The 72,089-nt window shown below is 41.6% G+C and overlaps 1 pseudogene; it reads left to right on the top strand.

The window, feature by feature from the left end:
• The first annotated feature begins 33,302 nt into the window (after nucleotides 1-33,302).
• Nucleotides 33,303-70,692, top strand: LOC101968897 (heterogeneous nuclear ribonucleoprotein F-like; annotated as a pseudogene).
• Nucleotides 70,693-72,089: the final 1,397 nt, after the last annotated feature.

Genomic DNA, 72,089 nt, shown 5'->3' with positions numbered 1-72,089 from the left:
AGCCAGAGATTATGGGTCACAGCAGAGAAGAAGCCAAGCATCTCCAAATTCATTCATTCAACAAATATTTATGAAGTGCCTCTGATGTGATGGGCACATGTCAATCACTAGACATGCAAAAGTAAGTGAGATATTTCTCCACACTGTCTTTCTTACTTAGAACGATGGCCACCATTTTGTCTGACTGCAAACTCAGTCAATGCACAAAATTCTGTAACTCAGGAGGCAGGAATTAAACACCTCATGAATCTGTGGACTGAGGAAAATTGAGCCCCAGAGCTGAGTATTCCTAAAGTGACTGTCCAGCACCTTAAACTGCCTTGGAGTTATTGGTAGGCAAAATGAACCTTCTTTCAGGAGCTAAGCCATTTTTCCAAACTGAAGTATCTGTTGACAACGGTTTGTCTTTAGAAATGGCTCCATTTCAGCCTATTGCTGATAATTATTATGAATAAACTAACACAATCTCATGTTTGACAGAATTGTTTCACTCTCCAATAGGGGCCAGAAAGCCAACTGAAAGATTTCCAAAAAGGGGAGAGATTCCAAGTAGAATTGAGATTACTTCTCAAAAAAACTATTCAATAACCCTTTTCTCTTTTATCTCCCCCAACATGAAGTTTGAAACAGACTGGTGTTTGGCAAGGAGACCAGTGTCAACACTCTCTATATTTACTTATTTATTGGCAGATTGGAAGGCAGCCACCATTTACAGTCCTTCGTTCCCAAATAGAGGGAGCAATGGTTCCTGCCAACAGTGTCTCCAGGCCACCTGACTGGCCTCTCTCTGCATAAGCCAAGAGGGGACTGGGTCCAGGACATTAATTGTTGGCCTCCATGTTCCTAACACAGTTAATGTTTCCTATACTCTAAAAGGCTCCAACCACAGAAGATGGTGGGCTGTGAACTCCCTGAAATGGTTTCATTCTCATGGAAGCAAGGCTTGGAAAGGCAGAATTTCACTATATCCATACCCAACCACATACTCTGCTGCAGTTAAGCCTGTGCTATGGCTGTGTTTAGATGGTGCGATTACAGTGTGATGTGAAGACTTTGGAGAGGGTCCCAAAGTTTCACGTCCATATCCATGATGATATATATGTCTGGGGAAAATGACAATTCTGAGAAAAAGCCAAATAAATTGGGATTTGTTTAATGGAACTAAGAGAGAAAGCAAGAATGGGAATGACATGAACCCTTATAACAGTCTTTCGAATGATAATGAGAAAGTAAGATTATACGATTGAATGAGAGTAAACAGCTGGTCTCAACTTCCAGCAGGGATAAAATAAATCAGAAAAATTCTAGAACTGATAGGTCCTTAGGGATCATTGAGTCAAACCTCTTCATTTGACCAATGATGAAGTTTAGGGGAAGATTCTGAACTAAAAGTTGCCCCTCTAAGTCTCAATGGAGTGTTATTGGCTATCATCAGCACCAGAAGGATTCATTTAAACATTATTAGAATCATGGACTTGTCACCAAAGGTACTCCATACCTCAGATTAAATTCTAGACCGAAGTAGATAAGTTTGTTCAGTCAGGAACACAGCACACTCCTTTTCAGGAACCAATAAGTTTCCGGAATACTTATGATGGAATTTCACCACTCTTGATGAACTGCCTGTAAAGTGTATAAGAAATCCTGTCAACTTTCAGAAGAGGGTACCAGGACAAGTGCATCTAGTCCAAGGCACAGGAGAGGGCAGATGTATTAAGGCTAGAACAAGCCTCCTTGTGAAATCCATAGAGCCTTCTAGAGAAGCAGCTCAGCTGCAACTTCCCAGGTTGTCCACGCTTATGGGCAATTTCACGGGAAGCAGGTTGTGGATACACCATGTAAGTTACTAAAGCTCAGTTGGCTGCCACCACGGCTGCAGCATGAAATTTCCCGTTTGCTCCACAACCTCTGAATTCAGAGCAAAATTGCCACCAGCTGTGCTCAAACTGATTTTCCCAATTGCATGTAAAGAGAAAAATATCTCAGATGATAATGTAACTGGAGAAAAACTGAGGAAACACTTTTCGACTTAGTTGCTCAAGGTTGACCAAAGTCAAAATCAATCAAACCACTCCTAAAGATGCCACCTGATCTCAAAGATGATCCTGTGCAGCCCAGTAGATGGAAGGATGAGACCAGACTTGGGGTCTAGAAAACACACAATGGAGATATGATTACTTCCATAAGAGAAACAAAAATCTCAAAAAATTTCAGCAGGGTATGCATTAGTCATTGTTGTCAAGTGAGGAAAAGAGTATATTTTCTGTTCCTGAGATATTTTTCTCTCCTTTTTTACTCTGTATCTTTGCACACACCATTCTCTCTACCATCTGCAATCCATCTTCCATCTCTACTGGATCAACTCCTGCTCATCCTTCAAAACCTAAAATAAATATTATTTTCTTCATGAAATCTCAGTGTCCCCAAAGTAGAATTAGGCTCCCCTTACTGTAATTTCAGATATAAAATATTATATATCATGCATATAGGGTTAACACCCATCACATTAAATTACATAAAACAGTCAGGAAGACAGAAAATAACATGAGCTTTGGGGTTGGAGAAAAAAAAATTCCATATCCCAACTCCTTAGTTTACAAATTCTGTGTCCTTGGGTAGATTATCCAATCTTTCTGATTTTCAGCAAAATTTCATTTGTAAAATGGGGGCAATGATGTCTACTTTAGAAAGTTCTTGGGAAGATGACATGTGATTGGCAGATAAAGACCTTAACACTGTGCTGGACTCAGCCAGTACTCCATAAATTAGTCCCCTCCCCTTTCTCTTGCATCTTTCTTTCAAAGGCAAAATCTCTGTGTCCTCAACAGTAAGCCAAAACCTTCAGCACAGTAGGGACTTAGTACAGATGGTCCTCGACTTACAATGGGTTTGCATCCCAGTAAGCCATCATGGGTTGAAAGCATCAAAAGTCAGGAAAGCATTTAAATCACCTAACCTGCCACACATCATGCCTGAGCTACAAAATGTGCCATAGTGCTGAAGTGTTGGTTGTCATTTGTCACTGACCTCTGGAGGTCCCAGGGCTAACCAGGAGCTGCGACTCACTGCCTCTGCCCAGTATCATGGGAGTGTATTGGACTGCACATCAGTATCCTGGGGAAAGACCAAAAGTCCAAGTGCAGCTTCTACTGAATGTGTCTTGCTTTTGCACTATTGTAAAGTCAAAAGATGGACCCATGATAAGGCAAGGTCTGTCCACACAATCACAAAATGATGGTGATAACTAGGGTCAAATAAGGGCCAGTTTTTTGTTTGTTTTATTTGCTTTGCTTTGCTTTGTTTTGAGTACTAGACCCCAGGGGTGATTTACCACTGAGCCACATCCTCACTAATTTGCTAACAACCTCACTAAGTTAGGGCTGGCCTCAAACTTGCAATCCTCTTGCCTCAGCCTCCCAAGATGCTGGGACAAGAGGCATGCACCACTGTACCCAGCTGAGGGCCATTCTTTAATTCATAGAATAGCAAACCTAGAACGGCACCTAAACCAAAGGCATTTGACCAGATGATCAAGGAGGAAGAAGTTGAGAGACAGCAAATAGCAAGCAACCAATGAGCCCCACACACCGCCCATCCTGCTCCCAGACCAAGGCTTCCCTGCTATTTCTCACTACCAACACATGCTTCCAGATTCGGGGTTTTGCAGATCCAAGCCTGAATGGCCCTTCCTGGGGATGCATTTCCATTGGGTTCTTTGCTTCTGGACCTGGAGACTAGTACCAGCCTTTATGGCTGCTTTTATATGAATCCTGTCCAGCTCTTCATGGTTAAGGGCAATTTCTCATCATCCACACTAATATGGCTTCATTCAAATTGGAAATGATAGATGATTAACAGGCACGAGAAAACATGTTGTGCTACATTCAGAAAGGATGCAAATGACAAAAACATGTTGCCTTCTGGACAGGCAGGGAAATGGCATTCAGCAGAATGCACCCGGCTTCTTGCACCTCCGTGTCTGGCTAGACGGTTTTATGGCATTTAGCAGCACTGTGCGAAGGCACCCACGGCATACCATAACTCTCACAAAACAGCGTTTTCATGTGCTAATGGCAACTGAATCAGAAACACATGGATTTAATTTCCTTCATAATACCCACGGGTATAAAAATCAATGCAGGAAAGCCATTTGGCTAACTATATTGGGGGCTTTTCTGAGCCCAAAAAAAAATTGTGAGAAATTGTTGGATATGGCTGCCGAGCTCCAAATCCCACCAGGTTCATCCCTTCCCCAGCACAGCCCCAGCCTAATGTGATGTGAAGCCCCGGCTGTCTTTTTGGAGAGAGGCAGGTGCTTGCTGTGTGGTACCTTAACGGCTGCCATCTCTACAGATTTCCTGCTTTGTTCATTTGCTCAGCGTCCCTCACCACATTGCCGTCAGGGAGATCTCATTTTGGCAGCAGATCGGGATCCCTGCCTGAAAGTTGATAGAGGTTGAGCTATTTGCAGAAATAATGCTTTCCAGACGTACCAAACAGCACCCCTCTTTCCAGATGGAGTGGCATTAGTGTTGCTTCCAGCCATTTCCTCTCACCTTCTGGTATACTTGTCAGTTCTCCCATATGCACCACAAGCCTCCTGTATTCTGGGGAATCTCGGAAAACTGCTCAGACCCTCAGCTTCTCATCACTTGTGTGCAAAAATGCACGGGCAGGGCTGGGGGTGTGGCTCAGTGGTAGAGTGCTTGCCTGGCATGCATGAGGCCCTGGGTTCGATCCTAGCACTGGATAAAAAAATGCACACACACACACACACATAGCTGGAGAAATAATGCACGCACACACATACACACATCTACATAGCTTCCACTCTTACATATACACACAAAATTTTCTTTCTCCCTGCTTCCTTAGTTTTTTTGACAAAACTGATTACTGAAAGTAATAGTTTAGCAACTCAGGGATTAGATAGGAATGAATACATGGGACAGTGAAGAAGTCCCTTGGCTTTGGTGGTTATTCCCACCATCCATAGCCATCAATGACTCTGTTATTCTTGTTGCCTTTTGGTAGTCTCTAGTTTCAACTTCAGAGGGAGCCCTTGGTGAAGAGGTTGTTGCCTGGCCCAAGAGGAACCTTAGGAGATGGTTTAAGCCCCTTTCTGTTATGACCCTGCTATAGTTTGAATGTCCACTCATGTGGAAACTTACTTGCCCTTGTGACAGTGTTGGTGGTGGGTGGAGGGTGGGACCTTTACAATGTGATGAGGTTTTGAGAGCTGTCTCTCCTGAATGGATTAATGCCTTTATCCTGGGAGTGGTTAGCTACAGCGAGAGTGGGCCCTAATAAAAGGAAAAGATCAGTCCCTATACTCTACCTTGCATACTCCCTTGCCTTTCTGCCTTCCATCATGGGATAACAAAGCACCAAAGAAATCTCACCAAATGCCACTGCCAAGATTTTTGGACTTCCCAGTCTCTCAAACCTTCTAATATCCATTCCTGGGTATTCTGTTACAGCAGCAGAAAAAAAAAAAAAAAGACTAAAAAAGACCTATCTCTAAGATGCTTTGGATTGCAGGATCCCAGAATATTGCATCCATATGCTGTTTCCTTAATGAGAAGTTGCCCAGCTTGCCATGTTTTATTAATTCTGAATGGTTTAATCATGCCCAGGCCAGTTAGCAGGGACTTCAACCAGTTCATGCACTGAGGTCCTTCTCAGCTATGCAATTCAATGCTCTCAGGACCTTGATGAGCTACTGTCCCACACTCAGTCCATCTATCTTTAGCCATCACCTGAGTCAGACAGGCCTAGGATGGGTGGCCAGGTTGAAAGCTATCACATTTTTCTATAATAAGTATCTCCTTCGGTTTGCCATTCGGTCTTCTTTCTCAATTCTCTCCTGAAGCTCAATGTCCCTTTTTTAAAAAGATAAGGTAAGGAAAAAGAGTTTCCTACAATTTCTCCTCCCTGTTACTCTCATGTTTTAATTTGCCTCACTTTTATCCCTGAATGTGTTCAGAATGGGAAGGTTCTTCCAAAAATCTCAAATCTACCCTGCTTCCACTCCTCTATGAGGAGGAAAGACTCTGTGTCCCCAGGTGGATGAGGGGTTGAGATGAGGGAAGTTGAACACAACTATATACCATGAGTCAGGGTGGGCGGCTGAACCTAATTAACACAATTAAAACAAGATGAAACAGAGAAATACATTTAATAAACACAATCCATGGGATATAACTCATATCTCCCTTCGTCACTCAACTCTTCAATTATTACTCAAACAGTACATCCTGCATGACCTGAGACAAGGTATCCTCTCTGTGTCTCAGATTCCTCACTTAGTAAATAGCTCCTAGGTCTATCGTGAGGATTTAGTGTGATGAAGCATATAAAGTACCAAGTGTTAACTCTGGAGTGTAGAAAGTGGTCTCTAAGTATGGGCTCCTAACCCAACCACCAATTTTCCTTTATATCCAGGAAACCTTACTTCCGTGCTTTTAGGGATCGAAAACACCCTAGCTCTCAACCCAGCAATTGCCACTGGTAGATTTGATATTTATGACACTTGTGGGTCATTGAGGTCATTGGCTTTCTTGTCCTCGCCATGTGAGTCAAGTCACTGATGGCCGGGCCCACACAGACAGGCTGCTTCTTCCAGAGAGGCATGCTCCCTGGTCATGTTAGAAAGGAACTCATCCATTCTAGTCTCATTTCTTGATCTCCACATTTATTGATCTTGCTAGAAAAACAGAGAGAAGATCACTTTGCAATCGTTGTGCCCAACTGTAGTATGTCCTTCCCATCAGGGGAAAGTCATCTTAGTAATCAAGTTTATTGGATCAACTGTGCTTCACTCTACCCTCACCGAGTCTTCAAACACCCTCAATCTTACCCAAAGCTTTATGGTTTGGGCATGCTTCTTAGAAACCTCAAACCTTTTACTTTGATCACATAAAGCACATGAAAAACAACGAATGAAAGACTTATCACAAGTCATAACAATTTCTTTTAACATCTCAAAGGGTGCTCTGTTGCTTGATTGACATGTACAAAGAGCTTAAAGGTACTTATCAACTGGTCCTTTTTAATTCCTGGAAGTTGCAAAGAGCAAAATATTACCCTCTCTTATTCTTTCAGCTATGGCTATTGATAAAAGGAAAATGAAATGTGTTTGTCAATCTCTACCCATCAACTGAAGCTTCTGATTACATGTGAGACATGCTCATTAAAGCAGGTATGGGATACAGAGCAGGAAGGAGGGGTTCCCATTTAGCCGGTGATGGGAGTAACAAGTTGATCAGCATGACACACCAGCTCCACGAGGGGGAATACCTTAAACAATTCCATCAACATTGATTTACTTTAACCAGGTGATATTTTAATGAGCCAACCTCCATGCTCCCTGGATGACATGACTCCTCAAACTAAGAGAGCAAGCCACCTTTACAAGAAAAAAAAAAATCTCTAAAAAAGGCAGAGCGTTGACACTTGCAGATGAGTCTAATTCCCTTTGTCCTGTGGATATGTGCCTGTTGGGAGACCTCCAAGTGCATCGAGCTGATTTCTGCTGTCATCAGAACTGACCCTCAGTCCCCCAGGAGGCCCACGGCCTGTCTGCTACAATGACAGGGAAAGGAGCCAGGCTTCAACTTGGGGCCCTCAGATGTGCAGCACAACAGGCCATGTCCAACCCCGACGGGGGCAGCTGGATCACATGAATTTTTAAAAGTAAAACAACTGATTTGGGAGAGGGGGAGGGAAGGGGGATATATTCTTACTTTTTTCCCCCTGTGAAATCCCCATGGAGGAAATGCACGGACCAGCGTGTTGATTTTGGCATCGGCACACACAGTGCCTCTGTTCTGAAGAGGAGCTGACGCGTGCAGATGTGCAGATCAGCCATTTCCAAAGGTTAATTAAATATTACCATTGTTTTCCAAGCTATTAATGTCTGTTCTTTTATTTCTTCATGTGAAAGGCTTCGCCCCACTCAAAAAGCAGGGTTTGAATTTGCTTCCCAGTCCCTGCCCCTTTGTAAAACCCAGAAAGAGAATGACCAAGGGGCTCAGAGAGAGAAAGAGCTTGCGAGGAGAGAGAGAGAAGCAGAGACTCCCGAGCTAGAGGCAAACCGTAACTCAGAGCTGGGGAGGGAGGGACAGCAGCCACCATTGTCTGAGGTAGGAGCCTCTGAAATCCTCTCTCAGCAACAGCCAGGGATCAGATTCATGTCATTCAAAGAAGGTTCTATGGGCGCCTGGAAGGAACCCCATGTCTCTCAGACTTTATTTACGGGTGACATAATTGATTGTGTTGGAGCTCAGGAACACAGCAGGTCTTTGCCTTCAGTGGTTCTAGGGGAGGATTGAGATGTGGGTCATCTGAATGGCCAGTGAGGACACAGGCAGAAACATGTAAAACTGTTTTACATATCTATATGTCCCCTGCCACCTCCAAGTGACACGGTTCTTTCCCTGCCTGGGATAACCTGATGTTTGTAGGATGAGGACCTCTGTGCAAATGGGAGAGGGATTCCAAGATGGACAACAAGGGATAATAAGGCAGAGGTCAGGGAGAGGACAAGGCTCCCTCTGGCAGGAAGTGCCACCCTCTGTGACTGCAGTTTACAAAAATCCTGAGCCATGAGCACAGCAGTCTGCAGGAAATCTCTACAGACAACCCATCTTCCAGGGTGAGCAGGACATGTTTTGTTTGCAAAATAATAATCCCTCCCTAGATGTGGGAGGAAACAGCAGAATGAATGAAAAACAAGGGAGCAGAATGAAGGCAGGTGATGATGGAGTGCTATAGATGGGGTGGGGCTGGCGCAGATGGAGAGAGGAAGAGAGAGCATAGCACCAAGTCTGGTCATGGATAAAGGTGAAGGAGTGTTCATCCAGTGCTGCACAGGACACCCACCCCGCCCACACACATGCCATGCCCCTGAGGTTGCATCCTTTGAAGGCCACATGGTGGTACAACCTGGTACCCACAAATGCAGGCTCTGCAGTCAGAAGATCCATGTCCAAAGCCATCATCTCACTCCTCTGGCCAGATTTCCTTAATATGTCTCATTTCCTAACAATCCCAGTTTCCATTTGAAAAATGGAAATAAATATGTTCATGCTGTAGGATTGTTAAAATGATAAAACTAAAACCAAAGGTATGTAAGATGCCTACTATATAGTAAGTGCTCTTTGAGTGGGAGGAAAAGGAGAGAGAAGGGGAGAGTCAGAAAGCTCAAAAAAGCAGAGAGAAGACAGGCAAAAGCAGAAGAGGGAGGAGTGTTAGAAAAAAAGTAATAGGAAGGGCACTGGGGGCATGCAGACTTGGGATGAAGGAAGAGAGAAGGGAAGGAATGAATGCAAGAAAGAGAGGGCTGAGATCCCTTTGCCCTTCTGGGGCCATCTGTTAACAAGAGCCCTACAACATGCTGGGCCCTGGCTCCCTATGTAGGCTATGTCTAATGTCTGGTGGTCTGACCCATGTCCTTTCTGCTGCATCAGCCCCAACAACACCAGCTCCCCTTGCCAGAAGGCATGTGCACCTTCCATAATGGCTACCCCACCAGAGCTAAGTCCATGTAGGTATGAGGCTGAGTGATAACAGTATCAAATAGAAAGGGATATTTGTGCAAACTAAAACTGTAAATTAGAAAGAAAAATCATCTGCGCAACCTCTCCAGAGAAAAGTGCTGAGTCTCTCATAATCCAGCACTGGGGGGCAGGTGTATAAGGAAAATCATGTAACAAATATAGGGGAACTTAGACAAAATTTATACCCACCAAGTGTGCCCTGTCACCTAATGCATGCTGGGCTCCATATGCATAAAGTGTGGGGATGCACTAGAGAAGTTTCCACCAGGCCTAGCTCATCATATAACTTGGTATCACGGCAAAAAACAGGGACCAAGATAATGAACAATGACAGTGAATCTCAGAGGGCTGTCCACAGAAGTTGCCCTGAAAACCAAGCAGAAAAGCTCACAGAGAGCTCATGGATACCTGAAGTGCCTAAAATTTTTATGAAAAAAAAATATTTATAACAAGTAATGGAACCTGGGCTCATGTCCTAGCATTTCCCAAAAGTAAGGAGATCTTTGCAAAAGAAATATACATTTCTATTGTTCAACCTCATTAATAAGCAAATACAATTTTAAAAAATATCAAAATATTGGGAGCATGGTTGTTGTTTTTTGTGGGGGGTTTTGTTTGTTTGTTTTGGAGGTTTGATTTTGGGTTTTTTGGTTTTTGCTATTTTGGGGTCTTTGTTTGTTTGTTTGTTGGTAGGAGAGATAGAACCTAATTGCTAAGCAAGTGCTACACTCCTGAGGTACATCCCCAGTCCCAAAATACTTTTTTTAAACTGTTAACTTGCAAAATAAGGAAAATCAGTTCTACTGACTGCCAGAAAGTTTGCAACAGAGTGGGTACTCTCTGGCACTGAGATCCATATCCCCAATTTACAAAGAACATCCACAAAATAACAAATATAAAGAACCAAAGAGAAGAATGGGTGAAGAGTTTGAACAGACAATTCACAAAAGAGATGCAAATGGTTGAAACAGATTAGGTATAGATATCGACTCAGATGTGATAGAAACTCAGATATACACAAATGTTTCCCATCACAATTAGATAAGGTCAAAGTAAAGCAAGATAGCAGTTATTGGCCTATGACATCATAAGTGTGGGAACTTCTATTCCTGAGAAGTTACTGTGGCTTGGAAGAGTGTTTTCCAAAGGTTCAGTGCTAAAGCCTTGGTCTCCAGCATAGTGCTGGGGGAGGTGCTGTAGAGCTTTAGGAGTGGGGCCTAGCAGGAGGCTCCTAGGTCACAGAGTATTGAGGGCATGCCTCATAACTCCGAATCAGACTGTAGTACCCTGATTCATCCTCTTTTGTTTTGGGTTTTTTTGTTTTGGGTTTTTTTGTTTTGGTTTGTTTATTTGTTGTTATAATTGTTGGGGGGTTTTGTTTTGTTTTGTTTTAGTTTGTTTTGTTGTTGTTGTTATTGTTGTTTTGTGTTTTTGCTCTCTGGCTTGTGATATGATGATGGGAGCCATTTTGCTCCATCATCCACTGCTGCCATGACATGCTACCCTTGCCAGAGTTCCAGAGCCATGGAGCACATGAGTTCAGAGTGGAACCTCAGAACTGTGAGACAAAATATACTTTTTTTCTCCTCACAAGAATTTATCTCAGTTATTTTGTTAGAATAACATACAGCTAATAGAGAAGGATTTGGGGAAATAGCTAGTTCCTCAAACATTATTATTAGTTATATATATCACTACAGCAGTTTTGAGGGATAACTCATCAGTGTCAGTCAAAATTACCTGAAATCTCTGATGTCTCTGTGTTTCTTCCTTGAAGATGGAAAACTGTTATTTAGAACTGGGGGTGTAGCTCAGTGGCAGAGTGCTTGCCTAGCATGTCCAAGACTGTGGGTTGCATCCACAGCACTGGGAAGGAGAAAGAGAAGAAGGACAAGGAGAAGGAAAAACTGTTATTAACACTCTTCCTTTTAAAAGTAAATTTCCAATTCTTAACTGTTTCAGGAAATAATCATTACCCAAAGTCCTCTCTTTGCTAATTTAAAAAACACATTTAATTTTTTTTCAAACAATAGGGTTGTTTTCCCTGTGTTTTGATTCATTTTACATCTCTTCCAGGCAGTGTGATGAATCATCTCTCATTTTTTAATATTCTATTAAGAGTACGAGTATGGCAACCAATGTGATGCCATGACCTTTTTTTTTTTTTTTTTTTTTTTTTTTGGTACTAGAGATTGAACCCAGGGCCTCGCACATGCTCAATATACACTCTATTTCTGAACTGCATCTCCAACCCCATATTACTCTTTAAAAACATATAATGAAGTAATGATATATTCTGCAATGATTGGAAAATAATGACTGTGTTTGAGTACACAGGAACTCCTGCATCCTGGGCATCCAAGTTGCCCTGCTAATATCTGGCCTGTTTCTCCTTTTCTATCCTTGGAATTTTTCCCACTGCCCTTTCATCTAAGCCTATATTCCCTCCTTCAAGATTTCCTTGGTTCCTGGGCAGGAGTCCCTGTGCTTGGAATCCTGCCCCATCCCATCCTGTCAAGCTGTCTCCTGTGATCATTCCAGCAGCTCCTGAAATCCTGCTTCCTCCACAAAGCCCTCCCCAGCTGAGAGCAAAGTGATTTTCCTCCGGCTTCCCACCTGTTCTGAGCGTGGGCAGCTCCCTCCTTCCTCCTACCCCGTGTGCACCTAAGGGCAGCAGGCTCAACAATGTCCTGCTACTAAATGGCTGCAATGTCCTGCCTGTCCTTTTCTATGCATCTGCGTCCACGATGGCAGAGGCTCGTATTTATAAATGTGTTTTGCTTGTATCAGCAATGCAGGAGAGCTGAGTGGTGACTGTTTATGTTCACTGGAAATGACCTTGCGGAACATCACCAAGTTCAAAGTTCCATGGTGCAGTAATGGAGTTTTTGCATAAGGGGCCAAGTTTGCTGCCTGTGAGATTTACTTGAACCCTTCTCCACATGTTTCAAGTTTCCATAGAATAGGGTAATTATCATGTAAAGTGGCAAGATCTGAACATCAAAGTGGGGGATCTGCTTTTTTTCCAAAATGGTTAAAAATATTGCTAGCCATCAAATATGAATTTTAGAGTCTCCTCCCATCAAATCTAAAACTCAGCACTCAAATATATTTCAAAATATGATTCAAAATGATATATTGAAATATATTTCAAATATGATTCAAAAACACTTCATTAAACTGGATCCTACAAGGTTAGAAATCTAGTATCTAGGGCTATAAAACACCTTCAGGTGCTTTTAAAAAAAAATGTGAGTTTTTCTTTAAATTCCTTTCTCTGATCTTGTCTCTGCCCACCATTAACATGAACTTCACACCCTTTTCAACATTGGGGAAATGCTTGTTTTTATAGCCTTCTCTTAATGTCAAAACAAAAGTTCCCTTTTACTTCTTAGCCTCTCCTCTTTTTCTGATTAAAAGGAAAACAAGTGTGCTTGAATTTAGGCAATTCAGGAATACTAAATCCCAGCAGAACCAACCCTCTTCAATTTCCACGAATTGGTAGTTCAACTATTATCAGGCAACATGAAACAAGGCAATGCAGGAATTGTATAATTTTCTGTTATCTTATCCTTAATTTTTCCTTCAGTGTTACATGGATTTTTCAAAGCCCCAGTTTTGAATCTGTTATAGTACAAAGTGAGATACAAAGACATTTTTACATGATCGTTTAAAATTGTGCTCTGTAATCAGCAGCTCTATAGAAAAGCAAAGGATTTTCTCTCCCTCCTTTAGGAGGGAGCAAGGAGAAACTGAACAATCTCAGGTTCCGAATCTTTGGTCCACGCCGGTGTTATTTTTCTATTTTATATAGGTCCCTAAAAATATCCCCAAGGAGGGCAAGCAATAATAATACACAAAACATTATAGATGTTAGAAAATTGGGAGCATAGTAGGCTTCAGCATTTCTGCCTTCTAAGAAACCAGTGGGATTGAGATGCCCTTCTTCGTCTGTCTGCTTACCACCGTTTGTGCATTCACACCCACTGTGTCGCGGGTCACCCGCACAGGACCTCAGCAGACAGACGGTAAAAGCAGGTGAGTGACCGCTGACTGCTGAACCCCGCCTCCCCCCTCCTCGGGGGCCATCTGACTGGATCCAAGGGCATCCTTGAGAGTGGGGAGAGATGAAGAATGGTTCTCCTCTGGGTGGCAAGGAGGGGCACTGAAAACCCGCAGATCCCCCCTGTTTCTGCATGACCTTTGTCGGCATCAAGGGCCCTCTTCCCTCCCATGCCAAGCAGACAATCCTTTCCCCAAATCCAGAAGATCAGCAATAATTGATTTGGCTTCTGGCCCGTACCCTTCTGGTGCAAACGCAACAGCACAGTTCACTAGCTCTTTCCGATTTGTCCCTGCCCTCGCTTCAAGTGACTCCTCACGTCTGATTAAAATCGGTAATGCGCTAGTCCTGGAGGGAAGAGGCGCTATTTATTTCTGTCAAGTTCTGCTTGGAAGGTTTGAGACTTCCTCCTACCAGACATTTTACTAGTAAACAGAAAAGTTACCCATATTGTCATGCTTGCCCTGACCTGCAAGCTAGTGAACAATAAATCTTAATTATAGTTAAATGCCAAAATCTGCGAAGAATGAGGCAGCACTAGTCAACTGTGAATTGGTCTGACTCCTCCGCCTGCCTCAGCCGGGCTGCAGCTGCAGGAATACATAAATTAGTTTGTGATTTGTTTGTGCCGGAACAATCAGTCGAGGCTGTTTCTTAAGAGCATTTCCAGTATCAGTGGACGCACTGGCATTCATCCTATTGCCATGTCAGATGCAGGTGGCATCTGGGAAGTTTCATTTTAAAGGACTTTCAGCATTATGCTTGGGTTAATAAGAAAGCGCTATTTTTAAAAATATCTCGGCAGTTTTCCAAAGTAGCGCTCAGTCTCCTGACATCTGCTCCGTTCGTACTGGTTACCTTGGGATTTTTTTTCGGGGAACCGTTGAATGACCTTTTTGTTAGCAATCGCCTTTTTCTGCACCATGCAGGGCTAGTGGAGTTCCAGACGGGCATCCGTACCGGGGTTCCCCCACCCCTTTTCCCTTCTACTGTAAAGTTTCTTGGTATTCAAGCATCTGCTTGTCATAATACTAAATAAAGCCGCCCTGTTGTCCTTTTGCCTGGGTCCTCTTGACATATTGGCACCTATGTGCAAGAATTAGAAAGGTGATTGCCGACATAACTCTGTTTCAATGGCTTCAGGCTGTTCTATCAATTTTGAAACTGTCAGGAGATGGGAGATGGAACTCAGAAGACAGAATGGAGTTTGGGTTGTTCGGTACTCTGTCCCATGAATCAATCTGCAATCTACTTGTATTATTTTAGACGCAGATCCTGTTGTCATTGGGAGTCAATCATCTGCTAGATGCCTCCATCAGGCAGTTTTCTATATAATAAGGCAGGCTCCGATTTCCAGCCTCTGGGATCAGCAGAGTAATGGCAGGCCTGGGGGTGATATTCCACTAATGGCAAGGTGGATGTGTAAGTGGCTAAGAGGGATGAGGTAGAAAATCCCTCTCCCAACATTGGGGGTGGGTGGGTGGGGACTTGGGTAGGGAAGTTACAGAATAGGTAGCTTTCTATTGTATTTTTAAGAAAAATGAAAAGGGGAGCTTTATTCAGTCTTTGAATTTCAATGTGAATTTCACTCAGGGTCTGCACAGATTTACCTCCCTTCCTGTCCTAAAAGGCGTCATCCTGTCATCTCAGCTCCCAGGCAGCCCCTACCACCCCGGGCTCTTCCTGGCCCTCACAGGGCCCCACTCTGTCACCAGCTTCCTGTTGTGTCACTGCATTGTTGCTTCCTGGCGGTCACTCTGAGCCTGCCCTTCAGCAGCGTCTCCACCTTGAAGCTGGCTTTCTTCCCAGTTTCTCTTGTGCTAGCAAATGTGACTCTGCCTGGGTCTATGCTCCAGGTCTTCAAAGGGCAGGACTTGTATTAGAGTCTTTGGAGCCGAAAGCTATGTGGCAAAGGCTGACCATCCCACACTCATTCTTGCTTTCTGCATACCTTTAAAAAATTGAAGGGCTAGTTCAGTGCATTTTTTTTTCCTTAATTTTAGTGCTGGGAATCAAACCTATGGCCTAAGACAAGAGCTCTACTGCTAAGCTGTCTCGCCAGCTCTTCAATGTATTCTTGTAGTTGCTGTCTTACTTGGCTCCTTCATTTGGGGTGAAGAGTACAAGAAGGATTGCTTCCCCATTTATAGATTGAAAACGAGACCAAGAGAGATTCAAGGATGATAGGAGTCTTAGATAAGAGTAGAAAGAGCCGGGTAAGGTGACACATACCTGTGATCCCAATATCTCGTGGAGCCTGAAGCAGGAAGATCCTAAGTTCAAAGCCAGCCTCAGCAATTTAGTGACCACCGGTCTCAAAATAAAAAATAAGAAGAGCTGGGGATGTAGCTCAGTGAATAAGCACCCCTGGGTTCAATACCCACACCAAAAAAATAAAAGAGAGAAAGAGAGAGAGAGAGAAAGAATGAGCTCTCAGTCTGCCCACCCCGGCTCCATATAAGAGCATCCACTATCATTGATAGCAGCCACCTGGGTACTTTCTACCATATGCTGAGCAGTTTGCATGCATTATTGCATTTAATGTGCACAAGCACCTTGCCAGGTGGGCATTATTGGGCTTATTTTAAACCAATGCTCACAGAACTTATTATTTTGCCCAGGGTCATGCAGCTGGTGCATTTGTCTCACTGAACTCTTCTCTCTGCAAGTACCACAGAGCTTCCCTAGGGAGAAACACTTCATCCAGGTCTCTGCTCAAATGCCACACCTTCAGATGAGGCTTCTTTAGATAGACTGGTCTGTCTCAAACAGCACTGTGTTACTTCCAGGCCCCTCATCCATCTTTCTCTGGAGTATTTATCACTATCTGATTTCAAATGTATATATTTTTCCCTCAGTCTCTGTAAGAGATTGGTTTCAGGATCCCTGAAGATGTCAAAATCTGAGAATTCTCAATCTCTTATATAAAATGGTTTGTGGTATTTCCTATAACCTATGCATATCCTCACACTTTACATCACCTCTAGATTATATCTTTTCATTCAATACACAGCATATTTAAAAGATTTTTCCTTTTCCAAAACTTTAAACTCAGTGACAGTCAGAATATGTGACCAATGTACAATTATTTTCACATTATGAAGGGAACACTTAATTTTATACAGACTGTATACAGATTACATTTCAATAAATATATACAAACATCATACATGACATTTGGTAAACACGATATATTTGATAGGTATAATACAATACAATTACAGCTTTTCAATTTACTTCCTATCTCATTTTTCTTGAACAATATTTTAAAATAAGTGTGAAAACACTATAAAATATTTAAATCATTGAAAAACTGTAGTACATAAAGTTTAATGATAAACAAAAGGGCTGTTCCCCATGTTTAAGATGGAACAAAGATATCTCATACAGTGTAAGTGCTTTATGAATGATTGTTATATGGAATTATTTAGGGAATAATGACCAAAAAAGAGTCTGTACATGTTTAGTACACATTTTTTTTTCTTTTTGAATTCTTTTAGTCTGAGTTTGATTGAATCCACAAATGAGGAGTGTGCAGATACAGAGGTCTGACTGTCTATGTATTTGTGCTAGTGTGTGAGTGAGATGAGAGATTCTGTTTTTCACACTGCTGTATCTTCCTAAAGCATAGCAGGTATTTAAGATCTGTTCAGTGAATGAGTGAATAAATGAATAAATGGGTGCATGGAAGGAAGGAAGGAAGGAAGGAATAATGAATGGACATATGAATGAATGAGTGAATGAATAAATTGGCAGATAGATGAATAAATGGATTAGTGAATAAATGGATTAATAAGGCTGCTTTTATTTTCCTACTTAAAGTTTAAAATAGTCATAATGTTTGGTCAGATTGCCAGAAATGACAAGTAACAATCCCTCCTAGAAATGGAAAATTCAGAGGCAGCCTTGTTCAGTATTCCGACACAGACCACTAACAGATCTATGACTAAACTATTCTGTTTGTGACTAACAGGTTGAGCTGCTTCCAATTATCTTAGCAGTGGCTTTCTATACCCTGCAAATCATGGCTGGGAGATGCTCTGGTAAGCTTCTCAAAGTTTTCTTCCTGCAAAAAGCAAAATTCTTGCCTAGATGTTACCACTTGTACTGCCAGCACTTGGGGGACTGCAGAGAAGCACCCGGCAGCAGACCTGTTGCACTGACACCAGTGTCTTCTAGTTGAGGGGGGAGCATGGGTAACCCTCACTGCTCTGCCTCTCACTGCTCTGCCTCTAGCTGCTCGCCAGATCCATGTTGCCTTGCAGGTGGTGGGGGTAAGGGGCTCAAAAATGCATGTGGCATGGATTTGTACTTCAAAGAGATGAGCATTTTGAATTAGATCAGAACACAGGAACTAGAATACACGTTAAAGGGGATTGATTGAAGATACTGAAGTGTTCAAAAGCAAGGGGGAAAAAAGCAGAGTTGACAGATTAAGGGGATCAGGGAAGATTTCATGAAAGAAGTGGCTGCTGAGGAACGGCAGATTTCCACAGGCAAGGATGGAAGGACAGACGTAAGCAAAGGCATTGCAGTGGAGAGCCAAAGCACCAATGCTGGGGGCGGGGTGGAGCCCAGTTGAGTTTGGCCAAGCATAGAATACATGCCAAGGAATTTCAGAAGATAAGGCAGCAAGCAAATCGGGGTGCAACCATCCAGCCAACAGAGCTAGCACTTAAAAGGCAAAAGGGAACAGGCCATTCCTACAGGGGACAGCTCTCCATAATAACCAGGGTGGGGTTTGGGGCTCAAATGTAACTAGTCTAAGTCAACTCTAAACAGCTGACATTTGATTCAGTTATTGGAAAACTGTAAGGTAGGTTTGGTTTAGGAATCTTCTCTTAAAACTTGGAAATCTTAGGAAAAGCTCAATAAAGATCAAGCATATCTGATAAATCTAACTTCCACATTGTGATGTGCTCTAAGACGTGGTGATGGGACAGACTGGATTTTGAGGCTCCGTAGGAAGAAAAGATATCAAATACCTTAGTCATCACTCTGATGTGGATTGTGTTTTGAAATGATATTGTTTTGAATTTCTTGGGTTGAAGAAAAATGCTATAGAAAGGAAAATTATAAAAAGCAAAGGGGAACCATTAAAAGTTTTTGAGCTGGGCTGCTATGAGGTGCTCTAAAATACAGATAATTTAGAAAATGTGTGTGTGGCAGATTGTAAAGGGGAGAGATAGAGACAAGCAAGTCCATCGTAAGTTTTTTTTTTTTTTTCCCTTGTGCTGGGGATCAAACCCAGGGCCTTGCACATGCTAAGAAAGCACTCTGCCACTGAGCCACACTCTCAGCTCTCCATATTTTTTAATAGCTACACAGGAAAGACTCTGAATGAGTCAGTGACTCAAAGATATGTGCTATACTTTGCAAATGTGGCTCAAGGGTGGACTCCCAGGTCTTAGGGATGTTCCCAGTAGGCAAACAGGAACCCTTAATCACTCTTCAAATACTTCTCAGCCAGGAAAGTTCTGGGTTCTGTTGGGAGGGTTCAGTTACAGTGAAGGGTCAAAGATCACCCTGAAGGGTCCTGGATCAAACCTGACCCCTGATTTGACTTGAAGGCAAACCCGACAAGGTTTGTTATTGCATCTCGAGCTGGAATTTACCATTGGAAATGCAGCCTTTGTCACCAGCACAAGGAGAACTGTTTTGCATTTGATGACATTTTCAAAATGGTGTGAAAAAACCTTGACGTTTTTATTAGAAAATCTATAAAGCCCAAACAAATGGTTTCATGCTGCTTTGCCTCATTCTTCATAGGTTCATGGGCAATCCATCATCCCTCCCACTTCTACCATGCCCTCCCACTCCCCTTGAACCCATCAGCAACAACATCTTGCCCACGAACAAAAGAACCACTCAGAGAAGCCCTTTCACCCTTGGTCGTCCTTTGCCTCTCAAAGTTCACCCCTTAAATCAACTACAATCATCCCCTTTTCACCAGCTCCCTTCCTGAAGGGCAGAACAATGTTGTCACCTCCTTTGAGAAACTCTTTCCTTTACCTCTCATGACACAAATGCAGAAGCCTGACTTGCTTCTCTTCAAGTAGAGCTGGAACTCCCTCTCTCTCTCTCTCTGCTCTCTTTCATTTGCTTTATCTTCCCGTTTGAACCAAAGCACTGAATTGAGAGAAAATAAGGAAGTGTTGTCTCTTCTGGAGGGCAGGGGGAGGCAAGACTTAAGTCCCTTTCTTAGATTGCTATTTAGAATAAAGATCTCATCTATCGTAAATGTCAGATATGGTGAACCATCTCAGTGGGCAGATGTAGCCCTCCCTCCTTACTCTCAACTCTAATACATCCAAGCCAACTCCACCTGTCTAAGTCATTATAAATTCTCCCACTCCCTTCAGACTTACTATATCCGTCAGCTTTTCATTGCTGTGACAAAACACCTGGGGGTAATCAACTTAAAAGGAGGAAAGTTTTATTTTGACTCATGGTTTCAGAGGGTTCAGCCCATGGTTTCTTGGCTTGTTGTTTTGGGGTCTGTGATGAGGCACAGCATCATGAAGAGGAGCACACAGTAGAGGAAAGTTGTTTACTTCGTGGGAGGCAGGAAGCAAAGAGAGACAGGAGAAGGTCTGGTGCCTAAATCCCATTCAAGGACAGGCCCCCAATGACCTAATTTCCTTTCATTAGGCCCCACCTCCTAAACACCACCTCCCAACAGCACCGACAACTGGAATCCAAGCCTACAACACTTGGGACAATTAAGACCCAAACCATGTCACTCACTAAACAGATTGTTGTTTGACTTTCCTCCCACCTACCCAGTGGTGACCCTTCTCTCTCTGCCTCCCATTCATCCTGCAGTAGGTGGGACTCCAGGTTCTCAAAGCATGGATCCTTCACTGGGCTGGGCCACTCTTTTTGCCATTTTGTGTGCATCAGAGCCTTCACCATTGGGCTTTTTCTTGGTCCCCTGCCCACCACCTGTATCCCATCCTCTCCCTCCATACTCCAAGACACTGGCTAGCTGCTTCATGGCAGGACTGTCCTGGGTGTTTCCAAACCACCAGGGGCTAGAAAATCTTGGAAGCTGTTATGGTTTGGATGTGAAGTGTGCCCCCAAAGCTCCTGTGTAAATACAGGAACTTTCAGAGGTAAAATGATTGAATAGCAAGAGCTGTAACCTAACCTGTCCATCCTAGTTTGAATGGACCGTGTGGTGACTGGACACAGGTCCAGTGTAGCTGGGGGAGTTGGGTCAATGGGGGGCCATGTCCTAGAAGGATTTATCTCCCCTTCCACCCCTTTCTCCATTCTTCCCCCACCCCTACACCCCCCACCCCACTGCCATGAGGTGAGCAACTTCCCTCTGCCACACCCTTCCACCATGATGCTATACCTCACGTTGGGCCCAGAGCTATGGATTCCACTGACCATGGACTGAACCTCTGGAACCATGAGCCAAAATAAACTTTTCTTCCTCTACATTGTTCCTGTTGGGTATTTTGGTCTAAGCAACAAAAAATTGACTAACACAGAGGCTCACCCATGTTTGTATATTTTTCTCATCCACAGTGTATTTTGTAGTACTCCTGGGGGCAAAAAAACCCAACAGGTAGAGTCTCTGGCAGCACAAGTAACGATACCTGTAAACAACACCATATGAGACACTCAACAAATCTGCACTATAGGCAAAGAAAAACGAGCAAAAAAATAAAAAATAAAAAAGCATTGCTTTTTTTGTGGACTGTCTTCTTTGTACCCTGAGATTTGAAGGCCATATGTACTAATTTCACTCCCAGGACCAGGAACAAACCCAAATAGCAAAAAAATACAATATTACACTAAAAGGCACAAATTAGCCAGGGGTGGGAAGCAGTCAGTAGAATTGCTACAATCCCAATCCATCTCCTCTGTCCCTAAGTGTGACAGTCTGGCCACACCAGAGAGGAGAGCCACTGAGAAGAAGAGACACCCCCACCCTTATCTCTCACTCCAGGGACTGTCACCACCGGGGCAGGCAATCGTGTCTTCCCATGAAACTGCAGATGGGGGTTCCCATGTGACACTGAGGCAATGAATCAAGTCAAATAAGTCACCAAGCACGGTTGAGGGAGTTTAAGCCAGAAGATGTAGTGGGATGGGCAGGAATCAAGTTGGTCCTGGGAAGGAGTAGCCAGCCCTCCCCTCATTGACGTATGTTATGGTTTAGATGGGATATCCCCCAAAAGCTCACATGTGAGAGAATGCAAAAAATTTTGGAGGAGAAATGACTAGGTTATAGCCTTAACCTGATCAGTGAATTGATCCCTGATGGGATTAACTGGGTGTTAAATGGAGGCAGGTAGGTGTGGCTGGAGGAAGCGGTTCATTGAGGTGTGTGGCTATGGGGTCTATATTTTGTGTGTCTTGTGTGTTTTGTATCTGGAGAGTAGAGTTACTCTATCTCAGTGCTTTCTGATCATCATGTGAGCTGCATCCCTGTGCCACAATCTTCCGCCATGGAGCTGGCTATAAATGGTCTCTGAAACCATAAGCCCTTAAATGAACTTTTTCTCCTCCATAATAGTGCTGATCAGGTCCTTTAGTCACAGCAGCAAAAAAGCTGACTAAAACAATGCAGTGCCCCATCCTCTCTCTGCCTATCCTCTCCCAAAGTGATTGCCAAGTTACATCCCCAGAACCGTTATGAGAGAGCAAGACCAGACCCGACCCATTCTCCTGGGGTCCTGTCAACCCTGAGACAGTGCTCAGTTAGGAGTGCATTGCATGGGTTCTTTGCTTAGGGGAAGCCATGGGAAAAGCACCAATGCAGGGCATCTGTTTTTCTACAAGGGAGATGTTTTCCTTCCAACCTCTTCACAGCCTTCCAACCACTGTAGATACACAGGCTTTCACCAGAAACCCTTGAGGACAAGGAGGACTCCTGAGAGGGCTGGCAACTCCTTTCTCATGAACTCTCCTGCTTAAAACATTAGAACATCTTTGGACAATGACCATTGGTTACCCTAGGTGACCTGTACTGTTTAAAAGAAAGTGTTTGGCTCTTCACAGCTCAAGAAGAGAGAGGTTGGCTGGGCATGGTGGTGCATGCCTGCAATCCTAGGGACTTGGGAGGCTGAGGCAGGAGGATCAAGAGTTCAAAGCCAGTCTCAGCAACTTAGCAAGGCTCAGTCTCTAAATAAAAATATTAAAAAGGGGCTGGAGATGTGGCTCAGTGGTTAAGTGCTCCTGGATTCAATCTCTGGTACCCCTCCCTGCAAAAAAAAAATAAAAGAGAGCTTGATGGCATCATATGGAATGGTGGCAGCATCACTTTTTGTTGGTGGCCCAGCTTTCATGAAAGGCAGAGAGGGTACTTGCCTGTGACTGTGCCTGTGCCTGGCTGGGCATTGTCCTTCACTCCGGCATGAAGTGTTGCCTTCCCAGATAGGCAACCAGGAGCTTGTTCCTGAGGGCAACAAAGTTTGCAAGAGAGGGAGGCTGGGGACCTTGTGACTTACCAGCTCCCCTTGTTTGATTTTATTCTCATCAGTATATATTTAACAAAGGTGTACCAGTTTTATTTATTTATGCATAGGAGTAATATACATGAATACATATATATGCTGAATGTATAGACAGTTGATTGGCCTGCATGTTTGTCAAACCACATGCTCCAATGGCAGAGGCTATGTTGCACTGAAAACCTATATTTTAGGCAAGGATGTCCTGCAATCATTTCTAGATGCTAATTGTGGCAGCTCCCAGGATTCCCAGCATGTCCGTCAGCTCTCTGAAAGCTCTTTGAGGGCTTCTCATCATTAGAATTCCCTGAGTTTCCGCTCCTTCCTTGCAAGCCATCTGGCCTCTCTGCACTGCAGCTGTAGTCCACCCCCCTCCTGCCCCCCACACCTGAGCCTTTGACATCCCCCACCTGAAGGGGATCCATCCATCAAGGAAATCCAAAATTACAACCAGCAATTTTTTTTACCCAAAAATCTAGAAATATTTTTTTAAAACCTCCATTAGGTTTCAGCCTTAATTTTTCTTTCTCAAATTCATTATTTCTACTCGTGAAATATACATAACTGTATACTAGCGGGAAAGAAAAAAAAAGTCTACCTCCATTTAATCATGTTGCCCAATTAGCTAAGGCCTCTTGCCTCAGTGGTGTGCCTCTTGAACATTTATAATTGTCATTAAGCAAAAGAGCAGAGAAGGTCAGAATGCAGAGGACTTGGAGAGTCAGAGGTCGCAGGCAATGGTGCGGGGCTTGAAGCCTCTGTCTGCTTTGCTCCTGAAGAAGGGTAGGCGCCAACCAGCAAGTCCTTGCTCACAGTCATTAACCTCAGCAAGAGGGACATTTTGAGTGACAGAGAGCCACAAGAGCACCACAAAAAGGAATACATAACTGGTGGTGACATTTGTAGGATGCACGAGCCTGGGAACAAGAAGAGAATAAAGAAAATAGAAGCCCACTAGCAGCCGGGCCTGTGGTGGAACTCCCAAGGGACTGATCCTAGGAAAAGGACATTTGCACTTTTCTTATCTTTGGAGCCATGCAGCTCTTGCTCCCTCTTTTTTTACTTCTTTTATTGTTATCATTTCTGCTATTTAGTTGCTTTTGTTTTAATTGAAGAAATACTGAAAAGCTATTTTGCAAAGATCCCATAAGCGACCTGACCAGCTCAGGACAGATTTTCCTTTATTCATAAGGTAACAACTGTGACCTTGTGTTCCAGAGACACATGGCATGTGACCAGTAAAAGCAAAATCCAGACAATCGAGATGATGTCCTAGAATTCCTAATAATAAGTGGCCTAAGGAGATTTACCAAATCAATTTTTCCATTCAATAATATTGCCACAAAAAAAAATTTTTTTTAAAGAAGGTATTAGCTCATTCACCCCTAGCCAGTGGTAGCACATCAGAGAGGCAGGCACAGATGTAAGAGAATTGCACTGTGAAACAGAAAAAAATAAGATCCAATTTCCAAATTCAGGCAAAATACAGTACAGTGATATATGTCAATGTATGAATAAGCATTTATCAAGTGCTGCTTTATTTCAAGTTTTAACACACAGTTTCTCATTTAACCTTCTGTTATGGCATGGAGTATGTCCCTACACCATTCCACCCTGAATTCATATGTTGAAATCTTAACCCTCAGTACTTCAGAATATAAGTGTATGTGGAAACAGGACTGTAAAAGTGATAATTAAGTTAAAGAAGGTCATGTGGATGGGATCTCATGCAATATAGTTTATGACCTTATAAAACAAGATTAGAATAAAGAGGTATGCAGAGGAAAGATCATAAGGAGAAGATGACCATGGGCAAGTCAAGGAGAGAAGCCTCAGAGAAACCAACCTTTATCTTGGACTTCCAGCCTCCAGAACTGTTAAAAAACTAAATTTCTAGCCAGGCGCTATGGCACACACCTGTAATGCCAGCAATTCAGGAGGCTGAGACAGGAGGATCTTGAGTTCAAAGCCAGCCTTGGCAGATTAGCGGGGCACTTACCAACACAGTAAGACCCTGTCTTTAAATAAAATATAAAAAAGAGGCTGGGGATGTGGCTTAGTGGTTAAACACCCCTGGGTTCAATCCCCAGTACAAAAAAAAAAAATTACATTTCTACTCTTCGAGCCACCTGGTCTATGTCACTTTATTATCACAACCTGAGCAGAAAAGTAGACCTTTCTGGTAGCCAATTTCAGTATCTCTTTTATTTACAATGGGCTACATCTCAATAATCCTATTGCAACTTGAAAATATTGTAAATCAAAAATGCATTTAATCCACCTAAACTACTAAATACTCCAGTTGAACCAACACAGTGTGCTATAGAAAGTTGATACCCCTCGTGACCATGGGGCTGACCAGGAGCTTCAGGGAACTCCCACTGCTCTGCTAGCATCTGGAGAAACTCACACCACATCTCACCAGTCAGGGAGAAGGTTCAAATTCAGATTTAAAACATGGATTCTACTGAATGCATATTGCTTTTGCACCATCAGGAGGGGAAATCAAGAACAGAAAAACCATTGGTTAGGGCCCATCTTGAATTCAATTTTGAAGCTAGGACACAAAGGCTCTGGAATGGAAAGTAGCTTGTTCAGAAGCCCAAAATTAAAACATGGCAGAATGAGAATGAAAATAGATCTTCTCTATTTGACTCAGGGACATTGGGAAGAAAAGGGCATTCCCTACCCCTAAAGACAGGAAAAATTCTGCCCTGTGCGCAGGCTGTTCAACCTGCCAGCTGTGGAAGCTCTGGACACATTACTGATGGGGCGGGTCAGTAGGAGGTGGTGCTGCTGGCTGCCATGTTAGGGCTGACCCAGCCCAGCCACTCAGAAGAGCTTCCCTCCCTCGAGGTTGCTGGGACAGTCAGAGGAGCCAATAGTTGAGTGGAACAGATGTTCTCCTATGGCTTTCATATGTGCCAAACCAGATAATCCTCACCACAGCTCAGTAGGTTTTAGACTACCATTATCTCATTTTTCAAATGAAAAGTCCAAGGCACAGAGGTGAAGCAACTAGGTCAGGTTCAACAGTCAATAAGAATTAAAGTAGGACAAGAGCCCTGGCTGGCTCAGGGTTTCTGAGCTTCCCCCTGCTTGAACCCACTTCTAGAGTACATGCTGGAAACTTTAGCATAAGAATGTTCCATTCTGACAATGCTATGATTTCCCCTTCTCTACAGGGGTTATGTTCCAAAACTGGCAGTGGATGTCTGAGACCTCAGATAGAACGAAACCCTAAACATATTGTGGTGTTGTTGTGTTTCCCTCTGCTCCTGTTCAAGGGTACATACATTCAATGCCTTCACCATTTTAACTAAGCAATTATCATAAATGGTGTTTGCAACTTTTGCAGTTTCGGGTAAAATAGCAAAATAGCATTGGTTTCTTTTTCTTTCTTTACAACTTCACAAACAGAAGATTTATTATTACTGTTGATCTTAGTGACCTCAGCATACAAGCTTTTTTCTTTCCTTATTGAGAACTTTCCCATTTTCACTTAGAGGAAGCAATTTATGTCTTCCATGTCTTCTGCAAACCTGAACTTCCAGCATCACTACTTTGGCACTTAGCAAAAGTAAGCAAAAGAAGGATTGAATGCACAGAAGCACTGTGATAGTGTACCTGATGACTAGTTATGTGGCTACTAAGTAAATAATGGATGGGTTGCATATAGAGTATGGATACACTGGATAAAAAGACTATTCACATCCTGGGTTGGATGGAGCTAGATAGCCCAAAATTTCTTCACACACTGAGATTGGCATACAATTTAAAAGTTATGAATTGTTTATTTCTGGAATTTTTCCATTTAATATTTTAGAGCCACTATTGACCTCAAGGAAATGAAACTACGTAAAGTGAAACTGCAGATAAGGAGGGAATGCAGCATATAAACCAACCAGAAAAAGATTGTGTAGTGTGAGGAAATGCTATAAATCTCTTCAGAAAGTCAATGAGGGGCTAAAGACTAAGGCATCCTAAGAGCTTTCTCCTCCCTGTCATTCTCTACGAACTGCAGTCATTTTTACATCAAATGCAATGGAAACAGCAGAAAACAAATTGAAGAAAGAAAAACAACCTACAACTTTTCAGAGGCAAAGAGTCTTTCCTTAGGCCCTCATGACATCCTTGTGAGGAAGATAAGAATATATATATATATATATATATATATATATATATATATATACATACACATACATTTTTAGTGCCTTCCTTTTTCCCAGCAGTGAAAACATGTGTCAATGAAGCAGATCACTTGCTATGAATCCTAGCCACGCCAGGGCTCCTCCCTTGTTTGTCCTTCCATGTCCTTCCAGGAACCCCTCCATGACACTCCCACCCCTCAGTGCAGCTGTCTACCCTGAAATGCTTCCCAAATTCACCCCCTGGTTTTCCCCATCTCATATCCCAGCTCTCGTAACTCACCTCTTTCTCTTCTCCTTAGTTTGTCTAAATCTGACAAGATCTTGAGTTCTTAGATCAACAGACTTTGTGAATCCTCAAAGCACAATAAAGTTTTCTCACGGAGAGGTTTTCATGGAATTACTAGACCTCTGCAAACACCAACACCTCTCTAAGAACCCCTACATCAGTCGTTTCCCTTTACTTTTGAATCAACTTTGAAAGTCTTTTCTCTGCATCCATTTTTCTCCACAGCTCTCCTCTTTCTAGTACAAATGTTTGCCATCCCCTACATGAAGTCCAGGAAGATCTCTGACTCCAACAGCCCTTCTTGTTCACTACTTGCCCACTGGTGCCAATTCTTTCTGATCATCCTAGCAGCGGGTTTTCTCTTTGTCTTCATTCACTCCCTGCAGAAACTCTCTCAGCAACTGAATTACACGGATTCTATACATAAAAACCAATCCTCTCTTTCTTTTTCTGTAACGGTGGCTCCTTCACTTACATGTCCTGAGTTGAACTCCGCAAAATATGAAACTCAGGAAAAGGTGATGGAGCATAGGAAAAAAAAGAGTCAGCTGGACTCCTCAGAGTTTACAGAGCAGTAAAAAAGATGAAGTCAGATGATTGCACGCAAGTTGGACATGTCACCCTGTCAAAAGAGAGTCTCAGGGTTTTCTGGAAGCATATACCAAAGGGGCTTAAAGTGAGAACCTGACTGGGCTTCAGTCACTCCAGGAGATGAGGGACAGATGGCTCTCTCTCTCTCTCTCTCTCTCTCTCTCTCTCTCTCTCTCTCTCTCTCTCTCTCTCTCTCTCAAGATTGAACCCAGGGGTGCTTAACAACTGAGCCACATCCCCAACCCTTTTTTATATTTTATTTAGAGATACGATCTCACTGAGTTGCTCAGGGCCTTACTAAGTTGCTGAGGCTGGCTTTGAACTCTTGATCCTCCTGCCTCAGCCCCCACAAGCCACTGGGATTACAGGCACGCTGTGCCTGGCAAGAGGTCTCTCTTGAGTATAACCCAAAGCAATGGTGGGACTTGGTCAAGCCACATGGGAAAGGAAAGCAAGCCGATGGAGCAAAAAACCATATTGGAGTCCAGTGTTGGAAGGAGCAGGGTGGAGCTGAGATCCTTGAGAGCAAAACCTGATGGGACTCAGGACTCAAGAGGTAGAGACTCTAGAGGGAGAACATAGAAGCCAGATTGTGGCTGTCCTGAAGAGCCATGGCAAGGACTTCAGATTATATATTGAGGATAATGAACCCTTCATAAGGATTCCATAAAAGAGGAGCTTTTTCTTCTTCTCCTCCTCCTCCTCCTCCTCCTCCTCCTCCTCCTCCTCCTCCTCCTCCTCCTTCTTCTTCTTCTTCTTCTTCCTGTTTTTCAGGGCTGGGGATGGAACCCAGAGCCTTGCATGTTGCTTGAAGGTACACTGCCACAGAGCCACAGAGCCACAGAACCACAGAGCCACAGAGCCACACCTCGAGTCCAAGCACTTGCTTTTAATTTTTATTTTTTTTTTTTTTTTAGGTGTAGATGGACACAACACAATACCTTTATTTTTATGTGGTGCTGAGAATCGAACCTGGGTCCCGCCCGTGCTAGGCGAGCACTCTACCACTGAGCCACAATCCCAGCCCCAATTTTTAATTTTTGAATATGGTATATATTCACATGTTTTCAAAAACCAGAAAGCATAAAAGCTATTCAGTAAAAAGCACCTCCTGGCCTGGTTCTCCTCCTTCCAACAATCATAACAATTTTTCATAGTTTTAGTTTCTTTTTTTTTTTTAATGCCAGGAATTGAACTCAGAGGCGCTCAACCACTGAATCACATCTTCAGTCATTTTTTTTTATTTTAATACAGGGTCTCACTAAGTTGCTTAGAGACTCGCTAAATTACTGAGGTTGACCTTGAACTTGAGATCCTCCTAGGTCAGCCTGCTGAGCTGCTGTGATTTGAAGTGTGAGCCACCGCACCTGGCTCATAGTTTCTTATATGTCTTTCCTAGCTTTATGCTTCTATAAACAAATATGAGTACAGATTCTTATTTTGCTCCTTATACATTCAAAAAGTAGCATAACATGCATGGTGTTCTGTAATTTGAAATTTGGGGTCTCACTTTGGACTGTTTTATATGTTGTTGACTGGCTTCTTATATTATTATTATTATTATTATTATTATTATTATTATTATTATTATTTACCTTTTCACACACAAGTCTCCTGCCTTCTACCAGATGGCAAGCTTCCGGGGCACAGAAGCTGTCTTAACAAATTTTGCACAAGATAGGTATTTAGTTAAAAAAAAACTTCATTGAAGTAGGTGATGAAAAAATATCTTTCTTTAATAAATCAGTTACTATTGAAAAGAAAAAAAAAATACTTCCTGTGGCCTCATCTCTTGAATGTTTTTACTTTTAATTATGCCACTTTTCCAACATTCAGAAAAGTAAACAGAATATATAACGAACCCTTGGGTGCTTAGCCCCTGAGCTTCAGCAAGAATCAGCACTCTGTCATTCCTAATTCTCATCTATCCCACCACCATCCACTCAGGGGAAACAGAGGGCTGGGTGTTTTAAAACAAACACAAGACATCATGTCATTTCCCCCATAAATACCCAAGAACGCACCTCTAATTGATAAATGAAGCCTTTTTGCTTAGGTAACATAAACCACACGCCAACAAAATTAACAGTAGTTCTTTAATATCATGTAAAGTCCAGGCCATATTCACATCTCCCTGGTTTCTCAAATATGTCTCTATACAGTTAGGTTCTTGGGGTCAGAAGCCACACAAAGCCCATAGGTGACACTTGGTGGCTGTGTTTAGAGTTCTTGGTTCTCTCTGGTTCAATCATGGTCTCCTTCTTTCCTTCCCCCCTAGGTCTTTTATGTCACTGATTTGTTAGAGAAACAAGATCATTTGCCAGCACAGTGTTGGTATTCTGCATGCAGGTGACTGGTCGCCTTCTTTAACTGTTATATAACTTCTTTTCTATCCCCCCTGCTTTTTTTTTTCTTGAAACTGGAAAGATTTGTGTTTGGAAACATTCTTTCTAGAATGGGTCACAGGGTGGGACAGGAGGCAAGGAGAAGGCCATATTGTTACCCAAGACCAAGATGCTCCTTGGACCAGAACAACAATCTGGAGAGAGGAATAAGCCAACTGGAGACATACTGAGGACAGAGGGTCATCAGGACTGGTCGACCAACTGGAAAGGAGTGTGTCTCTCCACACACTGGGAAACATCTGAGTCTTACTGTGAGACAAAAAAAAAAAAATCTACTTTCTCCTGGAAAAACATTTACTTGTTTACAGACATTCTTCTCACAATTATCATTTATGGCGAGTTTTAAAGGCATACAAAGTTGTAGTATTATTGTTGGTGTTAAATTTTATTGCTGTGGCTTTAAAACATAAACAAAAATAATTTCTTAAGTAGTTAGAAATTGTAATGATTCTCTTGGGCATAGATTTTACTGCTATGGATACTGTAAAGCACAAAGATAATAAATTTAAATTGCAGTATTAGTATTGGGAATAAATTTTATTGCTCTGGCTAGAACACGTAGAAGCAGGATTCAAAACTCCCCTTCCCCAACTCTTTCCATTTCTTTCTTTCTTTTTTCTTTTTCTTTTCTTTTTTTTTTTTTTTATTTCCAGCAGTGGGTTTATGTGTAATGGTATTGGGTCTGGTATGCAGAGAAGATCAAAGGTCATTGGCAGGGCAGGTCATGGGTGGCAATGAGAAGTCTGGCAGGATTCTTACAGGTGGTCGGGGAGCTAGAGAGAAGCAGGCCTTGTCACCAGTATCGGCAAGGCAGACTGAGAAGAGGAGGTGCACGACATCACGTAGCACTGAGGAGAGGTCATCCAGGATGCTGTGAGCCCCACCTATTCCTACTGAGATTTTCTTCATCCCTACTTCCCCATTCAACTCTGCTGTTTTGCATAGTTCTGATTTCAGTTCAGTGTTGTAAAGCAAGCTCTGTAGATCACTGATTTGGATATCAGTGTTTGCTGTAGTTTAAATGTATCCCCCCAAAAGAATGAGTTGGAAACTTAATCCCCAATGCAACAGTAATGGGAGGTGGGGCTGGTGGGAGGTGTAGGTCCTGAGGGTTCCACCCTCCTGAATGGATCAACACTAATTCCAGAGGCTTCAATCCCATCTCTTGCCCATGTGATGCAGCCCCTGGATCTATACTTCCCAACCTTCAGAACCATGGCCAAGTAGATTCCTGTTCACAGTCAATCACCCAGTTTGTGGTATTCTGTGACAGCAACATAAAACAGACTGACAGTGTTGTGTGGTCTTTGACTTTGTGGGTATTCCCTGATGCTCCCTCTATGTCCATCTCAGCGGAGGAACTACTGAGCCACCAACCAGACCCCTGGAAGTTGTCTCACCAAGACATCCACACTCACTGACCCTGCCAGTACAGCCCACCACACAGCTGTCAGATCCACTGCTCTCCCCAGCCCATTTCTGGCCACCACCATTTCTCACTGGCACTTTGATTAGTCCTTGTCCTCCACACTCATTGTCATAAGAATGATCACTGCTATTGAGCGTGAACAATGCAACCGGGACTGTGCTAAGTACCTGACATCACTATCTCATTGGACCTTCATAATATTCCTTGAAAGCTTGAAAATAGGGATATGGGATATGGACCTATGGAAATCAAGCTTCTGAAATTTTGAAAGGTAGGTTTGTTTTTGTTTTTGTTAAATCACCAGGCACACCCAGAAAACAAATCTCAGATCTTTTTCCCTGTTCTTCATTGACTCTGCCTGTTATTCTTTCTTTTCTTCCTTCAACAAATAAACTCCTTGCAACTAAGCGCAGGAGCACTGCCCAGTTCTCCAGACTAGACCATTACCACACCCCAAGTGACCATGGCTCTCACTAGTGGAGTTGCTTACTGAGCAGATGCATGAGTAAGTGAATAATATGAAACACAGTGACTTCAAGAGTAATTATTAGACCACTTCGCTGGACCCCACCCCTGCTGCTGGGCACCCTGGGCCACCTCCATTTTGGGACACTGCAATTGCCATCCATACCCCCTCGATGTGGTACCTCCACCGTGGGACCCCAGACAGGAGCCACCCACCACAGCACTGCCCGCCACAGCACTGCATCTCCGAACAGGCCACCCAATGCCACCGCATGGCCCGCACTGGCTGCCCCATCTCTGACAACTGACACCTCCATCTTGAGACACGTCCATGGTCATCTTGGGTTATATCCACTGCTATCATTGCCATCTTAAGTTGGGGCAGCTTCCATATTGGGACACTGGCAGGGTCTGGAAGCCCAACATCAAGGTACCTACAGATTAGCTGCTTGTATCCCCACCAACTAGAGATGCAGCCACTTCCATTTAGGGACAACATCCAGGGCCTGGACCATCACCAAGGTCCCTGCAGGCTTGGTTACACCTGAGGTCTCCTTGCTCGGTATATTAATAGCCACCATCTTGCTGCAGAGACAGGAGAGAGCTTTCCACAGGATTGGGATTGGTAGGTTGGAAGAGGGTATGAGGGCATCTGGATCCTGGGTCACCCAGCCAACCAGCCCCGCACCCACTGTGTTCCCAGGACCAACTCAGGCAGCACTTGCTGGAACCCAACATCAGCCTAGTCCCTGTCTCTGTTCCCAATCAGGCATCCATCCATCACCTGGTTGCTCAGGTTTGGCAACAACAGGGCCCTCCGGCTCCCCAATCCCAGCCTCCCAACCCTTACCCCAGCCACCAACCTGGCCCAGCGCTTGCAGGCACATGGCCAGCCCACAGCTCTCGATGCCTGGTCCTGATCTGCCTGATACAGAACAGCTGTTCGCAGCAGGTACACAGGTCTGGAGAGAGTGGGTCCTGATTGGAAAATCAAAAGGGCTGGGGCAAGAGGGAGACAGTTTAGAAACTAAATTAGAGACCAGGAATTAATAGGGTCCACAGGGGATGTAAGGGGCTAAGACCAGGCTCCCATATCACACAAGTAGACACCAAAGGAGATTCCTGGGGTAGAGTCTTCCAACAGGGGCCCACAATCGCTGTACCCCACCTCCAGGAGTTCCACCTCCAGGACTAACCCACCCACCCTAATAACCTCATCATCCTGAGAGTGGATATACCAGCAAACTCCAGACAACCCCGCCTATCAGATGAGAAGGGAAGCTGGGAGGATACTAAACTCCAACAGAAACAATGGTTCAATTTTCCTTTGAGATATTTTTTTCTCCCCCCCCACCGCCCCGCCCACATCCCCAACATTCGTGAAACCAAGTAATTTTCATGCTTCAGGCTACTGAGAACTGGGATGTCTGAGTAGTATATTATGTTTTTGTTGTATATTATTTTATTTTGTTTTTACATTTTTTTCCTTTTTTATTTTGTATTATTTATTTATTTATTTATCTATTTATTTATTTATTTTACTGTCCCTCTATATTTTTGCCCATTTGTCTGTCTCCCTGGAATCTCTTTCTCCCTTTTCTCCTACTAACAGCCAATTTATTTTGATTCCTCTTTCACACTTTCTGTGATCTAATACCTCTACATTCTCACCTCTTACCTCAGTAACATCTCATCTTACACTCCGCCCCCTGTAGTCTCTTTGTCCACCATTATAAACTGTGGACCCTTTTGGAAACCTACTGTTTATATTGTAGACAATAATCAAACACATCACTTCTGTTGTTTTTTTTTTTGTGACAAAACTATAAATGTCTTAATAGGAGCTATTTTGGTTTAAGGCTGCATATTGTTTGTATTGGGTGCTGTTAATATTGATCTCTCCCTTAAAGGCAAGGTATTAGAAACCTGTAGGGATACTATGAGTCTATAAGGTAGAAACTGTAAAACCTATCCTTGATGAACATAGATGCAAAAATCCTCAATTAAATTCTTGCAAATCACATACAAGAACATATTAAAAAGATAGTACACCATGACCAAGTGGGGTTCATCCCAGGGATGCAGGGTTGGTTCAACATAGAGAAATCATATCAATAGACTTAAAGATAAGAATCATATGATCATCTCAATAGATGCAAAAAAAAAAAGCATTTGACAAAATACAGCATCCCTTCATGTTCAAAGCACTAGAAAAATTAGGGATAGTAGGAAGATCTCAACATTGTAAAAGCTATATATGCTACGCCCATGGCCAACATCATTCTAAATGGAGAAAAATTGAAAGCATTCCCTCTAAAAACTGAAACAAGACAGGGCCCTCTTTCACCACTTCTATTTAACATAGTCCTTGAAACAATGGCCAGAGCAATTAGACAGACAAAATAATTAAAGGGATATGAACAGGAAAAGAAAAACTCAAACTATCACTATTTGCCCATGACATAATTCAATACTTAAAGGATCCAAAAAATTCCACCAGAAAACTTCTAGAACTAATAAAAAAATTCAGCAAAGTAGCAGGATATAAAATCAACACCCAAAAATCAAATGCATTTCTGTACTTTAGAGATGAATCTTCTAAAAGAGAAATTAGGAAAATTACCCCACTCATAAAAAAAAAAAACTTGGAAATCAATCTAACAAAAAAGGTGAAAGACCTCTACAATGAAAACTACAGAACACTAAAAAAAGAAATTGAAGAAGACCTTAGAATATGCAAAGATCTCCTTTGTCCTTGGATAAGCAGAATTAATGTTGTCAGAAAGACCACACTACCAAAAACATTATACAGATTTAATGCTATTCCAACTAAAATCCCAACAACATTTCTCACAGAAATAGAAAAAGCAATCATGAAATTCTTTTGGAAAAATAAGAGACCCGGAATAGATAAAGCAATACTTAGCAAGAAAAGTGAAGCAAGAGGTATCACAATACCAGACCATAAACTATACTACAGAGTTATAGAATCAAAAACAGCATGGTATTGGCACCAAAATAGACACATAGACCAATGGTACAGAATAGAGGACACAGAGACAAACCCACAATTATTTCATATGAGACAAAGGTGCCGAAAACATACTCTGGGGAAAAGATAGCCTATTCAACAAATGGTGCTAGGAAAACTGGAAATCCATATGCATCAAAATGAAATTAAATCCCTATTTCTCACCTTGCACAAAACTCAACTCAAAGTGGATCAAGGACCTAGGAATTAGACCAGAGACCCTGCTCCTAATGGAAGAAAAAGTAGGCCCAAATCTTCATCATGTTGGCTTAGGAAATGACTTCCTTAACAAAATTCCTGAAGTGTAATAAATAAAATGAAGAAACAATAAATGGGAAAGATTCAAACTAAATAGTTTCTTCTCAGCAAAGGAAACAATAATGTGAAGAGAGAGCCTACAGAAGGGGAGAAAAATCTTTACCACACACACATCAGATAGAACACTAATCTCCAGGATATATAAAGAACTCAAAAAACTAATACCAAAAAAAAAAATAATAACCCAATCAATAAATGGGCTAAGGAACAGAACAGACACTTCACAGAAGAAGAAATACAATTTGATCAGCAAATGTATATAAAAAAAAATGTTCAACATCTCTAGCAACTAAAGAAATGCAAATCAAAAAATTCTAAGATTTCATCTCACTCTAATCAGAATAGCAATTATCAAGAATACAAGCAACAATAAGTGTTAGTGAGGATGTGGGAGAAAAGGCACACTCATACTGGTGGGACTACAAATTGGTACAACCAATCTGGAAAGCAGTATGGAAATTCCTTAGAAAACTTGGAATGAAACCACCATTTGACCCAGCTATTCCACTCCTCCGTATATACCCAAAGGACTTAAAATCAGCTAGTAATGCAGCCACATCAATATTTATAGCAGCTCAATTCACAATAGCTAAACTATGGAACCAAACTAGATGCCCTTCAATAGATGAATGGAAAAGAAACTTTGGAATACATACACAATGGAATATTACTTAACCTTAAAGAACAATGAAAATGTGGCATTTGCAGGGAAATGGACAGAGTTGGAGAATATCATACTACGTGAAGTAAGCCAACCCCCCCAAAACAAAGGCCAAATGTTTTCTCTGATAAACAGATGCTGATCCATAATGGGGGAAGGGGGGACAAGGGAAGAATGGAGGAATTTAGGATTGGGAAGAGGGACTTAAAGGGAGGGGAAGGGCTATGGGGTGAGAAAGATAGTGGAATGAGATGGGCATTATTACCCTACGTACATGAATGATTGCACAAATGGTGTGACTCTGCATCATGTACAATCAGATAAATAAAAAGTTGTGCTCCATTTGTGTACAATGAGTCGAAATGCATTCGGCTACCATGTATAACTAATTAGAACAAATGAAAAATTAATTTTTTTAAAAAAGAGTAACTATTAGAAAAATGAGACCTAAGCCTTTTGAGTCTCAAAGGAATATCAGCTCATGCTTTTCATTCAGTTGGAGGAACTATATTATTTATATTTATATACTGTATTTCGAATCCAATCTGCAATTACTCACCTGTTCTCATTCTATCATCCAGCACAATGCTACCTAGAAGCTCAGGGCAGGATATAATTGATGGAGAATAAGCTGTTCCTTCCAGTGCCCTTTTACGGGTGCATGAAAAATAACACCCTAGTAACCACCCAAATAAATGTTGGGAGTGATGTTTAGCATGTTACAACAAACTTGGAATGCTTCAAGTAGCAAAGGAATGAGAAGGTTTAGTAAGTTTGGATCCTTTCAAAGGCCAGAGTTAGCCTAACATCTGTGAGCTTTTTGTTTGGGGCAAAACTCCTAAATTCTCCAGTTATGTGAAGCTCCTTTCTTTGCCAATGGCCCCCACTGAGGTCATAAACTCACAGAGCCACAGACGATGGAATTCAAGAATATGGAGAGACTGACATGAACCAGGCCTCTGACCCTGGCTGCTCATGGGCTGGTTCCTGACTCCATTACTGTTTCCATAGAAACAGCCATCGGATCAGCAAATATAAGTTTTGAGTTCTTTTCACTTTGTTTTCTTTTCTTCCTCCTTGAAGATAAACACGAGGCTTTGCTAATGAGAGGAATTGCGCTTGCGGCTGAGATTTGGGGTGCTTTTAGAAGTTCTGTATTCTCTGAGTAGAAACAGCATGGCAACCCTCTCCACACACTGGCCCGCTCCACGGAACGGCTATCCATCCTTATCTGGAATAAGGTGTTCACAACCTCTGGATCAACAATCATCTTCCAAGTCACTTACAGCAGTCAAATAACCTTTATGACTGCAAACGTTGCTGGGTATTCACGATGGTCTCTATCAAACTGAGATGAATGTGTTCCATAATGTCTGTTTTTATTACATTAGTCCAGGAAGATGAAATCAAAAGGACTACTTTCAACAAAAATGTCCTGTGTCGACAGTTCAATACTCTTTCTACAGGCCCTGGTGATTGCCCTTATTGTACGCTGGATAAAGGCTAAACGTGCAGCTACCTGCTAGTTTGACAAGGCCGTTCTCACACCAGCAGGTTGTGGGGCTTTTTTTTTTTTTTTTCCTTCACAGCAGCCCTCTAATTCCACCAAACCCACTGGATTAACAAAAACCTGAAAGTAAAATAGCACAAAATGATATCCCTGCATGAGCTACTATTATCCTTCGCAACCTACAATTACACAGGTTCAATCTAAATGCCCCACAGCATTATTTCATTAATTCAAGCCATTGCAGAACTGGTAAATATTTTCTCTTTCGGGGTTTTTCTATTCTTCTTCTTTTTTCAGCAGAGACGGATGAAGCAGGCAAAGGCCACCCAGACAATCATCATGTGGAGTCAACTGCACAGAGTCAAGAGGACAGAGAAGGGCGGGGCCGGCTCAGAGATGGGGATGAGAGCGGACAAAGTCAATTTGGAGAAAAAAGATCAAAAAGTGAGAGAGCAGTGATGATTAACGTGAAGCTCTCAGGGTGGCACATGAGCTGTCTATCGCCTGCAAATGGCCCCAGTTATCCCTAAAGCACAGAGTGTACCACTGAACACACAGCCACTTGACATGCACAGAGGCTGGGGACTCGCAGCTAATTGAAAGCCCAATATTTGAGATGTCCTTCGGTCTCTAAGGCAAGCCCTTTAAAGAGATTTCTCCCATAACAGAATCCTTGGACCAATATAGATACACAGTGTGTAGTTAATTGACTTTGTAAGTGCTTGGAGAGGGAGAGCCCTAACATTCTCAGGTAGTCCCAAGTCTTCCTTTTGAAAATAGCTTTTCAGATTGGGAAACAGGAGTCAGGAGAGGATGTGGAGCTTGGGCAAAGGGTACAGGTGAACAGGTGCGTATTGGTGGACAGCTCAGTGTTGGGAGAAGGTGAGCAGAACCCAGGGTGCATCAGCATGAGGGTGAAGAGGAGGTTTGGAAAGAGAGGGACCTGGATTCCAGCAGCAGCTCTGCCTCCACTTCACTGTGACTGGGGTTAAGTTATGTAAGTCCCATAAGCCACCATTACCTCATCTATAGGAAGGAAATTAAAACAGCACCTACCTCATAGAGTTCTTGGGAGAATTTAATGCAATGATGCAGATAAAGTGCTTAACATGTTGTTTGGCAGGTTTTGGATGTGAATGACATTTATAATATTATTGGAAGCTTTTTTGCCCCTCCCCCCAGTATTGGGGATTAATCCTAGAGCCTCGCATAGGCTAGGCAATCACTCTGCCATTGAGCTGCAGCCCCAACCCTGAAGCACTGTTTTAAATCATATGATAAGACTAGACCTTATGATTCTCTTTGAGTGTGGGAAAATGGTCAAAGCCATTAATTCTTATTAGCAAATACAAGAACATGAAGTATCATATAAGAGACAGCAGATATTAGAATGGAAAGATGACCTAGGAAGAAAAGGGGTTCCTCTGGGATGATCTGTACCATGTCTCCCTCCATGAAGAAGGTCATTTGGGGAGACAGGAAAGGAGATTTGGGGGAGAAGGAGCATAGGGTGTAGACCAAGCTGGGATTCAACCAAACAAACTGGCTAGAATATAGGTTAAGTCAGAAAGACAAAATTCTCCTCCAGGAATATGTCATTCTAAACCTCAGAGGATGAGTGGGAAGCACTGGCAGGAAGAACAGGACCCACCAGGCCTCTGGTTGCATTGATTGGTAGCTGCAGCTCATGTACATGGCGCCATCTTGGATTGCACCCATGATCTAGCAACCAACAAAAAAGGTTCAGTTCCCTCTTCAGGCACCTGGACCCTGTATTTCTGAGGCTGTGGTGTAGCTCTCAGACAGCTTCCTACTCCAGGGTAACTTCATGCATCTTGCTCAGACACCTTCCTACTCCAGGGTAACCTCATGCATCTTCCAGAGTCCTCCCTGGGGTAAGCCCACCCCTCCAGGGGATGGAGAAACAACTCTTGCTGGCTAGTCAAGGGCAGAGGATGGCTGCACACTCTGTGGCTCTTGGCTCTCCTGCCCTTGCTGGCTGCCGAGGAGGGAAAACAGCTGCATCCCAGAAAACAATTCCACTCCACAAACAATGTGGTGCCCCGACTAGTCATAATGAGGTCTGGTTCAAATGTTGGCACACTCACAACATATTAATTAAAATAACGTGCATGATAAATAATATTGGGATCCAAAGCACAGAACTCCTCTAAAATCACAGTTGGTAATTACGCGAGCGCCTGCTAACACACACTTAGAATTCCAGTGTTGCTTACATGACAAAATTAGTCTCAGGGAGGTGACCTTGAGAGGTCGTCTTGTGTGAGCCTCCTCCTGCTTCTGAACCGAACAACAACGTCTAAGCAACCCTGGAAGAAGAGTATGCATCCTAACATTCAAGCCCTGAGGGAAGAAATTTCTAATGAGACCACAATGATTTAATCTAATCATTATTATTTGAGTTCCAGCTAGTATAGAGCTCTCTGCTTGATTTGGGATAAAAGGTTTGAGGGACTGGGAGAGATTTGCCATAGTTAATGTCTTCAAGAAGTAAGTAATTGGTTAACATCTGTCCCACACAGGAAGTCCTTCTCTATAGCTCATCTAAATTTTTCATGTTAAAAACTCATTGCCACTTGCTTAGTCCTTGATGGGGGATCTCACAGGATTCTAATTGTAAGGCTTTTATGGCTGTTATCACCCCAAGGGCTACCCATAGTCTAACAGTAGGAAAGTGTCCCTAGTACAGTACTTCTACTCACCACTGGGATCTTGACCTAAGGATTCCCTCCAATTCCAACACAGTGAGGCAATCATGCACCACCTATTTTACTTAGGAACTTTAAATTATTGCCAAATTTGACATTTATTGGCCCAGTTAGTACTGAAACCTAACAGGGAAAGGGCAAGACCCCATTATCTGGCTTCCAAAATTATTTTCCATTTGTGACTCAGTCAACATATCAGCAGCTCGGGTAAGTGTATTTTAATTTCATTCCCTCAGCATTAACCCACGTACCACACCAGTGACCACAACTTTGGTGTCCCAGCTCCTAAATTCTATTAGCGTTCAGAAAGCCTCTTGGTTTCCACATAATGTTCCATCAGTGCAGAGAAATTAATTAAATTAAAATTATTTTTTATTGTGATTTAATTAGCCTGATTTAATTACTTTGTTCACTGACTGAGCATTCTGTTGTTACGGCCAGACCCTCGCTCTCATTCGTGGCATGAATGTTCCCATAGAATTACACATTTTCTCTGTTCAGTCACTGGAGCGGGCTGGTGGAGTTTGCCAGAAACTCACGATTTATCACAATCAGCATCATCACAAATTATAGGAAGCATCCAGCAATATGATAACTTCTAAATGAAGTGTCTGAAAGCAGGTCACACCACCAGCCTCGGCTGTTAATCCGTCATATTTCATAGTCAACCTGACACCCTGTCCAATTTGCCATGCCTGCCTTAACCGCTTGCTGCCTCCTACAGAGGCAGGGCGCGAGAGGACCCGCGCCTGCGCAGACCGCTGTCCTTGCAAACACCCTGCCAGCTTGGCCCTCCTCGGCCTTCAGGTCGCCACGCGCTCTGCCTTTGCCACTGAGACTGGGGTCTTGTGCCTGAGGTCCACAACTTAAAATTCAGCATTTTCTCCAATTACAAACGTAGGCAACCACAGAGCCATCTCCATAACTTAAGTCACCAGGGGACACCAAATATTTTCCAGTGATTCTGTAAGAATCTGGGAATGCTGTCTACCCTCGCAATGACTTCAAAACAAGGGGGAAGCTGAGACTTCTATAGATGGCACATGGTCTCCACCTCCTTTCAAAGGCCCCTCCATCTTTCCTGGGTTGGCTCAGGCCGAGTCACAGCAACCTGTTGTGAAGTGCTCTGATGTCTTTCAAAAAATAAAATCATCTCTAACTTCTCTGTATTTGAAATGCAGAACTACACCCCTAGCCTTTCTGTTTTATATTCAGACAGTGTCTCTTTCCGTTGCTCAGGCTGGCCTTGAACTTGCAATCCTCCTGCCTCAGCCTCCCAAGCAGCTGTGTCTACCACCATACACCACCATACCCAGCTTGAAATGCCTTGTCTTGATTAATGTGCTCAAAGCTGCACCACTTTGTTTCTTTGTGTTCTAACAAGTGTATTTCAGTGTCTTTGGCTGTCTGCATAGGTCTGTGGATCTTATTGTACAATTTAACATCGTCTGGGAAGGGATCTCTAGGCTTCACCAGACTGCCCTAACAACAGCGCCCAGGCTCCTTCATCTCTGTTAGTTTCCTGTGGCTGCTATAACCGACAACACAATTCTGATGGTTTCAAACAACAGACATTTCTTCTCTCACGGTTCTGGAGGTCAAGAATTCCACATCAACATCACCAGGCCAAAATCAAAGTCTCATCAGGCCACCCTCCGCGGGCTCTGGAGGAGGATCCATTCCTCCCCACCTCTTCCGGCCATTTCCCTTTGCTTGTGGCCCTATCACTCCATCTCCACCACCTTCTTGACACACTTCCCTTCTTCTCTGTGTCATCTCCCTCTCCCTCTCCAAGGACAAGCACCCCTTCTCCAAATCCTTAACTTAGTCACATCTGCAAAGATCCTTTTTTTCAAATGAGGTAATATTTATAGGTTCCAGGGATTAGGAACCTTTGAACCTGATGTGTTTGGGCCACCATTCAGCCCACAGCAGTCCCTATGCTTAATTTTATTTATTTATTTACTTGTTTAGGGAGACAACAAATCTAAATCATAACACCTCTCTAAGTTGCTGAGGCTGGCTTTGAACTCACAATCCTCCTACCTCAGTCGCCCTATGCTTAATTTTTAATTGATGGTTCAATTCTGACCTTGAGATTATAAAATAGATGAAATGATTTCAAGGATATGAAGAAGCAAGCAACAAATTAAAATAGATGCCCATACCAAGGCCCATTTAAAAAAAAAAATCTCACCTCAAGTTACTTTGGGGTTACATTGATGCACCCATTGTAAGTTGTAAAATGGCAAATGGAAAGTACACAAAATACTCCTGATCTACTAATCCTCAGGGCTTAGCCACTCTGGCACCCCGCAGAGCTCCGGCTGCTTCCCTTTGTGACGGGCAGCTGCCGCTCACTATGACCACTCAGCATTAGGGCAGAGGGTCATGCTGCGTATGTCCAGAGGAAGATCAAAAGTCAAAATCAGAAGTATGGTTTCTACTAAATCCCTTTCACAGCATTATAAGATGTGTCCGCTGAAAACTAAAAAAATAAATATTAAAAAATTCTCTCTCTCTCTCTCTCTCTTTAAAAAAAATCATAAGTCAAATCATCATAAATTGAGGACCATCTATAATTAGTCAAGAGTCAAAGGTTAGAGAAAAGGGAAGCCTTTAACAGCAAAGCTTTCACCAAGGCCAAGGACAGAAACCTGGCCTGTTTCCTCACCTCTGGAGAAAGAAAGCACACACTTTGCAAACTGGCACTGGAACACACAACAGTGCTTGGCCCTGAAGATCTCACAGTGCTCAAGTGAGGAGTTCCAATTCTCCTTTTCCCATCCTGCCCCAAGGATGCTGTATCTGGGTCTTCTGCAAAGTGTTCAATGAGAACGTAAGTCACTGACCAGACACGGAAAAGGGCAGAGATTATGTCTTTCAATTAAGAAGAAAAAGTATTAATCTCAATATGAGATGGTCAGGCTACTGATCACGACAAAATCCTCACAGTCTGGTGTGGCAGACTAGAGTTTTACTTCCAAGAAGAATTCTACAGTAACCTTGTCTGGACATCAACAAAATGGTCCCTGGGTTGACCCATGATAGCCTGATAGTGTGGCAAGATCTCTGGCTTCCTGCACCAGCCATGCCTCTTATTCCGTGATGTCATTCACAAAACCTGGTCTTTCTAAGTACCAGTTTCCTCCCAAGGTAGGTACAGTATGTGGACTCTTTAAGGTAGAAAGAACTCACTCTAATATTTCTGTGTGCAGATTTGAGAATATGACATGGCACACAAAAGGACTCTCCATGAATATTTGTTTAGTTGAACTGAATGTCTCCCTACCCTGACTTAGACTCAAAGCAGGGCCTGGGAGGGCTACCTCTGGAGAGAATCCAAAACACCTGACACAGATGGAAGGCTTCTATATTGTGCAGATGTCGCTCTTGCACTAAATCATGTCTCAACATCTCTTCCAACCATGTGATATTTTCATCTGTCTTAAAATGAGTATCAGGGGTACACATCTGCACTGGAAGTGAGACTGCTTTTTACTCACTTTACTCACTTATGTTATTTATGCTCATCGATTCAGAAGGTGTGACCATAGTGCATTTCATAAGCTTGGAAGGGAACTTTGGGATTATCTAGTTCAACCCTGTGATGACTTGGATATGGTTTGAGTGTGTACCCCAAGGGTTCATTGTTCCCAGTGTGGTAGTGTGAGGAGGTGGTGGACCTTGAAAAGGTGGAGCCTAGCAGGAGCTCCTTAGATCAATAAGGGCACTGACCTCGGGAAAGAGTATGGCATCACAGTCTCTTGGATTTTCTGTTTGCTTTATGTAATCTTTCCCTCTCAAACATGCTCTCAACACTGTAGTACCATCCACCATGAGCCAAGATGATGCTGGCACCATGCTGTGAAACCTCCAAATCTGTGTACTAATTCAACCTTTTTTCTCTGTAAAGTTAACCTGTCTTTGGTATTTTATTACAGTAACAAAAGACTGACTAATATAAACATCTTCCCTTTACCGATATGAAAACATTTGTCCAATGTTACATGGCTTGCTAATACAAAGAACCCAGGCAGCTAGGACTCACTTTTATTGTTTTCTAGTCTACTAATCTCTCCATTGTACTATGTTCTTTCTTTAACTCAAGTCTGCACTTGGGCTTGTAAAAGTGACTCAGTGCACTACCTACCTCATGGCTAAGTTTCCTAAGTTATCACAGTCTAGTGGATATAAATGATTCCCTTTGTGATAATTCATAAATAAAAAACATTAGAAGGTGCTCTGAAAAAAAAATGTAGAATGTTTTGGGTAGTGCTTGGTTTTATAGCATTTTAATTTCTTTTTTTTTCTCTTTGTATTTTTAAAGTTATTTTCTTAGTGATTATCTTGGGGATTACAATTAATATCTCAAATGGGGCTGGGATTGTGGCTCAGCAGTAGAGTGCTCACCTAGCACGGGCGAGACCCGGGTTCGATTCTCAGCACCACATAAAAATAAAGGCATTATGTTGTGTCCATCTACAAAAAAAAAAAAATTCTCTCTCTCTCTCTCTCTCTCTCTCTCTCTCTCTAAAAAAAACCATCTTAAATGTATCGCAAACTAGTGAGAATAATTTCAGCCTAATTTCAATAATATAAAAACCCTCTACTTATATATATCTCCTTTTCTTCCTCTTTTTATATTTATTGTCACCAATTATACCTTCCTATATTACATGCCCATTCACATAGACTTAGAATCATTTGGTACATTTGCCTATCAAATCATACAGGAAAAAAAGTGAACTTACATACCAAACCAAAAGTACCGTGATACTGGATTTTATATTCACATATTTAGTTGCTTTTACCAGTGGTCTTTATTTCTCCTTATAGCTTCAATTCATTACCTTTGCATCTGGGACGTAAAAACTAACTGTGACATTTCTTGCAGAGTAGGACTGCTGGTGATGAACTCCCTCAGCTTTTACTTACAATTTCTCCTTCATTCTTAAAAGTTGGGTTTTGCCATTCTTAGCGTGTCTTAATCTTTCAAGGCTTTATGTCAGCCCACTGCCCTTCGGCATCTATGGTTTCTGAAAAGCAATCAGTTGTTAATCTTATGGCGGAGCCTTAATAAGGAGTAGTAACTTGTCTTTTTTATCGCTTTCAAAATTCTCTTTGAGTTTCAAAAAATTTGGCTGTAATATGTCTCCACATGGACCTCTTTGACTTCATCCTCCTTGGAGTTCATCAGGCTTTCTGAATATGTATGATCATGTCCTCAAATTTGGCAAGTATTTCAGCAATTATTTATTCAATTTTTTTTCTTCCTCTTCTGTGATTCCTACAATGCTGATATTCATATTCTTATACTATTCTACAAACCCATCATGCTCTGTCCATTTTTCATCTTTTTTTTTCTTTCGGATCCTCATACTGGATTATTACAATTGTCTCACCTTCCAGTTCATCAGTCATACACTTTGCCTGCTCAGATCTGCCACTGAATCCCTACAGTGAGTTTTCTTTTTCAGTTTTTTGTTTGTTTGTTTGTTTGTTTGTTTGTTTTTACTTTCCAGCTCTTCTGCTTGGCTGATTTTTATAATTTCTTTCTCTGTTGATTTTTCCCATTTTGCTCATCCATGGTGTTACTGATTTCTTTTAGTTCTCTGTCCATGGTTTCTTCTAGCACATTGAACATATTTAAGACAGTAAATTAAACATCTTCATCTTTCAATGTCCAGAATTTCTCAGGGAAACTCTTTCTACCTAGGAAGGAGTCACATTTCCTGTTTCTCTGTGTATATGTTGTTTTTTCTGTTGCTGTTGAAAAATAGACATTTTGAGTATCATGATAGGGTGACTCTGGAGATTCAATTCTCTCATACCTGATTGCTAAATCTTGCTTGTTGACATTTCAAAATTAACTTTTAATAAGTACTTTTATAATGATGTGTTTGTTTTGTGTAGTCACCGGAGCTTCTGCTCCTATGTCAGAAGTCAGCTACTGACAAGACCGAGATTTTCATACATGTTTGCCTTCCAAAGAGATTAGGCGGGAGGACTAATGGCCCTGTTTCTTTTAAAGAACATATTTTTTCCCCAGCATTTCTTCAATGGGGGGGTCTTGACTTTCTCATGGTCTTTCATAAGGGATTAAACAACCCAGTGATTTTTGTTGGCCACCCTTAAGTTACACATACTCTAAAAATAACTATAGGCAGCAAGAAATATATAAAAATGCTATAAACATGATCTGGAAAATATCTTGGAACTCCAAGAGTCTAGTTGGAGGCTCAGAATTTGAGGGACAAAAGTGATGTCACTGCATTAGGTGCATCTCTCCAGGCAGTGAGAGAGGAAGCTAGTTCTCAGCATCAAGGGATGTTTGATCAAGAGAAAAACTGGGTTGGAGGACAAAGAAGCCCCTGACCTTCCTGTACTTATTGCAGGCATTCTTCCCTTAGCACTTGGCTTCCTGCTGGCTCGTGATACTCATTTTGTGGTCCTGTTTAGTCATTTAACTTGCATATCACTTACCTTCTGCTGGGTCTTGTGTTCTTTGCTCCAGCGTAATTAGGTCCTATCTTAAACATTATAATTAAGCTGAAGGAGGAGGAAGGAAAGAGAGGAAGACAGAATAAGGAAGGGCATATCTGTTTCCAATTATCATAAATTGTGGCTAAAAACAAAAAAAAATTATTCTCTCATAGTTCTGGAAACCAGAAGTCCAAATTCAAGGTAGAAACAGAACCATGTTCCCTCCAAAAGCTCCAAATCCTTCCTTGCTTCTCCCATCTTCAAGTGGCTCCAGGTATATCTTGTCCAACTTCAAATGGCATTTTCTCCTTTTTTCTGTCTCTCATTTCCAGTCTCTTATAAGAATACCAATCACTGGATGTAGGAAAAACCCGAAACCAGGGTAACTCATCTCAAAACCCTGTAGTAGTATGTGCAAAACCCAATAATAGTACCCCCTTGTCCATGCAGAATACATTGCAAATCTCCCTAGTAGGTGCCTGTAACTGCAGATAGTACCAAACCAATATATGTACACACTATGGACGACATGCACATACTTATAAAGTTTAATTTACAAATCAGACACAATAAGACATTAATTAATAACATTAAATAATAATAATATTAATAACATTAAATAATAAGAGAACAATCATAAAAATAAGGTATAATAAAAGTTATGTGTGACCTCTCTTTCTAAAAGCATGTACTGTTAGTCAACTCTCTTGTCATGATGTGAGATAATACAATGCCTGTTATGAGATGCAAGGAGGTAAATGACATAGACATTGTGACATAGTGTTAGGCTACACTGTAAGGGTAACTTGTACTACAGTACAACCACAATCAATTTGATAATTCAGAATGCTATTAAGGGACTATTGGATGATTAACATACACAGGGTTGATACACTGAACAAATGACTCACATCTGGGGCAGGATGGAGTTAAAAGAGGGAGAGATTTCTTTGAGCTCAGTATAGTTTTAATTTACATTTCTCTAATTGCTAGAGATGCTGAGCATTTTTTCATATATCCTCATACTTCTTCTGTGAAGTTCCTTTACTAATAGAGTTATCCTAATTGGCGAGAAAAGTCGATACCTTCTAATTTTTTCTGATTAATCTCTATTCTGCTTTACAGAGTGGTTGCACAAATTTGCAGTCCCACCAGCAAAATATGAGTGTACCTTCTTCCTCACATTCTCACCAACATTTATTGTTACTTGTATTCTTGATAATTGCCATACTGACTGGAGTGACGTGGAATCTCAGTATAGTTTTAAATTACATTTCTCTAATTGTTAGAGATACTGAACATTTTTTCATATATTTTCATACTTCTTCTGTGAAGTTCCTTTACTCACTTATTGATGGGTTATTTGGTGTGGGTTTTTTTTTTTGAGGGGGGGGAATTGAGTTTTTTGAGTTCTTTGGAGATTAATGGTGTATCTGAAGTGCAGGTGGCAAAGATTTTCTCCTATTCTGCAGGCTCTCTTTTCAAGTTTTTGATTGTTTCCTTTACTATGAAGAAGCTTTTTAGTTTGTTACCATCCTATTTACTGATTCTCTATTTTACTTCTTGTGTTTTGGGAGTCTTGTTGAAGAATATGCTAGAGACTTCTCTCTCTCTCTCTCTCTCTCTCTCTCTCTCTCTCTCTCTCTCTCTTTCTCTCTCTCTCTCTCTCTCTTTTAAGTAGTAGTAGTAGTAGTAGTAGTAGTAGTAGTAGTAGTAGTAGTAAATGGACACAATATCTTTATTTTAGTTATTCTTTTTTTTTTTTTTTTTTTTTTTTTTGTGGCACTGAGGATCAAACTCAGTTCCTCACACGTGCTGGGCAAGCGCTCTACTACTGAACCACAACCCCAGCCCCCATGATAGAGATTCTTTTGCTTTTAGTTAGGTGTGAGGTCTTTGCATAAACTTAATTTTTAAAAAAAAATAAAACTTCTTCAAAGACTTACTCCACCTGCCCTTCAATCCTGAATTACACTGTAGATGATCTCTTGGGAGAATTGGCATGAAATACGGATAACCCATCATAAGGGAATACTCAGTGAGCTGATGAAATTGTGATGGACCTAGAGGTGAGCATTTGAATTCCTGGAACTCACTTGTAGGCCCCTCTCAGTTCCCTTCCTGGAAAGTCCCCTGAAGTTTCTTACTGTTAAAAAATAAAATGGTGTTTTAGATTCATGGTCAAGGTCAGGCAGCCAACAAAAAGAAAACCATTATTCTCTATCTTGAGAGTTTCTCCTTTATTTCACGTTACTTTCCCCCTCTTCCAATTCTCTCTCTCTCTCTCTCATAAAAAACATTCACATTCACAGGCATGTGATTTTGTCCTGCATCAATGCGAAGAGGTAGGCATCATTGTTACTATTTTGCAGAGAGAAACAGCATCCCAAAGAAGTAACATAAGGTTACACTAACATCCGACTATGGAGCTGAGGACACGGGGTTAAATCCTGTGCTCTTCCCTCTTCCTTGTGATGTCTTCCTTTTTCCTTTTAATGTTTCCTTTTCCTCCTTTTCCCCAATTCCCAGGACACTCACAGGCTCAGGACCCATAGTTCTCAGCTCACTCAATTCCAAATCTACCCCGGGAGTTTGTGTGAAAGCTGGTGGCTGAGCACTGGCCCAGCCAATCAAATCAAAGCTTCTGGTCTGTAGCCTGGCCACTGGCATTTCGTCAACACACCCCCTGCAACCAGGATTAAGTGTCCCTACTACAGGTGTTTCCTCTCTTCTATTCCATAGAAAATAAAATGTCCATTCTTTTCAACACAATCAAATTTTTGGAGCATTTCTTTGTAGACCTGATTCAAATCAAGAAGAAAATGACCGATGAAACTTAAAAGATGGTAATTTGAGCTTGTTTAAGGCCCCTCCCTTCCCAAAATCTCAATGAAATGATATTAATAGAGTTATCCTAAGTGGTGAGAAAAGTCGATACCATTAATGTAAATTAAGGGGAAAATGGTCTCAATGGACGTGGAACTTGGAGGGAGGCTGTGTGAATCATGGTGGAAAAGACAGATCAAAGTACTGACAAACCACCATTCAACAGTAACAAAGAAAGCCCCTGTGGGAAGTAAGTGGGTGGAATCCTGTCCAAAGATCTGGGAAGTTCTCAGACTTGAACTGGAAGAGAATGGGACTGTGGCAAGTGAGAGCCATGCCTCACAGAACTGCCAGCTGCCCAAGAGGGACTTAGGGAGACCTGAGGTGCCCCTATCAGCACCTGCCCACAAAGGCTTATAAGGAACTGTTTTGAAAAGCAGTGAACCCCTGAGAAAAGAAACTGCCCTCCAAACCAACTTCTCCCAGATGAATGGGCACCCAAGAAAGGAAGATAAAACCATCCACTAAATAAAAAAAAAAAAAATTTACCCTTTGGAACTAAGATAATAGGAACCAACACTATTCAGAAGGGGATCTAAATTAATTCAGAAGGGGATCTAAATTAATTCACTTAAGTCTCCAAAGTGAATTAATTTAGATCCCCTTCTGAATTAAAAAAAAAAAAAGCCACAAAACATGAAAAAAAATAGGACACAAAAAGAAAGAAAATGATTTGAGGACTCAGGGAAAATGTTTATTTATTTATTTTAAAAATAAGTCTATGTTATGAAGGCTGGCCTGGAACTTCTGAGCTCTTTCTGCCTCAGCCTCTTGAGTACCTGGGTCTACAGGTGCATGAAAGATTGGCTGAGCACAATCTTTCAATGTTGCATGGACATTATAAAGAACAGCTATAAAAAGGAAACAAAATTGATAAATATTCCCATCCAATGAAAATCATGCTCACTAAAAGTTCCTTTAAATCAATTTTAATTTGACAGTGCAGCAGATTAAAGTTTCCAAGGATGACACTCTCTGAAGCTACGTGATCATTTGCAATGTGGCCTTCCTCTTCCATCCAGTAGATGATAGAAGTCTCTACCATGGTCGAGCACTTGCCTAGCTGATATGGGGTCCTGGGTTCCATCTCCTGTACTTCTATCTTTTCATATCCTTGAATCTGAGGGACAAGGCAAGAGAATTGTGCCAATTCTAAGCACTAGCAGCTCCTGCTTCATGCCCACTGGAAGTTGGCAACATGTAAATAATGTGACCACACAGAGACCTCCATGCTATAAGAGGCCCTAGAGGGTAAAACACCTTGGAAAAAGACAGAGACAGGGACAGAGAGATGAAAAGAGACAGAGAGGCCAAGGAGTTCCAGCCATGCAGGGAATAAACCACATAGAAATGAACCCTCAGTTCCAGCCATGTAACAAAACACACCACCCAACCAAGCTTGCCAAAAGCCTGATATTAAAGATCAAGAGCTTCCTAGTTGGCATACCTTATATACAAACACAGATATGATAAATCGTGGTATAAATGTGTATTAAGAATTGTATGCAAAAAAATAAGAGAGCTCATGTGTAATGGCATAATTTGGTATGAACATACTTTACATACAGAGTTACAAAAAACTGTGCTGTGAATGGATAATTATGAATGTAATGCATTCCACTATTGTTAATGTATGTAAGAAATAAATTTTAAAAAAAGAGAGAGAAAAAAATCAGAAGCAAAATAAAATGGTTGTCTCAAACCATGAAGTTTGTTAATGCAGAAATAGATACTGGCAGAGGCAGCCAAGAGCAGGCTGGGGTACCCTATGAAAACAAGGGCTAGTGAATGTACACATGTTAAATGTTGAAATCCCAAGCCCTCAAGTCAACTCCCAGGAGTCAGGCAGCCAAGATTTCACCTGCCAGACTGACCAAATCTCTTCTGGGAAATCTGACCAGCTCTCCAGGAAATACCTAAAGCAACTAACTCACTTGAGGATTTCCCCCACAGCACCCTGCTGTTAGAAGCTCAACCGCATGCAACTAAACAGGCACAAACAACCCCAGAATTCTATCCATCTAGAGAATCCTTTATCATAAAGAGATATCAAATACACAGAAGATATGGAATTGGGAAGAAACAGAGGGTATGTAAGGAAAAGAAAAACATGATAGTTTTTGAAGAAGGAGATATAGAAAATACATATCCATAAAACAAGAGCCAGATGCAATTAAAAAGGAGAGATAGTCAATGAGAAAATAAAAAAAGCTTTGAGAAATCAAAAATATGATATATAAATGAATAAATCAGCAGAAGAGTTGGAAAAAAATTTAAACTTTTTAGAAAGAAGAGCAAAAGGCGTAAGTGGAAAATAAAAGAGAAAAGATATGACAATTTGAGACCTGTAGAGACCAATAACTATTTCATGCAAATGAAAAGAGAAGAAATGGAAAAAATGGAGGGTAGGAAATCACCAATGAAGTAAGTCAAGGAAATTTCCCGAAATTGAAGGGTGTGGCCCACACCAAGACACATCATCATGAAAGTTTGCTGCGATGGTGAAAAAAAAAAAGTGATTCTACAAGGAGACAGAGAGCAATACCTGCAAGAGAAACGGTGCATACAAAAGATAACAAATCAAACGACTTAGAGCTTCAACAGCAACACAACAAGTTGGAAGACAATGGCACAGTGGCTTCCAATTTCTGAGAAATTATTTCCATACAGGACTCACCTACCCAGACAAACTACATCAAGGGTGTATAGAGAATTTTCAATGTAAGAGGTTGCAAAAAAATTACCTCCCACACACTTTTCTTAGGAAACTACTGGAAAGGGTGTTTCATTAAACAAAAAGGGAAAAGTCATGAGGTTCCGTAAACAGGCATGAACAGAGTTGAACAATGTAAGTATTCCCAGGATGTTAGTGAAGGGGAGCCTGAGGATGACAGCTGCCAGTCCAGATGAGAGTTTATCAGAGGACACAGGATACAGAATGCTGGTGGGAATGCCCATCCCAAGAGGAAACTCAGAGCACTGCTGTAGGGTTGGAGGTCAATAAATTCACAGAAAAACCAAATAAATAAATGAAATGTAATACCACACAGCCATATCCAATAGAAATGTGCCATTTTCAACAGTTTATAATCATGTTTTAAGAAGCCAACTGAAATTCATTTTCATTTATATTTTCCCATCAGCCCAGATGTGAAACACCTATAAAACCTCAATTTTTTGGGGGGTGGGGTGGGGGGTGGAGGTGGTTACCAGAGATTGAATTCATGGGCACTCGACCACTGAGCCACATTCCCAGCCCTATTTTTTGCATTTTATTTAGAGAAAGGATCTCACTGAGTTGTTTAGTGCCTCGCTTTTTGCTGAGGCTGGCTTTGAATTCAGGATCTTCCTCCTTACCCTCTTGAGCCACTGGGATTACAGGTGTGCACCACAATGCCCAACTGAAAACTCAAATTTAATAGATAATATATAATTATATAGCATGTAATAAAGACATGATATGATAAAAAGAATATAATTCTAATAATAATAATTATTTTAATAATATGTAAGCTATGGATTAAGTTTTCCAATCTATTTTAATGCACCTATGTCAATTTTGTTGAAAAATTTGCAGAATTAAAAACAAGGGGCTGGGGATATAGCTCAATTGGTAGAGTGCTTGCCTCACATGCACAAGGCCATGGGTTCAATTCCCAGAACCACAAAAAAAAAAAAAATGGAACTTACTGGGTTAATAGTACATCATACTTACTATACCCAAAATATGATTTCAACATAAAATCAGCATAAATATTAGTAACGAGATATTTTATGTTCTTTTTTAAACTAAATCTTTCAGATCCAATGTGTTTTTTGCATTTGCCACCTATCACAATTTGCACACTAAATTTTCTTAGAATACTTATTTCAGCTATATTGAGTTTTCATTAAATTAGAAAGTGAAAAGCAATTTACATACCCAAGGTATGCCAAACATACTCAAAAGTTCTCAAAAGCTGTCCGTTTTTAAGTTTAGATGTAAAAAGAATTAAAATTGAATAATATGAGAATTAATCCTATAATTGCATTAGTTATATTTCCACACTGCTGGTGGATATAGCCACTAGATCCAGAGATCAAAAAGTTACTTGGAAAAGAAAAAATAATCATAGTTGCTGAAAGGCTCAGTTTTGAATAACATACTCTGAATATTGATCCAACCAAATTATAATATATAAAGTACCTGGGGAAATGGGGGATAGGAAATGTTCATGGCCAAGGGAGGAAGTGAAAAGAAAGCTAACTGACCTTTTTCTTACACAATATGAGGTCCATAGATAGTGCCTAAAACGAAAAAATCAAAAGGCAGCAATATCACACCCATTAGGCAGAAACATAGTTATGAATACAAAAGGAATCTATCCACACAGCTTCGAGTGACTATGTCTGAGCAGGGAGAAATGGGAGGGAGGGGACTCCTGGTTTCCTTAAGAAACCATAGTGAGTCAACTCTTTAAATTCCCACAAGTATGATTTTGACTTTTAAAAAGCTGTTTTAAATGATCACTGGAAGATCTGTCCATGGCATGCAGAGAACTGTCTATGCAACATTGCTAATGTAGGTCCCTTGCCTTAAGACGTGACCCCTTCCCTTTTTCTCACAGAGGGAGCAATAGGGCAATGCTGGGAGGCAGCCCAAGTCTGAAAGGGCAAATAAAGTGACAGGGATGACTCTGGCGACAGATATGTTCTCGTGACCAAATCCCAAATCCCACTCTCAAGCACCCACATGCTGAACAGGGTGTAGGAAAGCCTGAACGAGGTTTTGCCAATGGCCTCCTGCAGAACCCTGGGGACAACGCACAGTCCCCAGAGCTGAACTCTACCAGAGGGTAAGTGGATACTACACCCCAACTCACACCCCAAACTTGCATTTTCTGTGGGGTCTGTCCCTGAATACAGCTGCTCCCAGGCTTCACTTCGCTATCCCTCCACCAAAGCAACTCCCGTCTCCTGTAAGGGCCAATATAGAGCGTCTTTCTCTAGGAAAATTTCTCAGACCACTGCTTTTCTTACCATATTTTTTTTCCAAACCTCATGCAGCTCATGTGGTATATCTTCCACAGTTTGGGCCTTAATTAAAAATTGTTTTGAATTGCAGGTTATTTTTCACATAAAATTTCCAATCTGCATGATAAGGCCAAGGACAATACCATATGCTCTTGCATGCTTCTGTCATACCTAGTGCAGGACTAAACCCACAGTATAGGTCTAAAGAGTATTTGATGATTAATTGTTGATGATAATATTATATATGAATTGTGCATTTCTTTAGTACTTCTTACCACAGAAACCCTGCTATTTTTTAGGCAGATCGATAGGGGAGAGACAGAGAAAGGAAATTTTTATACTTACGAATTTAAGTGCAACTGAATTAATGGCTTCTTTACTCTGTGACCCTTTAATTATCATCATTGGTCAGTTCAAACCATACTACTCTCTTCTTTATTTAATTTTTATTTTATCCTTTATTCTTTTCTTTATTTGTACTGGGATTGAACTCAAGGGCACTAAGCCACTGAGCCACATCCCCAGACTATTTTGTATTTTCTTTAGAAACAGGATCTCACTGATTTGCTTAGTGCCTCACTTTTGCTGAGCCTGGCTTTGAACTTGCAATCCTCCTGTCTCAGCCTCCCAAGTCGCTAGGATTACAGGCATGCATCACCATGCCTGGCTCCCTTTATTCTTGATACCCAGGGTCTTGTCTCCTTCCTTTCTCCCCACCCAATAGACACTCATCAAATGTATTAGGAATTTGCCCTTGGAGATATAAAAATACAGTATCGTTTGTATTAATATACATTCCTTAACATTATTAAAGTGGTATTGCTATTGTTTGTATTTTGAATGTCCCAGTCTTTAAGAAGTAGGGCCTAGTAGAAGGAAGTTAGATCATTTAGACATGCCCTGAAAGGGGATATTTAGACCCCAGCCCCTCCTCACCTTATGTTTCCCTACATGAACTGAGCAGTATCCTTGCCATATGCTTCTGCCATGATATTTTGCTTCCCCATAAGCTTACAGCAACCATGGACTGAAACCTCTAAAATTGTGAGCCAAAATGAAACGTTCCTCGTTTTAAGTTCATTCATCTCAGGAATTTGTTACAGTAATGTAAAGCTGACTAACAGGTATCATTCTATAGATTGTATTCTTCTGCTGCCTGCATTTTCATTTCTTTCTGAAGAACTGTGGTTCAGGGCTGGGGTTGTGGCTCAGTGATAGAGAGCTCACCTCGCCCATGTGAGACCCTGAGTTCAATCCTTACTATCACATAAAAATAAATAAATGAAAGAAAGGTATTGTGTCCAACTAAAACTAAAAGATAATTTTTTAAAAAAAGAACTGTGGTTCTTCATGATGACAATTGTTGCATGATATTCCACCATAAACTCCTGCCACATTTTGAGTACCCCAAATTTTGAGTACTTATGTTGCCTCCAACTCCAACTGAAACATCTTTATACATTTGTTTCCATATACACCTATGCAAGAGTTTCTCTGGCATCTATAGGAATGATGTGCCATGACCTATTCAAATCTTTAATTCAGTCATACTGTACTTTTGAATTGTTCTCTGTATCACTCTACCCATCTACTTCTACCAGCTGTGTTGGAGAATTTGCTTGTATAATTGGGAAATCACTGTGACAGAAACAGCTCTGGCAATACAGTTGAGAACTTCAGAAGATAAACTTTTCAATGATTCTCATCATCTCCATGAAACAGAAAGGGCAAAACAACAGAGGCTGTTACTTTGAGGACCACTTGCCTGGGCCATGTTACTTACATGCAGATTATGGAGGGCTCTGTGAAAGATGTTCCTTCCCCATCTCCCCCTCCGGGCTTCTAGCTAGGGAACTTGTGCAGACAGCTGTTTTCAGTCGTGTCTACAAGGTCCTCTACCACGGGAGAAGAACCAAAAAGGGAAAGAGAAATAAGGGTTTAAGAATGTCTGAACTCGGTTTCTTAAATGGCAAATGGGTAAATACACGTGTGCACAAGTAACTAGATTTGCATGATTCTGAGGTTGAGAATGACAGTTTATGCCCTGCTAACCCAAGAGCTGATGAGCCCTTGGCAGGTGAGCTGAGAGAAACATCTCTGTCTCTTCCAGCCCGCATCCTCTTGTTTCGCCCTCCAGTCCTGCTTAGTCTAAGCAGCTTGGGGCTCATTTATTTACCCTCTTCGTGCCCTCCCTTTGGGGGTATTTAAATGGAGTTCCTCCGAGTGCTCTTTCGCTGTCACCTTTCCCCTCCAGTGTGTGGTGCATCCGCCACATGCCCACATTTGAGCTTGCAGATCACACACTCGGGTCTCCTTTTCCTCTCAGCCTCCGCTACAGAGAACTGGGAGCGTAGGGAATGCAGATGAGACGCAGAGATGGAAGCCAAAGCACCGCAGAAAGAGGCGAGGGCCTCCCCAGAGCCCCCTGTGCCCCCTCCGCTTCCTGGTTCCCACCATCTGGGGTCCACCTCTGAATTGACAAACTCCCGCTTGGTCACATCTGGTTGAAGAGAAAGAAACAAGGAGTTCGGAGACCTACCCTAATAGGCAGCACTTGGCACGCACAATAGAAGCAGCTGCTGTTTATAGCCCTTTATAAGGGTGGCCTCAAGCCGGACCTCACACTTCCCCTCCCTGTGGGGCATTGTTTTTTACAGAGAGCATCTGGAACTTCACAATCTTGAAGCTTAAGGGGGGGGGGGAGAGAAAAGAAAAGAAAAGAAATGAAAGAAAGAAAGAAAAATCACGCATGTCCTGGATCTATGAAATTTATAACAAATTCTTTTCTTGGGAAAACTTCCCAGTTGTGCCATTTCCCTCTTATTATAAGGCGTGTCCATACAGTTTCCAACTCCTCACTTTCTCTGTCCGCTAAATGGGAATAGAAAGATCGGCCAATTATGCAATGAAAGCAATATTCCATGAAGCCTTTCTCTAAATAACAGCTTACAAGATTTGAAACATTTCCAATTTCCTGGGTAGGGGGACAGTGTGGAGGGACCAGCATGCATTTAGGTTGCCAGTTCAAGATTAAAATGAAACTGCACAAAAGGCAAGGAGCAAGGCCCATCCTGCTTGGTATTGTTATCTGTGCGCCTTTTCTGACCCCAGGGTTTCTCTTCCCTGGCCTCGTACCCATAGAAACAAGCCTGGAGTTGGCAGGCGGCAAGAAGACTCTGAATGCATCATCTGACTCCACCAGCGCCCTTCCAATACCCATCCTCGATTTCAGACGCCTGAGCTGGCTCTGCTGGGCAAGGTGGTGCCTAATTACCTCCCTTCTGTTTTTTCCCTTCTCTCTCTCTTGTCCTCTCCCCTCCCCATCCCCTCAGAGGACAGCCTTTCCAAGAAATAACACACACGCACACCTGGCACGGTGAGATAGGGAAGCTCACCATGGATACCGGGCTACCATTCCCACTCCGGCTGCGGCTCCTGGGAATAAGTAACTATCTCTAGAATGCTACAAACTCCAGATGTGCACTGACTAGTGCCTTGAGACCCAGCTTCCCTGTCTCATTATGCCTATTTTTTTCCACAAGTTTCATATATGCATATCAAGCTTTCAGAAGGGGAAAAAATTGGAAATGGTAATCTTCCTTTTAATATGCTACCACATGCCAGCCCTGAACAGCTGTGCACACACAACACGTTGGACTGGACATGAAATATAGCCCAGGACCATTTTTTAAGCATTCATTCCCAGGGCTTACAAAACACATTTACTTGGAGGGAGGTCACACAGTCTTCCTTCTGAATAAAAAGGTGGCTTTGAAATAGGTACAGCCATCTGGAAACAGCCTCCTCTGCTATTGATATGTAAAATGCACATATTACACCATCTTGCTCGGGACCATGCAGCAGGAGGCTGAAATACACACAGGCCTGTAATTGTTTAAATATACAGCCTCCGGTTCTCTGCAGTGCTTACCTTACTCTGAAACACCATTTGCCAGCAGCAGAGGTGATTTTGGACAGGCTGGGAGGCAATTTGCTTAGAGGGGTATTCATCTACATGTAGGAGAACTGTCCTAAAGCTCAGATTTTGGGGGAAAATCATTTGAACACTCTCCACCAATGTTCCAAGCTTGCTAATAAGAAAGAATATGTCAAGTGCACAACCAGGAGTCAACAGCAAACACACCATCAAAATAATGACCCCTGCTTTTTTGCTCATTATAGCCATGACTTTGCCTCCCGCCCCCACAAGACTTAGATACCACACTAATAACTGGTTTTGTCCTGCATTTAAAGAACAAGGGCAACGGGTCCTGTATTGCTAATTGAGCTTCATGCAATCAGGGGGATGACGGTAAGTTTATTAACATTTGCTCTTTAAGATGAGCAGTCTCCCCTTCAAGAGTCTTTTTTTTTTTTTGCTGTGCAAAGCTTATCCAAATAAATTCTTGACCTCTAGGGCTATTTAACTTTTGTGTTGTTCTTTCCTTTTTATTTCCTGGGCTTGTTTTTCCATCTGTTTTCATTATATATATATATATATATATATATATATATATATATATATATATATATATATAGACAAGATGTGCATAACATGAATCACTGCCTTACAATGTAAGATGCCTGGTCAAAGAGGATGAAGGCTTAGTGAGATAGGATGAATAAGTGTTCTGGAGATCTATTTTACAGCATTGTAACTATAGTTAATAATAATGTATTTTGTACATGAAAATGGCTAAGAGTGTAGATCTTACATGTTCTTACCACACACACACAAACACACACACAAACACACACAGTGGCAAGTATGTGAAAGAATGGGTAGGATAATCAGCTTGATTGTGCTAATCATTTCACAATGTGTACATACATTGAAACATGCTGTTGTACATGATAAATATATACATTTTTTAAATGTCCGTTGTATCTCAATAAAGCTGGAAAAAAATTTAATGCTCTCCCAAAAGAAATACCAGAAAGAATACAGAGCCTTGGATTGACTCAAAGGGTTAAGCTGTTAAATGCACAAATAGCAGAGCTCCTGTTACAGAGAGAGAGGGAGGCTGCTGGAAGGAGGAGACAACTGTAGGTCAACCTGTCCTTTACATGGTGAAGAGCTTGAAAGGGGCTAATAAACCCAGCAGCCTATGGCAAAGGTAATTTATTTTATATTCCTAGTCATCACATGCAATATTTTTTGGAGGGGGAGAACAAATATAATTCAAAGATAGTGATAAACAATAATAAAAAAATATCTAATGATGCTTCCACCCCCAAGTTAGAACACCATATACCTTTTTCTCTCTCCTTGTGCTTTGCATCCTGTTTGTACAACAACATTTTGGAGGTTCCTGCCTAAGAATCTGAGGCAACAGCCACTTTACCCAGTGTGGCCCAACTGGGGTGGGGGAGGAGGAATCACCTGCGATAAGCAAGTTCCAGGTGTGAGTACACATGTCTGCACAGGCGCCTCCCAGCTCCCCTCCCAGGAGAACACATCCACTTGGCTCTGAGTCAGCTCTGGGCTGGAAATAATTACTAAGTGGACAGCTCTAGGGCTGATTCCCTGAGCCCACATGGAGGACAGCTTCTTCTGGGCTCCAGTGAGAGGCTGGCCCTGCTCTGCTCCCAGTTCCCACATGCTACATTTTACGTGGATGAAGTCATTGGACTGCAGATGAGGTAACTGTGCAGCCTGCCCGTGAGCTGGAAGAGGTTACCATATGACCATCCGTGTAAACACAGTGAAGTCCCCTTGGGGCTGCAGACAGCTGGGCTCTGCTGCTGGCTGTGAGCAGTGGGAGCCTTGGAACTCCAGCAGCCTGTCCCCACTCTTAAAGGAGCCAAATCACTGCCTGAGCTCCTGTCACACCATGAGAGGGGTCCACCCGTCTCAGCTGAGAGCTTCTCCCTGCAGGAGGAGGGCTGGTCCTGTGGCAGGTTTACATGGGGGCATCGATGAATAAAAACACTTTCCCTTAATTTCCCAGCAGAGACACTGCCTACCCAGGACTATATGGCACTCGACAAATTGCAGCCCTAAACCCCCCTACAGGTTATCTGGTACCATTCAGATGTGTAGACATGTCTCCTAATGTCATTTAAGTTAGAAATATGGTTGAGAAACCAGCATTTTTCCCACATTTTTTGTTGGTGCATTATATTGTACATATTGATGGCATTTATCATTACATATTCATACATGCACACAGTATAACAATATAGTTTGGCCAATATCACTCCCCAGCATTTTCCCCTCCTTCTCTGCCTCCCACTCCTTGGTCCTTTTCCTCTACTGATCTGCCTTTGAGTTTTTAGGAAATCCACCCTCACCTTTGTCTTCCTTTTTTCCTCTCTAGATTCTGCATGGGAGAAAACATGCCTTCTGAGTTTGACTTTTCCACTTAATGATGGTCTCTAGCTCCATCCATTTTTCTACATGTGGCATAATTTCATTTTTCTTTATGACTGAATAAAACTCTGTTGTATGTATATACTACATTTTCTTTACTCATTCATCCATTGATACACCTGGGCTGTTTCTATAGCTTGGCTATTGTGAATTGTGCTGCCATAATATCTGTATGCATGTATCGTTATAGTAAGATGACTTAAATTCTTCAAGGTAAATTCTAATGCCACCCCAAAATTACCCTAAATTCTTCAATGGTATAGCTGGGTCATGCGGTGGAGAAACCAGCAATCTTAAGGGTCGATGAAGGAATACACTTACTAAAGATCTTCTAAATTATACAATGACTGGTGCATTGCCAGAGGTGGAACTGTCTTGCTTGGGTGTCCCAGGGTTGTTCCAGGTTCCCTGAGACCTCAAGGTCAGAATGTTCTCCCCAAGGTCAAGCCAGATTAACTGACTTCTGCATTTGTCTCAGGTGTTCCTCGTTTTTTACTGAGCCCTCCCATTGCCAAGCACTGTAGAGAACACTGGGAATGTTATAGAAAACAGGGCAGTGGTCTCCACAATGGTGCAGCTCATGCTCTCGCAGACAATCTACCAGGATGACAAAGTGGGTGTGTGTCATCAAGATAGAGCAGGACAGCGACAAGCAGAGGGCATGGGGAGGCCATTCAGAGAAACTCATTGAGACCAGATGGTGAGAGACAGAGTACGAGGTGCCACAGGGCAAAATACAAGTCTCCAACAACCCACAAGTTAAGTTCACCATGATCCCCATGTCACAGGTGCTCACTGAGCTTATAAGAAGTTAAATAACTTGCCCAAGGAAGGAGTAGTATCAAGATTCGAATGAAGAAGGTAGGACCCCAGAGCCTAGAATGGCCAGGAGCCCTCATGAATAGACTAGTGCCATTATAAAAAAGGGCTGAGGGAGTAGGTTCATTCTCTTGTGCTCTTGACCTCCTGCCTTCCAAAATGTCCCATCTGCTGCTAGACTTGATCTGGGATTTCCCAGCCTCCAGAACCACAAGCCAACAAATTTGTGTTCATCATAAATGATTCCTCCGTTAGCACAGAACAGTCTAAGACACTCTTGAATATCTTTAGGCAGATCAATGAGGTGATCGTTTCTGTTTGAGACAAGGCTCTGGCTGCCGTGTAGGAGGATGGATTGGAGAGCATTGAAAAGCATGTTGCAATAATCCAAGTGAGAGATGGTGACTGAGGAGTGGTGGGTAAGATACCTAGACAGGAAGTTGAGCTCTAGCTACACAGGAGGTACAGTCAGCCAGCCTGAGCATCCAGTGATTGCTCCTAGATGGTGGGAGGATGGGAGAAGAGGAGGGAGATGGAAAAAGGAAGGAGTGTGTTTTGATGGAGCTGCAGGATACTGGAGGAAGAAGGGGTTTGCGATGTTCATTAGACACCCCTACACACAGAACTAACCCTATGGAACAAGATCTGGACTGAAGATAGAGAATTAGGAATCACCAAAGTATACAGGGTCTTAGAACCTACTGTTGCTAAACGTGATGGAGATATCAATGATATCCCAATTCCTTTCCCTTTTGTCTTTTTTTCAATATAATTTTTATTAAGAAATTTTGGCAAATTTGGATGTTTTTTATTTTTTTAAGGATTGTTTCAAAAGATAATTTATTTATGCTTTTACTAGTACATTAGAGTTTTACACCACTGTGGAGTTCATTTTGACATATTCATTAGTACATATACCATACTTTGCTCCATTTCAGTCCTCAGTACTACCCTTTTACCTCCCCTCTACCTTCTCCCAATCCTCTTCCTTTACTGTATTGGTTTTCCTTCTATTAATTTATTTTTTCTAATTTATTCATTTATTATTTTTCTAATACATTTTATTAATTCATTTTAATTTATGTTCTATAATTATATGTAAAAATAGAATTCACTGTGATATATTCATACATTGACATAGCATAATTTAGTCAATTTCATTTTGTAGTTCCTCCCCTTCCCCATCCCTCCTTTCTTCCTCTAAATTATACACAATTATACATTCTATTTTCATTAGGTCCCCACCCCTCTTTTTTTGTTCATTCCTTATTTCTCTCTAGTTTTCACATAGGAGAGAAAACCTTCAACTCTTGACTTTCTGAGTCTGACTTATTTCACCTAGCATGATGTCCTCCAGTTCTATCCATTTACCAGCAAATGCATAATTTCACTCTTCTCGTGGCTAAGTAAAACACTATTGTATATGTATACAACATTTTATTTATCCATTCATCTCTTTTTTGGGGCGGTACTAGAGATTGAACTCAGGGGTACCCAGCCACTGAGCCACATCCCCAGACCTATTTTGTGTTTTATTTAGAGACACGGTTTCATAGCACCTCGATGCCTTGCCTTTGCTGAGGATGGCTTTGAACTCATGATCCTCCTGTCTCAGTCTCCTGAGCCACTGGGATTACAGGTGTGCCCCATTGTGTCTGGCTTCCATTCATCTTTTGAGGGACACCTAGGTTCCATAATTTGGCTTTTGTGAATTGTGCTGTTATAAACACTGGTATGCACAAATCACTATAGCATGCTGATTTTAGTTCTTTTGGATAGACACCAAAGAGTGGGATAGCTGGGTCATATGGTGGTTCCAATCCTAGTTTTTTAAAGAATCTTCATATTGCTTTCAGAGTGGTTACACTAATTTGCCATCCCACCAACAATGTATGGGCATACCTTTTTCCCCACAACCTCACCAACAGTTATTATTATTTATATTCTTGATGATTGTCATTCTGACTGCAGTGAGATGAAACCTCAGGATAGTTTTGATTTGCATTTTCCTGATTGCTAAAGACATTTGTAGAAAGGCACATTCTCCCCTAGTGAAATATAAGCCACATGGGGACAAGGATATTTTTCTCTTGTTCTCTTCCTCAGTGCCTGACAAATGGAATGTAGGAAATGTTCCATAAATATTGTGAAATAAAAGAACTACAGGATAACTCTTTCTAAAGCAAGGTTATAAAAATGATCCAGAGGCCGGGTGCAGTGGTGCATGCCTGTAATCCCAGCAGCTAGAGAGGCTGAGACAGGAGGATCACTAGTTCAAAGCCAGCCTCAGCAAAAGCTAAGCAACTCAGTGAGACCCTGTCTCTAAATAAAATAGAAAATAGGGCCAGGGATGTGGCTCAGTGGTTGAGTGCTCCAGAGTTCAATCCCTGGTATAAAAAAAAAAAAAAAAGAAAAGAAAGAAAAGAAAAGAAAAAAAAGATCCAGAGAGTTTAAAAGTCTTAGAATATACCAAACATAAATTTACTTAAAACATAAATTCTCCCTTAAACTCTCACCCCTCAGACTATACTAAGAGAGACAAGATTACCCCTGGAGAGTTTTGTCCTCCCAGCCACAGGCAGCTGTGTGCAGACCTCTGAAACTCCCAGGTTTGTAACATTCACCATTTTCCTTAATGATAGCTGGGCCTTCCTTGCTGTAGGTTGACTCTAAAACTTTAAACTTGGAAAACATGTTTACAATACTACTGATGATGCATGAATATTACACCCTACAGCACTGATTGTTCTCACTGAAAAGTCCGTCATATCTCTCTCCCCCACACACCTTCTCTCTCTCTCTCTCTTTCTCTCACTCACACTCACACACACACACACACACACACACACACACACACACACACAAACAGTAACAATTAGAGGTAATGGTTATGCTAATTAGCTTCATCATGGTGATCATTTCAAAATGTATACGTATATCATAACATCAAGTTGTGCATCTTAAATATATAGAATTTTCATATGTTAATGTTACCTCAACAAAGCTGTTTAAAAAAATCTCAATATAGCAACTGGACCATGTGTCATTAAACCTCTGTTGTCTAAAGGAGAATATTCCATGCACCAAAATCAAATGCATTCCCTTTCCTTAAATTACATCATCTCCTCTAAGCCATGCCACATTTCAGTTTATGTCATATTTGAATAATGAGTATCTTATAAAATTCTTATTTTCCCCACAATTTCATAAGGTTTTGACTATCTCATGTAGTTAGTTTTTTGAATACTGTACTAAAAGTGGAAAAACTGAATAATTGCTCAGGTATGCTTTCACACCCATTATAAAGTTGAAAGCTCATAAGTCTAATCATCATTAAGTCAGGTGGGGACTGTCTATACTCCATCCTCTGACATAACAGAAAAGAAGTCAGAATCTTAGCATTTATCATTGGAAATCTTGCTATTTTGAGACTATAAATCCTCAGAGGCAAAAGAAACTATAAATTGTTATGACAAGATGTTAAAGAACTCAAGAGATGCTTAAGGAAAATCAGATGGCTATCATTTAGCTAACTTATGAGTTTTTGTTGAGCTCATATATCAACTAAAGAGGAAAGAGAAATTGTGGGATTTTGCTGCTGGAACGATAGAAGATACTTTTTTTTAAATCCTTCCATTGCAAAACACTGAGATGTTGGATAAATTGAAATGTTAAATGTGTCAAATGAGTTTATTACCTTTCAAGATAATAAAGAAAATTCTCAGAAATATAAATAGTAAAACAAAACAAAATTAACCATGTACCTTCCTCCTCCCCGAGAAAAATAAGAGTTGATGCTATTCAGGAAACACTAATACCAGAATTCTAGAACAGTGTTGGCAAAATAGCACTCAAACCAAGCACCTGTTTTTATAAATAAAGTTTTATTGCCACATGGCCATGCCTATTCATTATGCACAATCATCATGCCCATTTATTTACAAATGGTCTATGTCTGCTTTTGTGCTACAATGGTAGATTTAAGAGGTTGCAATTGACCCCATATGGCCCACAAGCCTAAAATATTTATTGTATGAACCTTTAAGAAACCTTTCATGATTGTTCTTGGAACTATGGTCTTTGGAGCCTGCACAAACAGGAGGGGTAAACTGAGACTTAAATAATGCTTAAACCTTCAAAGAGGCTCACTTTGTAGTGAAAGGGTGGACTAGGAAAAAAAAAAATCCAACTTTGCAAAACAAGCCAAAGGACAATTTTCCATAGCTCCAGTGGAAAATATTAGTAGTAATAATGATAAAAACAACAAAGATGGTTGTTTTAGTCAGCTTTTGTATCATCTAACTAGAACAACTTAGAGGCAAAAAAGGATGTGTTGGTTCTTGGTTTCCGATGTCTCCATCCATAGACAACTCCATTATTCTAGGCCCAAGGTGAGGCAAAACATCATGGCAGAGAGCTTGGAGGAGGGAAGCTACTCCTCCACATGGCAGCAAGGAAGCAGGGCGGGGGAGGGGCCATAGAGAAGATACACCTTTCCAGGGCACACTCCCATGCCCCACCCCCTCCAGTCATGCCCCACCTGCCTACAGTTAACCACTATTGAGTCCATTCAAACTAGATGGAATGATTAGGTTACAGCTCTCACAATCTAATTGTTTTGCCTTTGAATAATCCTATAGCAACACAGGAGCTTTGAGGGGGACACCTTGTATCCAAACAATAACAATGGTCTCCTGAGGAGTTGCTAACTATGTGCCTGCTTTCATGAGGGACACCCTTTCACTGCAAAGCATTATTTAAGTCTCAGGCTCTAAAGACAGTATTTCCCTGAACAACCATGAAAGGTTTCTTAAAGGTTCATACAATAAATATTTTAGGCTTGTGGGCCATATGGGGTCAATTGCAACTTCTTAAATCTACCATTGTAGCACAAAAGCAAACATAGACCATTTGTAAATAAATGGGCATGAATGACCATGTATAATGAATAGGCATGGCCATGTGTCAATAAAACTTTATTTATAAAAACAGGTACTTGGCCTGAGTGCTATTTTGCCAACACTGTTCTAGAATTCTGGTATTAGTGTTTGTTTCCTGAGTAGCACCAACTCTTATTTTTCTGGAGCGACATCCCCAACCCTTTTTATTTATTTATTTTGGAACAGGGTCTTGCTAAGTTGCTGAGTCTAGCTTTAAACATGCTATCCTCCTGCCTCAGCTTCCTGAGCTGCTGAGATTAAAGGTGTAGACCATTGTGTCCAGTCCAGATAATCTTAAACACTCCAAACAGAGAAAATTAATGTCTGGCAAAGAGAAATGCCAATTCTCTCCTACAAAGTCCTACAAAGATTGTTACAGGTTAAATTCAATTAAATCTAAGTTTCAAAAAACAGAAAGAAATTACCAAACCTATAGATTACCAACAACCACAAGTGAGATTCAATAGAAACAATAAGCATTATTTAACCCCAGGGGACTTCAGATATTAGAATTACCAGATATAGATTATAAAATAACTATGTTCAATGTGAATATGCTTAATGCCACTGAATTGTACCCTTAAAATTAATTAGTCTGGTAAATTTTATGCTATGTATATTTTACCACAATTAAAACATACATACATACATACATATATAAAACATGTATAAAATGTTGAAAGAGATAGAAAAAAATGAACATGGAAAGGGGGATTATAAAAAAATGACCAAACAGCTGGATGTAGTGACACACACCTGTAATCCAAGCTATCCAGGAGGCTGAGACAGGAAGATCTCAAGTTCAATGCCAATGTGGGCAACTTAGCAAGATCCTGTCTCAAAATAAAAGAAAGAGTCGAAGGTGTAATTCAGTGGTAGAGCATTTCTGAGTACCACAAAAAAGAGGGGGCAATAAAAGAGCAAATACATTTCATAATGAATCAAGTAGAACTTATAAAAATTAAAGCTACATTTAATTAAACAATCTAGCTACATTAAACTATACATACATACATATGAGTATGCAAAGATGGTAGTCTAATAGGTGAAAACTGCTAAATAAACATGAAAGAAGAAAGGAGCCGTGAACTGAAAGTTGTTCTAAAGAATGCAACTCAAAAAGATAAGAAAATAGAAAACTGTTAAGAGAAAGGAAGGAAAGAATGAGAAGTTCTAATGTACATCAAAACACTGTTCTACACTAGAGAACTAAAGAATGGAGGAGAGACTGTGTGAAGTTATAATAGCTAAGAAAATGCTAGTACTAATGAAAGACATGAATCCTCAGGGACAGGAATTATCATGCATCCCAGGCAGAAAATTCCTCAAAAAAATAATCATATACACTAGGTACATCATGTGAAACACCAAAGTCAGAGAAAATGTTAAAGCAACAGGAAAGAAAAAACAAAGTGTTGAGCATGGTGGCAGATTCCTATAATTCAAGCAGCTTGAGAGACTGAGGCAGGAGGATTGCAAGTTCAAGCCAACCTCAGCAACTTAGTGAGGCCCCTGAGCAACTCAGCAAGACCCTATTTCAAAATTAAAAATAAAAATAAAAAGGGCTGGGGATGTAGCTTAATGGTTGAGTACCCCTGGGTTAAATCTCCAGTAACCAAAAAAAAAAAAAAAAAAGTAGGGAGAGAAAACACAAAGCATCTACCACAAAATAACAATAGTTTGAAAGTAGACTTCCACCAGAAAGTATGAAGCCCAAAGACAGTGGAATTGTGTCATCAAAGGCTGAGAGAAAATTAACTGTCAACCTAGAATGGCATCGGAAATATTCTCCCAAGAATGGTAGAAAATATGCCAGGTGCAGTGGTGCACACCTATAATCCCAGCAACTCAGGAGGCTGAGGAAGGAGGATTACAGGTTCAAAGCTGGGCTCCAGATTTTAGTGAGACTCTGTCTCAAAAAATCAAAAGGCCTGGAGGTGATGCTCAGTGGTTAAGCACCTCGGTGTTCAATCCCCAGTACCAAAGAAGAAAGAAAGAAAAGAAAAGAACATTCTTCTGGCTCCATCATGGAAGCAGGACTGCACCATATCTTATTTAGGAAGGTTAAGAACAAAAAGAAGAAGCACTTGGACTTTCCCAGAGCCCTCTGCATTTTGAAGCATCAGGGAGAATTTGGGCTTCTCTGGCCCAAGCTATGCTGCTTGATTAAATTAAAAATCAGCCCTTCCTTCCTCAGAGGACAATTTTTTACCTAATATAAGAGTCTTCCACTGAAGGTTCCATGATTGTTCCATAAACCACAGTAATCTGTGCCCAAGCTTGTGTGACACCTGCCCTGTCAATTGTTCATAAAGGAGGTGAGGTCAAGCTCCGTGGCCTGTCCTATTACTGCTCAATTCAGGACATGCAGAACTTTCTGACTGCACAATTCACACTGGGATCCTGGGGTCCATTTTGTTTACACTAGAGAAGGCAGACAGAGTGGTGAGGCTTTTGTTGAACTTGAATGAGAAGATGATGTTAAAAAAATAAAATGGCCCTGAAAAGACAGCAAAAACATAGGACACTGGACCTTTGAGATGTTCCAGTCACACAGAAACTGAGGTGGATTGGTTGTTGAAGCATAGTGGTCCCACCAGCTCTGACACTACCAATGACAGCTTCATGTAGCTTCAGGGCGTCCCATTTGGATGCACAAAGGAAGAAATTATTCAGTTCTTCTAAGGACTGGAAATCAAGCCAAATAGGATCAACATTGCCTGTGGACCCTGAAGGCAAGACTACAGGGGAGTCCTAGTACAGTTTGCCTCACAGGTTAGCTGAGAAGCACAGGAGAGATTAGGGCATAGGTATATGGAAATGTTTAAAAGCAGTCGGGAGGAAGTTAACTCATCCTCTGATCTGCCTCTAAAGTTATGTCAGTGCAGTGGCTGGGACCCTGTGACTGGCCAGGCAGAGCCCAGAACTACAGTGGCATTGCGAGGTGGGCAGGGCTGGAGATGATGAGGTCTGGTGCCTACTGGGCAGGCTATGGAGGCTTTGAGGAGTACAGCTGCCTCCGTGATGGCTACAGTTTCCCCACTGACCATTTGGGAGAGGCCTCAATTAATCTCCAGGCATGTATAACTGTAGACACGGAGATGGTGAGTTCATGTTCAGAGCACCATTAGCCGCTGTATCCGTATGGAGTCGGGGTGGGGGAGTTGGCCTACAAAGCCACTGAGAACAATATCTACAACTTCACTCAACATGGTGAGCATCCATTCTGAGACTAGCCCTGATGGAGCAATGATAGGCAAAGCGGATGTTCAATTTGCCACTACAAATAAGCTGTGGGAGGCTATGTCAAAATACAGGGCCATGGTGCAACATGGACACATAGAACTGTTCCCAAATTCCACAACAGGGGCCAGCGGTGGGGATTACAGCAACCAGGTGATGGAGGGTTAGAGGTGTCAGAGGCCTAGGCCACCATAGTGGAATCATGTAGTGAGGGGCTATTATGGGCTGGCGACATCAGTCAGAACAGCATGGGTGGAGAAGACTAGTTCTGTAGGAACCTTTGAGTTATTTCAATCAAATTTTCACAGGCAGCCAACAAGTAGTGAAAAGCAATTTATAAATAGAGGAAGCTGTGGGACCCATTTCGCACCAAGAGTTGGTAATATAGGAATTAAAAAAAAAAATACCTCTTTGGTGCTTTCTCATGCAAACTTTTCTTCTAGTATGAGAGATTGAATAAACTAAAATCTGTTTTCTTCTGCTTTTCTTGATTAATATTTTGGTAGTATACTTCAGAATGATGTTATTTGAGCTAAAGTAGTTAAAGTATGTCAAACGTGGATCTTTGAGCTGGGCACGGTGGCATGGTCTATAATCCCAGTGGCTTTGGAGTCTGAGACAGGAGGATCTCAAGTTCAAAGCCAAACTCAGCAAAAGCAAGCCTCTAAGCAACTCAGTGAGATCCTGTCTCGAAATAAAAAATACAAAATAGGGCTGGGGATGTGACTCAGTGATTGAGTGCCCCTGAGTTCAATCCCCAGTAACCCTCACATACAAAAAAGTATGGATGTTTTGCAGCACATGAGAGGCCCATGCTCTAGCACTGAGCTATACCCCCAACCCTAGGGATATAGTGTCTTTGAGTTGTCGAAAAGAGTGCATCTGCCAATGTTCACAGGGGTGTGCTGCAAAAATCCACATGTAGGTCCTGGGTTCAATTCTCAGCACACACACACACACACACAAACACACACAATAGTTTAAAAATTTAGCAAGATTCACTTATTAAAATACATTCAAAAGGAAATCATTATACAAAGAAAGTTTTAAATCAAGGTCTGACCAATCCCTACAGGATTAGCATTGCGTTTTTGTTCCTAAAACGAACTTTAAAATACTTTAAACTTAACCTACAAGATTTAAAATGAAAAAAAAAAAACTAGAATAAGAAATGTTTCTCTTTGAATTATGGATCTATTAATTTTTCTTAAAGACTTTTTCATAATGAAACCAAAAAAAAAAAAAAGAATACTATTTTGGTAAAACAAAAACTGAACAGTTTACTGCTCATCTACAATTAAGAAAGGAACGTCTGAAGGATGAACGCTTAGAAGGAACATATCCCAGCAGGATATTCTGGGAAAGAACAAGAAATGCTGAACTGAATTGCTCAGGAAAATAGACAGGACTTTGAGGCAAGAAAAGAGAGGAAGACCAAAAATACTGGCAAGAGCTGGGGACATGGCTCGGTGGCAAAGAACTTGTTTAGCACGTGTGAGGCCCTGCAAAAGAGATCAAGATAGAGGAGGGATGGAAGAAAGAAGGGAGGGAGGGAGGGAAAGAAGGGAGAGAGAGAGAGAGAGAGAGAGAGAGAGAGAGAGAGAGAGAGAGAGATCTATGAAAAAAAAATCTAATGGAACATAGCTTTGTGTTTTTGCACTAT

This window comes from Ictidomys tridecemlineatus, chromosome 7 (genome assembly GCF_052094955.1).
Source record: "Ictidomys tridecemlineatus isolate mIctTri1 chromosome 7, mIctTri1.hap1, whole genome shotgun sequence".
NCBI classification, from domain to species: domain Eukaryota; kingdom Metazoa; phylum Chordata; class Mammalia; order Rodentia; family Sciuridae; genus Ictidomys; species Ictidomys tridecemlineatus.
The sequence above is the reverse complement of the archived record's forward strand: the minus strand, read 5'-3'. Positions and strand labels throughout refer to the sequence as shown.